Source organism: Eptatretus burgeri, chromosome 13, assembly GCF_056783735.1.
Source record: "Eptatretus burgeri isolate ZD-2024b chromosome 13, Ebu_testis_v1, whole genome shotgun sequence".
Taxonomy (NCBI): domain Eukaryota; kingdom Metazoa; phylum Chordata; class Myxini; order Myxiniformes; family Myxinidae; genus Eptatretus; species Eptatretus burgeri.
This window is the reverse complement of record NC_140973.1, coordinates 57,546,454-57,600,437: the sequence shown is the minus strand read 5'-3', so window position 1 is coordinate 57,600,437 and position 53,984 is coordinate 57,546,454. Positions and strand designations below refer to the sequence as shown.

The window sequence follows — 53,984 nt, the reverse complement described above, 5'->3', positions numbered from 1 at the left end:
TTTAGATCCTCGTGGAGGATCTCTAAGTGTTACTCACGTTGTTGTTCTTCATCTTCTTCTTGTGGACTTTTTTGTTTTACAGCCTACAGTTTTCATTGAAACTTCCTGAAACTTGGCATATACATGTAAAAATACCCTGCGCAGACAGTAACCATCTCTGATTTTGAAAATTCCTCCTAGAAAAAAAGTCAAAATATCTCCGCTAATGGAAATCGCCTAAAAAATTATCTCAAACTAGGCAAGCTTTTTGAATTGTTTGCTGGAATCGAACAGAGCATTAGCAGAGATGAATTGCCGCACAAATGATACATCACTATGACGTCATATCAATTTTTATGACGTCATTCCTATTTTTTGTTTCACAACCCAGAGTTTTCATCGGATCTTCGTGAAACTTGCCATGTATATGCAGAAAGCCCACGCGCAGGCAGTAACCATCTCCGATTTTGGAAATTCTTCCTAGAAAAAAACTCTACGTCATATCGTCGCTAATGGAAATCGCCTATACCATTATCTCTGAAACTCGGCAAGCTGTTTGAATTTCGTTTGCAGGAATCAAGCCAGGCATTAGCACAGATAATTTATCGCAAACCTGATACATCACAATGTCATTCGTTTTTATGACGTCATCATTAAGAGAACGAGGATCCCAGCTCATTTGAGCTTGTTATTAAAAGTTTCAATGAAAGTACAAAAAAAATTATAACCTATTTTCCCCAATCGTTCCTCACATTGCTGGGCCGATTCATGTTAACGCCTTTGTCTTGCATCCTGACGAACACAATCCAATCTTCTTGTGCTGCCTTTGGCTTTTTTTTCCTTGGCATTGTGATGCACTTGTTTGAATTTCAATTTAATTTTCCCAAAATAAATTTTCTCCATTTTCTATCCAGGAATTCTAATCAAAGTATTTAATATTTTCAAGATCTGCTTATCTCTCTCTCTATCGTCACAGAATCGACCATGTCCTGAAACTTTTATTTTGACATTTTCTCAAATTAAGCCTCTTAAGAGGTCATTTTGAAAAATCGTGACCCCCTCCTCCCCCATGACAGGAAGAAAATACCAAGATGTGGGGAAAAAAGATTTTCAAAATATGATTGAATCAAACAAAACTTGATGGCACAACTTCAAGGTGCCCTCATTATTCCCTGAAAGTTGCAGCTTCCTCGAGGCAAAGTAGATCATACATACATGCATACTGTTACAGACACGGCTGTGATAAGACCAAAAAGCTGATGTATCTATCAAAAGACCACGGACGCCATTTACAACACTCACCTCTGGCCAGATCTTCATGCCCATGGTCAATTTACCATACCTGTGAGATGTTTAAGCAGATGGGGAACCATGCCGACAGCTACATGATGGATATTAATTGGCCAAGCAAACCAGCATTATGTACCACACCCTATCGGTGGTCAGACCAATGGACCACTTGGGCTAATTACTCCTCGGACCACTATCGGATCAAAGTCGAGACACGATATTAACTCTTTCATGGGTTTATCACAGCAAACATTAATTGGCAGGGGAAATGGAGGTTGGGAATTAAAATGGGGAAATGGCAGGAAAACTCAGGATGGGCAATGCAAGCAATTTCACACTATTTACAAGCACATATACATTTCCATTATCATCCCCTATGCGATATCCCTGCCATCAGATGCTTTAGAACAATTACTTAATACTTCTAAAACAAAGGTGCCAGACACTCAAAGAAATGAGAGTGCAGCAAGAGGGGGTAAGAAATTTGAGTGGTCAGAAACGAAAATCAGTGTGTGCCCTGGGCGCACATTCCACAACCTATCTGGAATTGTGGCCGCTCAATGGTTCTGGGTCCCGGTTCGCCTCCCGCACGGTCTCCCAGGTCTCTACCTCCGTTTGTGCCCCATGGAATGGGGACGCTCGATGGTCTTGCGTTGGCTCAATGGAATCCACAGCTGAGTGGGAACATTGGCGAGGCGAACAGCGCTGGTGTGGACGGGTGGCGGAGCTACATGCTGCAGATAAGGTGCACCGGACTTGGTGTCATCCGTGTGCATGTAAAAGCTATATAGTGTGAAATAGCATGATGTGAAATAGAAAATATGAAACAGTAAGTTCGAAAGATGGAGAACGAAATGATTAAGAAAAAGGAAAGTTGGAAAGAAAGCGAGTCTGTGTGAATGTCTGATCTTGTATCTCATCTGCAATCTTATTGAAATCTCTTGCATCTCATCTTTTCATAAGTTGTTTTGTATGCAGCCTGCGGTTGCTCGTTGCATCATTTTTTTCTGGAAGTGTGGCTGTGCCGCTCATGCAGTGCCCCTATTACCAGTAAGCTGGCTCTCATTTGACTGACCTCGGAAGGACAACAGGCTGAGTCAAACCACCTGGTGTTATTTCAATAGCATAACAGGGGCTTGAACTAATGACCCTAAGGCCTAAGTCTTAAGATTTTAAGCCAGCCTCCCCTTAACCTTGAAACCAATACCAGGCTTTTTTATGGATTTCACCCCCACCACCCCCCTTCTTCGTTCTATGGCTTTGAGCTCCCACCCCCAATTGGTTCCGCTCAGGACCCCCACTGGTGGTGATTGGCTCGGTACCATCTCTCTGCCTGGCAACAGTTTGATTGGTCTAAATGAGGCCTTCACAGAGGTTGTGTTGGAAGGGGTGCGAACTTGACACACACCTGTCAAGGGTAATGGATTGCTTCCGTTTGGGGCAGGGTGGAGGTAGATGACTTTGAGGAAGGCAAGTGAGGCAGTCACTTATCCTCCCCCCTCAATCCAATTCGCCAAATTCTTCACTGAAGAGAAGTAAAACTAGGTTTCCACTGTCGTGCGATCCGTTACGAACGCCACGATTGGCCATTCGTAGCTGATCATGAAATTTCTCTGAAATTTCAGGTTTGGATACGAGGTGATGTGAGTCGATACGTTCCGATACGATTTGTTGCGCTCGGATGCGATCTGTTCACGATTTGTCAATTTCAGGTGTCACGATCTGTCATGGTCTGATCTTCCGTTCAGATATGATCACATACGTTTCGATTGAGTCCACGATTGTGTCTTGATCTGACACGATCATCACGATCGGGTTCCCCGAATTGGGACGATCTGGTACGTGCAGATACGTTCATCAAGAACCGATGCGCTCCGTTACGATAGGATACGATTGTGGTCGCGATCTCTTTCACAATCATGATCGAGGGTGATCACGATTTGAGCTATGACTGGACCCCGCCGAGTATATATACAGCCCGAATGTCCATGGACTTCATTGTTTCTTGAACTTTTACAGAGTGAACACAACCCTCAACCATTGATGATGGCAGGAGTTGCGGATGATGACAACGTGGCATTTGAGTTTTGGTTGGTGAAGGTGTGAGTTCAGTGCCACTGGCACTTGCTGCTGCTGCTGCAAAGGCGGCCACATTTCTGGCATCCACCGTCTCAATGTGAGGGATCAAAAAAGAGAACTTATCCCATACCCACTTCTCTGTGCTGTTCATGTCAGTAATTGCATCTTCTCCTGACCCACTCTTCTTGGCACATTTCTTCAGCTGGTCCATCATGGTCCTCATGCTTGAGTACCATATTTTTAGCTGCTCTTCAGTACTATTCACCTTGGCAACCTGTGCAGCCCAGAAATTCTCCTTCTGGGTAACATCCTGGAACCCCGAAAGGCGTTTGCTGTGCAGGGCCTCATTTCTAATGAGGAACTCAATGATTTCCTCCTTTTGCTGTTCAGAGAAGGCAGTGACTTTTTTTCTCTTTGCTTTCTCGGAGGGGTAGCTCTCATCCGTCTCCTCTGGTGCCTGCTCTGGCTGGACTGGTTCAGGCTCCGGGGGTGGGACAGCCTTGCCCTTTCCCTTCTTTCCTCTGGTACCCTTGGGTGGCATCTCTCAAAGGCTCTAAAAATTACTAGCAAAGGCAGGTTATTAAGATGTGCTCTCTTCAAGAGTAGATCGCTGAATGAGACGCATTAACTCTTGTCCGGTATATATATATATATATATATATATATATATATATATATATATATATATATATATATATATATATATATATATATATATATATATATATGGGCACGAGAACTCAAAACAGATCGTGAGCGTTCGTGTAAAAACGTAACTCCTCGCATCAACTCCGATCTGCTCGTGAGTCATTCGTGTCAGGTCTTGAGCAATGGGACCCGACAGCGTGACAGATCGTGGGAGATCGCAACACTTCTCAACAGAGCGTGGTGTTTGTCTTGTCTAAGATCGATCCCGATCACCACGATTTAGAAGCACGATTCGATGCGATCTGTCACGCTTTTGCAATGCAATACGATGATCCCAATTGACAATTAGTCGTAGAAAAATTTTGAACGGTTCAAAATTTTTCTACGATCAACACGATTGCCACGGCTGACTAAGATCTGATAGGATAACCACGATTTCAATCGTGATAGTGGGAACAGACTTTAAGGGAAATTCGTTATCAGTGCCGTTTGTATGCGTTGTGAGTGGGAAATGTTTCGAGTCCAGAATGTCAAGGGTGTATTCTTAATCTCATTGGCAACACAAATCTATCCACATGAAAACGATGTCGTCTTAATCGCTAAACAGAATACCAACATTTAACTCGCTTTGTCCAAGCCAGGGCTGACAAGCCTCACAATACTTTCCATTAAAATACAGATTATACTAATACACCAAGGAGGTCGTTTACTTTGTGAACGGTTAACTCTGTTGTGTCTGGTGTAAAAACCACTATCAACTAGGATTACAATAACAGACCTTAACTGAACAAGAAATTGTAACTACAACTTCAGCGGGTTCAATATACCCACTTTGTTGGCGGCAGCAAGGTAAGGCTTTTAGTTAAAACCATTCAAGCGCTAGTCACTCTGACATTCGACAGGTGATGTATGGAGGAATTTGTAATTTCTGCGAGATGCAGGTGTTACCTTGTCTACTGTTCGTGAAAGACTATGAGATGCATAATATTCATCACCGACTGGTAGCAAGCTGGCCAACTGGGGGTGAGGGAAGCAGTGGATGTAGTGATGAGCGACGGCGGAGCCGAGGGATACAGGGGCGGTAGGGGAGCGTGGTAGCAGAGGCGAGGAGCGAAGGGGAACCGAGGGATGTGGCAGCAGGGGTGGTGCAGCCAAGAGTCTGAGTAGTGACATGTCCTGGAAATGTCTGCCCATGTGGGTCATGGGTGCCATTTTGTTTCCATCAATGGTTCATTGGATGAGCACATGATAATTAATATTTCATCATTCTTTTTTAAATGACAGGATGCTGTGCCATTGGATGCACAAATCGATCAGAGAAGGGTTTCAAAATATGTGGATTCGCTGCAAGTGCCGGAAAGAAGGAAAAAAAATGGGGAAAATAAAGTTCATCATCTGAGATGGAAACCAACTTGGGTCTGGTTTTTCTATGGTGGGTAGGTAAGTTGCAATCCCTTGTGTGTACATTCATGTGTGCTGCTGTAATCATGTTAGAGTTGACAGTAACTCGTAAAAAGACAAATCATTGAAACATCTATCGATCATTTATGACATATCAAGAACATCCTGGCAAAGTTGCTTGGAGGTAAACGTCACTTTCCCATGCTAGTTTGTTTATTAATTTCAATTAGTTTAAGTGTTGTAGCTAACAATGGTTAACAAACACTCATGTTCCATGACATGGTTAATTTCAAAAGAATTCAAGATCCATTTGCCTTCAGCCTTACCATTGAAAAAAAAGGTAGAAAACGAAGAGAGCAATTGTGTTTTAACGAACTGTGGGAAAAGGGAAACTGTGGAAGACGGGATTCAATGGGAATAGCAAAGGATTAAATGCACATGACATGCATGTTTTCAGCACATGTGAAGGATTACACGCACACGACATGCATGTTTTCAGTATCTTAACAGCACTCACCTTAAAAGAAATGAAGTTGGAAAAAAAAAAACCTCTTCACTGATGACACCTACATTTTAATGCAGCCCTTTATTTCCTCCATCACCTAAAGTGAAGAGGTCATCTTCACCCATGTTTGCTTGTTTGTGAGGATATCGCAGTTGGATATGCCCACCAAGATTCGGACAAAACTTGGACAGGTTTCATCCAAATCTTGGACATGTTACAAATTGGTTAAACTGGTTCAGGTCCAGATTCAGATATGGCCTTTCAGTGAAATACAAAACCTAAACTGTTCAGGCTGGTGGAGGTATGCACTCTACCACCAACCGAGTGCCAAGCTCTGTACGAGGCTGTTTTAGGGTTGGACCTTACAGTCTCTGCTATAAAATTTTACACCCCCAGGATGTTTAGATATGTTTCCAGTTCATGAAAACCAATGTTGGCAATTCATAAGCTCTTGTGAAAAATTTTGGCTGACGTTTTTGTTTAAGGAAGATTTGAAAAATTTGATAAAAAAAGCAATTGTCAATAAAAATTCTAAAAAATTTTTAAAAATCACATTCATTTAAAATATATGTGAACTAAATATAAGAATACAATCAGTGCATTGTAAAATGACAAAAAAAATTGCCTTTGTGGAAGTAAACCTTGAAAAAGTACATAATTTTGCTAAAAAATAATGGTTTTTGAAGATGGGCTTTATATTAGTTTGATGAAAAAAACAAACATACTTCACGCACAATGGGCACAGGTTTGGTGCACCACATTCGATGGAAACAAAATGGTTTCAAATTCTAAGTTATCGCTTGTCCCAATAAATAGACTCCAGTGGAGCCAAGGGACTGGTGGGAGAGTCTTGGGACACAGTGGGAGGGAACCTGGCGATGAGGCGTGGGGGTGGGAGTTGAAGGGAAAGGTGAGGTGAGCGCATGTTGGTTGGGGGGGGGAGGACATAGGTGATATTCTTCAAACACTCACCACTCCCCTTGGCAACCAGTGCTCAAATTAACATTTATAAAAATGGACCACTTTATGGTACAATCCACAAAATAAAAATTGGCACACCAACAGCTGCAATCAACCAACAGGGAATTTTGCCAAAGTTTTATTAGTAAATTGAATACAGAACAAAAGAAGATGAAACATGCAACTCACGTATTTAGTATTTCCAGAAATGCATATCATTTGGCAGTTTGCACCGCTCCGACTAAATTATTTTGTACAAAAACAAATTCAGCAGGTTGTGAATGGAGCCCAGGGTGGAGTTCCACGATCAAACACAAAACGGCCACACTTTAACACAATATGCCTGCAAATCGAGCCTGTACAAGTGGGGAGGGGGTAGGGGGATTGGCAGCACTGTACAGAGAAAGAATCCCAAAAAAAAAAAAAAATTACAGTAGCCAATCCGAGCACTTGTTCATCATACGGGTGATGTCAAAATTCAAAGCCTTTAAGGAAACAAGCCACAAAAACTCAAGCGATGCTATAATTACAAAAAAATACTTCATTGCTAGATGCATTGCTTCCACTTAATCATCTTCTTCCTCCTCCTCATCATCTTCTTCCTCATCGTCATCCTGCTCGTCGTCTTCCTCTTCATCGTCATCATCATCATCTTTATCCTTTTTTTCCTTTGCTTTACAGGCTCCCTTAGACATGGTTTTCCCTACATCACCCATCCCCTTGGACCTGTAGGCAGCCATATCCTGTCCAAACAATAACAGTATAAATACAGTTGCCAAATACCCCTCATTTTCCTCCTCATCCTCCACCACCACAACCACACCAACTTACCCTGTCATGCCTCAACTTCAGCTTTGCAGTTTTTTTCTCAAAGATGGCCTTTTCCTCGGCTGGAGAATTGTTCCACATCTCGCCGAGTTTCTTGGCGATTGAGCCAATGGTGAGGCCCGGGTGGTCCAAGCGCACCTTACCACGATGCTCGGAGCAGAACATGAAGAAAGCGGAACTGCAACCACAGATCAAGGGGGAACGTCACAACCAGCACCAACATGACAGCCAAAGGCATTGACACTCGGGAGCCTTGCAATGAAGAATTTCGTTTTTTCGGAACTCGAGCACGGGCTTGTTTCACCGGACCTATGGAACCTTTGTGCTTTGTCCAATTATATTAGCCAATTTAGAGTGACCCGCTGCTCGATAACAAAGCCTCAGATTCCTCGAACACTTAAAATATTTACTACACAGGACGCATCCACAATGTTAACCAAATTACGTGGGTAAACAAGAAAAAGAGCAATCAGAGATCGCAGATCCTCGCCAGGTCTTTTGTGTACTGGTGTTATGTAATTAATAAGACATAATTAGGACTTCCACTTTATAAATACCAGCAGTGATGACTGGTTCAGCCATTTCAGAGAAGATTTTTGAATTTTTTTTTTCTTAAAACAATGTGGCCACCAAATCACGCGACTGATGAAATCATAAAAAATATATATATTTGTGGACCATTTTATCACTAGATGACCCTCAAAAAATTTCATATTGATAGATGTCGCATTCTACATATGCAATGACGTCATAATGAAGGCACCTAAGATGTCAAAAAATATCACACTCATTCCGCATGAGAAGTACTTGCTCTGTGCTAAGTTTAAATTTTTTTGTTGGTGCGGTTTTAGAGATAGAGGTCCAAAGTTTTTCCAAGATGGCTGCCACACCACGTGAACTATGACGTCATAATTATCATAAACATTCGATGCATGAGTAGTCGCACCAATGGTGAAAATTGTCTCAATCCGACAAGCTGTTGCGAAGAAAAACACGAAAGTTCTGTGCGGACAAACAAACAAACCCAAATGCAATACGCTCTCCTTCGGCGAGGGTAATAAAGCAAATGGAAAATTCACCCAAAGATAGCAAAGGGGTCCTTTGGTTCTTAACAAAATATTCATCACGGACTAGCAAGATGGTGAAGAGGTATGTACACTTGTCTGAGCCATCTTGGCTCGGTTTGAATCTTGGCCCAGCTATAAACTGTCATCCTGGTGCCTCGCAGGCAGGACGAGGCATCAATGTGTGTGCCATCCCTCGGATGAACGTAAAACTAGGCGTCCCGTCTGCCGGCATTAGTTGTTTTATATTAAAGACCCCACAGTGTCCTCCGTGAAGAGAAGACAAGCTACTGCCGGCACCCTGAACAAATTACAAATTCCTACCCACACCGACAGAAGCAAATGCATTTGCAGCACAGCTACGCTCCCAGAAATTTTGCAACAAGCAGCTACAGGCTGCACACAAAATTAATGAATTAATTCTACACAACTTTAAACATAAAACTCAAACAAACATGTTCAACCAACTTTTGATAACGACCACTGTTAAACTTCCATCAGGCTAAAACAGTTTCAACTTGTGGTTGGTAACAGTAACTGGGGTCACTGGATGAATGAGCAATTCATTCTCAGTTTGACCCCCACAAGCATCATTCCAATAAGACTTGATCTTAAAACAACGAACCAGAGATTGAGTTACAATACCACAAGATTCACGAGCAAAAGAAAACTGGCAGCCATAAGAAGTCTAAGTTCAAAATTAGTTTTCTTTACAATTTGCACAACTCGAATTAGCTTGAGAATTAAAGATTGTAAAATGTAATGAACACGTCATGAGAATATAAATTGCAGGCCTCGAATCCTAGATGTTTTTGCCATGCAGCAGTGAATCTAATCTTACGGGGGCCTTTTTGGTGCATTCGGGTCCTTCCTCTTCCGAGACTTCTCGCCTTTTGGGGGCAAGTAACCTTTCATCTCTCGATCATAGCGGACCTTGTCAGCCTTGGCCATTTCCTCAAACCTTGCCTTCTCTTTTGCCAACATGGTCTGGAAAGGAACACGAAATGTGGAGAGAATTTTCAACCCAACGATATCAGTCTAATATATTCAACTCATCTTAACTTCCATTGAATTTAAAATCAACTTTACAACCTCTCACAAAGTTAGCCTCCAGCATAATAATGTGCAAAGAAACGAGCCAAAAAGACTTGATCACACTCACTCTTCAATCAAAAGCAGCTGAAAGGGAAGGGTGGTGCAAAAGGGGCAGGATGTGGGGGATTGGCAAAGGGGGGGGGGGGGTTTGCACCTCCTTTACAAATCAATTATTTATGTGAAAAATGCTACATCTATTGATGCACTACACCCATAAGGAGCCTGGTCTGTAAACAGGTTACACAGCGATGGTTACAAAGGTCTTAAAGATCAAAGCAGCTTTATCCAATGTTTATAAAATAATCATTATACTACATATTAAAAAAAAAAACTTAAATAGCTGGACAGAATGAGTTGAAAACTGGTGGTTGCACTCTGGGTGTGCATAGAATGGTTTTAGGAGGTGGGGGGAAAAATCATAATCCTGGGGGTTCAAGGTGAGGGGAGCAGTCGAGCACCCCAATTTATCTGTATGTAAATGTTCATGGAATAGCACCAGTCATGGTGGGAGGGGTATTACAAGTCATAATAAAACAACACCAATTCTGGGGAAATTGACCCATCCATGAAGATGGGTTCTACACTTATGGAATCGAATAACAAAAATCACTTTTGCGCCATTTTGGCCCTGTGTGGTAAAAGTTTAAAGTGCGATGCCAAATTGCCAAAAAAGAAAGGGTTAAGTAGGATGGAACTTCATAAACAAACAGCTCTAAACGGGATTCACATCACAGCATTTTTTCGACGGTAACTTGAACAATATATCCATTAAATGAAGAGAGATCATTACCTCCACCACCAAAGGTGGATGGAGGTTATTTATTCACCAGTTTGTTTATGTGGAGGATATCTCAAAAAGTTGCAGACAAAACTTGGTGGACAGGTTGGATGTGTGACAAGGATGAATTGATTAGATTTTGGTGAAGGTCCAGATCCGGAGACAATTAAAATATATATATATATATATATATATATATATATATATATATATATATATATATATATATATATATATATATATATATATATATATATATATTAGTGATTCTTCACCATTGAGAGGACCAAAATTGATTATATAGCACGATACCGTATTTCAAAACATGGAGGGGGAGAGGGGGGGTGAAATTCTCCACAGACAACAGGTTGGTACTTTATAGAGTAATAAGTTTGTATAGTGCTGGATTTTGTTGTGGATTTACAAATACCAGATTCACAACCCCCACGCACCTGCCAATGGCTGCTTTTGAGGTGGAAAGCAAGCCGCAATAACATTCAAGTTTCTGCAACCAGGTCAGGCACACTTGGGAATCCTGTCATTTAAACGCTCTATCATTTGGCCATCATTACCTCCGCCACCGAAGGAGGGGGAGATTATGTTTTCACCCCTTTCTGTCTGTCTGTTTGTTTGTGTGCAGGATATCTCAAAGTAATGGACAGATTCGGATGAAATTTTGTGGACAGGTTCGGTGTGTGACAAGGAAAAACTAATTAGATTTTGGTGAAGCTCCGAATCCGGATCTGGATATGAGAATCATTTGAATTTTAAACTTTAAAGTGATTCTTCACCATTGAGAGATCGGGCCAAAAACGACGTATAGTATGATATTTAAAAAATGTATTGGGCCCGATATGTTCTCGTGGATCAGGTATTGCGCGGCGGAGGTATGCGCTCGACCGAGTGCCCTTCGAGTTTAACTTGTGGACAACACTGCAATTACGAGCGATTGCAACATTTCGAGACATCAATCTGCCCATATTTTATCAATTTATCAGCACGCGAAAGCACAAACTAAGGCAACAATAATCCAGTACAAACTACAGAAAATAAACATTCACGCCTTCAGCTCATCTCGATTCCCCCGCCTCTTTCTTCTGAAGCACCAAATAGACAGACAGCAGCTTACTGACACAGTAAAAGCAAATGCACACACTTGCCTTCCACCGCTCTGAACACTTCTTCGAGAAGTCAGCGAAGTTCACCGAAGCACTCGGATTCTTCTTCTTGTGCTCTTCACGACAAGTCTGAACGAAGTACGCGTACGAAGACATCTTGCCTTTTGGCTTGTAAGGGTCCTTACCCATGGCTGGAGAGAACCACAAGAAGACAGTTTAGTTATACAAGGAGTATATGTGTACTACATGCACTTATTTCCCTGGTTTTTCCTTATAGTCAGGGAACCAGAGCCAGGTTTGGGGAATGGATTGGGCATAGTTTAGTATGGGAAGCAGACATCTTTTTTGTTGTTTGATTGGTGCATCCACAGTAGATGAATAATCACAGGGCCTGCTCTGCTATATCTCTTACGAAACATCTGAAAAATATATTTTAAGAAGGGTACCCAAAATTGACAATTTCCATGACTTACATCAGGGAACGTTTTGACTATTGCACATATTACTCCATGGAAATCTCTGTGTAATATATTTAGACAAATGGACTACCAAATGAAAGCTAAACATCCACTGCATCTGTTGAAGTGTGGTTTGTCACTATAATCTTGAGTACTTGTGAAATAAGAGCTCGATAATGACAATGACCCTATTGTTATACCAAGACTCCAAAAACGAGTCACACAAATCATAATTTTATATAAGCTGCGAAAAATATTTTGGTGGCAGTATATTACCTATTTTAATGTGAAAGATGTTTATTAGTTACAGTTTGATACCAAAGTTATGTCCATCTATTACATACAAATGTAGTTGTAGTGTTGGCAACATGACAACCCAAAACAGCATGATGAAACAGACAAATGCAAACACAATCTCTAAAATATAATTTCATCCTACATTTTGGACCCAAATAAGCAGCTATATATTGTAAAACATACTCCACTCATCGTCACTTTCAGAATCGACGACATGAGCACATTTGTCTGGTTTAGCTGAACACTTGCAGGCAACCACAGTTCATACCAGCAGCAGCACAAGGGCATCTCTCTGTGCATTTGCTCTTGACACACATACAACAGTATTGCTTCGCAGTCACTGCTGGAGGTCTGGATGGCTTGTCCATCATGATTGGAACCAGTTTTTCACCACAAATCTCTCTCCCAAATGATATAGGGGCAGGTATGTTGGGGTGATTCGGCTAAGCAACTTTGCAAATGAGAATTTGGAAGAGTGCACGCAGCATATGGTAGTTAAATGCACCTTCCATTGGAGGAAGGCACCTGAGGTCCCCCTTTGTCGTATTGAATGCATGGGCTCAGGCTTCATCCAGATTTCCATCAAAATTGCCATACAGCTGCAGGTAGAAGAGACGAGCCGATTTTTTTTGACTTCATCAGACAAGGATACATCAGTCTCCATATGTGATCAATGCAGTAATACCTTGTGCAACACACATAATTACCCTATACACCATTTTCTTTCCATGCTGGAATGGGTAACACACTGTCACACCCCTTCCATGATGTGACCACAGAGAAGAGCTGATATCGCTGAAGACACCGACAATGATTCTTTCCAGCCAGCTGTCACAATCCGGTGACGAGGTATGCATGTCACCCCTTTCTGCACCTAAAGTTCTTCCAGATCAGGAATACGCACTGTGGTAGAGATGGCCATCACCAGAATGTCAGTGTTGGTAGCTTGCATCACAGCATGTGAGTAGCGGTGGTGCTGCACACAGTATGCTAGATGTGCAGATACGTGTATTTGCTTCCTTGTGAGATTCACACGGTAAACCTGGTAAAGGGCTTGTGATCAATTTCCTTCAATGATAACAGATTCACTGGAGAGGCCTCCAAGATTAAACTGCACATCTCCATAGACTATCTCAGGATGTTTGCACCACATTCCGGTTAGGTACCTTTGCAACGCTGTTTTGTTATTGGCGTTAGCGATTAAAGACATCTATGTTGGTATGGAAAGGTTATCCTGAATCTCGTATGGGTGACTTGCATCTTGCGTCTTCTGTCATCTGACCCTTTCTGGTTCCTTTAGGCTCAATTGTATGCACACCATACCAATCACTAACCAAGATGACCATGTTGCATCCTGGTGGATGGGATATCAGCAACTTATGCAGATAATGAGTTGCCATATTGAGGAACTTCTTATGCTCGGTGTCCTGCTGCCGATGTATAAATGCCATGGAATCCACAAGCAGCACAACATTAACAACAGTGGGTGGTAATTGGCCTTCTTCTCCCCAGGAATCCCCAAGTTGACTATTCATAGCGACAATATAATCTGCCATATTACCCTTTCTCATGATGTAACTTTGATCATCTGGCTGAGAGAGAAGCAGGGTACTTAGTCCTATCATAGCTGAAGGATTCACTGTCAATATCATGAAGAAAGTGGAAGATCCGGACAATATCGCTCTCTTCCTAGTACATCTTTGCTTTTAGTGATTTGACTGGTTTCTGTCACCTCTCATGAAAAGTCTGCAGACGTATCGGAGTAACAGTTGTGTTGAGCATTTCTTCAGCTCTGCCGAGTGCTTCCTGTCCCTTTTCATTGTGTGCAGATTTACATAAGGTTGCTCCAATGTCCAAGATTCAAATGTGTCCCAGTAGGGTCCATCATTGCAGATATCAGTAAAGTATGACACCTGACCATGCCAAAATAGTCCTTGCCAGACATCAACTTGTTCATTGGGCTAGCTTCAACGATGACTACTTCTATCCCTGAGGATCTGAATATGTTACCAATGACACCCATCCATAGTATCAAACGTTGATACTTTTGAGGTTTCTTTTTCTGTAAGCCAAGGGCGATTTCATATGTGGCCTGATCACATGTGAGGATGCAATATCCTTGATGGAGTTTGTGTAGCCGCCATGCAATAATCAAGAGAAGATTTAACAAAATCAGGCTTCACAGGTGATTCAGGTAAGAATGGTCCATGCCCAATGATAGTTTGTGGTTGTATATTTGTCAGCACTTTATGGTAGCTGTTCCAGGTAAGATTTTCCTGAACATCCATCCCCTGGGTATCCTGTGTGTGTTGACTGCCACACAACAGTGATCACCTGTGAAAAGAAGTCATGGGAAAAACAACATAAAACAAATATAATTGTATTGAATACATGGATTAAATAATGATTGCCATGGACTCAGCTGCTCTATGAGTTATGTTTTATTGATATTAAAATTTGTAATCATTATATTGTTGCGAATTCGTGCCCTCCGGCGTGCGAACGGCCACGTGACTCGAATCGCGGCACATCGCCCACCGGACGGACAATTCTGTCGTGACCCTCTCGGACTAACGCCGGGAGCTAGTCACGGGTGGGCCTTTCGGCCTCACCACGATCGTGCCAATCGGCCACCCACGTGGGATAGGGTTGTTCACCAAACTCGACCTACCTAAGTACCACGCGGATGGTAGACCGGGCGATCGCACCTCGCCGCAGGTCGACTCCGGACACGGGTCGCTTAAGCGATCCGTTCCGTGCTATCGGGATAACCGAGCGGTGTTATCGTCGGCCTCGACGGTTCCGATTAATTATCGGGCGTATTAAGCCCACGACGAACCCGTTACGTGAAGCAAGATGGAGGGTCAATAAAGAAAAGACGAAGCGAAACAGGAAAACAGTTCAACATAATGCACATTTATTCCGCGGCACACGGAGAGCACACATATACAGCCAAACAGAATGCACATATATCAAATGCAACAAAAGAAACAATGACGCAGAGATACTACCGACTAAGACCGACACACGGCAACACTTAAACAGTTTTACTTCACCAGACTGGCGCCGACACACATTTACTCAAAAGCAAAGGAAACAAGCCACCCTCATAGGCAAGGGGGCAGACGGGCCCGTATGCCAATGTGTGTGCGGGACCTGAAAGAGCGGTCAGGCCCGCGAGACCGGGGGGGTTCTACCCGCGTCCTCGTGATGAGCCGCAAATGTGGCTGCGCGGCGGTGCCCCGACTTCGTGCTCCTTCGCGGGTTTCGTTGGCACCGCTTGGAGTGGGGTGGGAACGGGGCCCCCTTTTCGCACTATCTCAGCGCGGGGGAAAAGGGAGGGGGGGTGGGGAATTGTTGATGCCCTGGGGGAAGGAGAATGGTTGGCTGGCTTGGGTCCCGTGACGAGCGATCCCACCACGACCTCGTCGCCGACCGCTGTCTTCTCTGCCTCGGACCCGAGCTCCTTGGACTCTTCCCCCAATTCTCCTCAGCCGACTGCAGAAAACCACCTTGACGCCTTCGCCTCCCGACTCCACTCCGCTCTCCAACCCGACTTGACTGCCTCCGTCTCCCGACTCCACTCTCTGCCACGAAAACTGACTCTCCGCGCAACAACTCTTTTCATTCGCCTCACGCCTCGCCGTTTTATAGGCCGGCAGGAGAAAACAATATGCAAATTTCCGGATCAGGATGACCTCGGGGGCGGGGCCACGCTCGCCCATTGGACGGAGGAAAGGGGCGTGAATCTCCCCTGATCCTAGAATTTGCATATCTCGATTCCATACAGACGCGCCTGGAGGCGGGGCCAAGCCGCCCCGCGCTTCCTGATTGGACGGATCAGAAGTGGGCGTGTAGCATTCCTGATCCGAATTCTCCTCGGAAAGGCCGCTATTTGCACTCGCGGCTCGGCGCGTATCTTGTATGAGCCCAGGACAGCCCGACGCTCGGTGCTCACATGTGGTGCGGGAATGGCCGCAGAAGGAGAGAGGTGAAGGTGGTGGAGGGTTTCCGCGGTGGCCGATGGCCATGGTGCCGTTTGGAATGGCGGTGATGCGATGTTTGCGGGAGCGAGTTGTGAAGGTAAAGGTCGTGGCTGTTGGCGTTGTTGTTGTCTGACGGTTGGAGCATGGTTGGTTCAAAATAAAGATAGAACAGAAAAACGGCTATCTCAAAGCGTCGCAGACCGAATGAATCACATTAAATCCCTCTAAACAACGGGTTTGGGGCTAACTACACATGTACTTACAGAGATATCTCACCTACGGGACCTGAATGGTGGTTTGCGAATTTCCTCAGCCGTAACAATATAATATACACATCCAGCATGCTTGTAACCTCACACATGAACTCAAATGTGTTGATTAGCGATGTCCAATTCACTGCATAGCGCTTGTGAATTTGACCTGGCTAATCAACAAATTTTCGTTAATTTACGAGTCACAATCATGCTGGGTCTGTATATAATGTGTATTTCCTATTAGGTTAGGGACTTGTGATTCCTGGACACTGAGCTCAGTTTCAGAACACTGAGCGAACGGCTTTGTTGTCGATCACATAAGGTAAGTCCACTTTCTATCTGTTGAATGAAACCTGTCAATCTCAGTGCGTGAAGCCTTTCTTGGTTTCTTTGACAGCGACAAGGATGACACATTTCTGGCTGCTGATGTCTGATTAGCACAAGGGTGTTGATATATGTTGCGAGTAGTGCCAGGCACAGTGGTACCATCTCGTGTATTTTCGTGGAAAGTCCAAATTGTCAATGGCACATTGCGAGAACAGCCCAGGTTGCAGATTTGAAGGCAGGAAAACACCATCATCTTCTTCAGTGGCCTGTACCATGGATGTGATGCATCTCTGATTGTCCTGATAACTGATACAGTTGCAAAATCGATTCAACATTGTTACCACTTCCTTCGTGTGTTTAAGTACATATTGTGCTGTACCAATGTGTTTTAACATAGGAATATCTGCAATTGCAGCACACATATCGAGGACAAGATTCAGTACTTTCTCATTATCCCTGTCATTCAATTCCACTTTGCCTGATTCATTCAATTCTGGAGTAGCTTTTGGACAGGAGATAACCAACTGACATGCATATGATTGCCGACTGTCCTTTTTGTGGAACTATCATGACCTTTTTGCCATGGCTGATGAAGTATTCATTTGGTCCTTTCTTCAAGATAAAGGATTGACAGCTAGTATTCAGCAAATCATTTTCCAACAACCAATCTGTATTTAGAACTGAGCACACTTAGGAAAATGAGTGTCTTTGCCACAAAACAGTTTGCGTCAATCTAGGTTACCAGTCATTTCAAGCCATCATTACTCAGAATGCTTGTGTCACTTTATTGCTGTGTCCTGGACGGTTTGAAGTTTTCATGCACAACTCATGGTACTTGAAAGTCATGTGCTACCATGTCAATACATTGTTTACCATTGGCCTGAATGCGATGTAGCATCACTGTCCAGTTCTCACGTTTTCTCCCAAATTAAATATTGTCTATCAGAAGTTTCAATGAAACTGAAATTATTTCCGTTTCTGTCCGTTTTTCACAAATAAAGCATGCGCTCTAAAAAAATAAAAATAAAAATATCAATATCTGTGGATTGGCACAGAATTCTCCATGGTGGCCCACTGTATGTACTGTACTAGAACTGGCTTCATCAACATTTGGTTCAGTTAATGACTTTGCCTTCTGTGCAAGTTTATTTTTATTGGTATAAGCATTTCTGCATTTAGGGTGGTATTGTGGGGATTTCTATAGAAATGCCTCATTTCCATCAGATAATATAATTCATCTCTCAACATAGACACTGTGTTGTCTGGCCTTTTTGACACAGCATATATCAGTGCAGGAAGTCCACCAGCTGTAACCTTCAGTAAAGTTTCCTTTGTAAGCTTCTTGCATATAATACTCTGTGAAGTCAGTCGATGACCGTTTTATTTTGTGCACAGCAGCCATCTTATGACATCACAAAAATACATAAGAATATTAGTTTCATCCTGTAAGCAAAGTGAGTAAAATTTGGATCAGTGAAACATATCTTAAATCATTTTTAAAATATTAAATAATATCAATGTCTGCCATGCCCTGGAATCTAGGTCATCTGAAACGTATTAATATTAATTTGGAACGTATAGAAAAAGTCATTGACCAATAGCCTTCTAAATATGGGGATAAAATAATCAATGTTCATGCTATTATACTGCTCTTTTACTTGATCTTTTTTTCATTGAAGAATATGTAATGGTAACAAATACTATTTATTGGAGGCCCATTTGTCTAAATATATCATATAGAGAGATTTCCATGGAGTAATATGTGCAAGAGTCAATACATTCTCTGACGCAAGTCACGGAAATTGTCAATTTGGGGTACTCTTCTAAAAAAATATTTTTCAGAGGTTTTGCAAGAGATATGGCAGAGCAGGCCCCGTGATTATTCACCTAGATTCTAGAAGCACCAATCTAACAAAACAAAAAAATACCGGTCATTAAGCGAGCGGGAGTGCCGGTCATCTCTGCCAGAGGTCGAAAGTAACTGTGCCAGACTGGAATAGGGGCAGTTCATAAAGTGCGTACGCTCTACTTCCGGGTTTCAAAACCACCCACCCTCCTCTGTATGCAGGCTAGTGACCACCCACCCCCCTCATACATCGCTAATCGCTTGCAAAGCCAGCAGTTCCTTATGAACCGATGTTTGTAAGTCATGACGATGCAGTCCCCAACGGTGTAATTTACCTTTTTCTTTCAATATCACAGCACGTCATTTATGAAAATAAAAGTACAAATTGACATTCAAGACAATGTTAATGTCATAAATGAAAGTAAGTGTGCATATAAATTTGTGTTCCATTGTTTTAGTTAAATCTGACAAAAGCTTCAAATGTAATATTTGTCTCGGAGAGTTCCGGTTCTTAATTTAATACTTTTATTTTTGTATGTACTTTATGAACGGCCCATTACGGGGAATCAGAGCGAAGTTTGAAGGGCTATAAAATCGGAACGAGAACAAATTTCAAAAAAATGGCTCGTGTTGTTCTATAATCTAGATAATAGTCCATAGTATCTGAATCACTAATAACATTTGATCTCTCTTGATGAGGGAGAAGATACGACTTTAAATCGACGATTTTTGCAACTTTGACAGCCTCGTGACATTGACCTCGACCTTGGACGACCTTGAAAGTTATATCGTTGTGCATGTCTCATCGACCTCTATTCATTCCACTATTGGTTATTTGTCTCCACTCGGTTTGATTGTGGACAGACGGACGGACAGACTTCGAGACTGTTATTATTAGGTCATCTCTACTGAGATGAGAGATGACCTAAAAAGGTCTGCTTTCAACACACAAATATGTCCGGTCCATAGATGCCATTTCGCAGTGTGAATCCTTGACTATTATAGCAAAACAAGATGATGCCAAATCAATGTGTGTGTATATATATATATATATATATATATATATATATATATATATATATATATATATATATATATATATATATATATATATATATATATATATATATATATATATATATATATATATATATATCCATCTGCTACTGAAGTCAGAATTGACTCAGCACATCAGGATTTTTAGTTCCAGAAAAAGACATTTTTTCAGGTATTGTTTATTTAAATAAATACATAAATAAATAAATAAATAAATAAAAGCAGCACATTGCACAATATAAACACATTGTATAATGTATGTACAGTAACTGTTAACCATAAACTGAAGCACACTGAACAAACACATTGTATAAACTATTCATTAACTGTTTAGAAATGCTTTAAGCATTTGCTTTTATGCTTGTGACTATCAGTGGTTTGTCTCTGAAGAAACCAGCAGCAGTCCCCCATCATGTTGGGCTTGAAACACCCATGATGGCACATCTTCATTGTGCTCATATCTTGGTGGAACCTCTCACCATGCTCACTGCTCACAGCATCAAGGTTGGTTGGGAAGAAGTCCAAGTGCAAATGGAGAAAATGCAACTTCAGCAACCTACTCCTTGAAAGGCCTTTTATCATATCTTGAACCAACTCAGCAAAGTGGGCTGCTCTGTGGTTTCCCAGGAAATTGTGGACTACCAGTTTTAAAGCCTCCCATGCAGCCAGCTCCAGTGGATTCAGCTTTGACTGTAAGACTGGATCAGACAATAAATCTGGATTTGAGGTCAAATAAATATTCTACTCTTCAATTTGGCATCAGTTTAAAAAATAAAAATAAAAAATAAAAATCGCTCTAAATTTTTCTTTCAGGTAAAGAAATGCTGCACCTTCAACACTCATGGCCTTCACAAAGTTCTTCATTAGGCCGTTTGTTTGATCGTGTAGTGATTTGCATTGCCTTGGCTATTCCACAAGCACAAGAAGCACATGCATTTGGTATACCCAAGTTGCGGACCAAGCAAAAGGGCCTATCACTTTGAAGTCACTGCATTTTGTTAGCTTCAGGAGAACTTCCATGGACTCGCACATCTCTTTCATGCGACAGCATGTGCCATGGGCACGGATGGCTTTTCGTTGCCATTGTGGAGAAGCACCGCTATCAGGCTGCATTTGCTAGAGTCCATGAATAACCTCCATTCATCAGAATGGTGGGTGTTCCTTCATGAGGCTGTTCACATCAGTGCAGAAGCACACACTATTCACCATCTGGTAGAATAGAATGCTGCCAAGCTAGCATGGCGTTCACAAAAATGAGATATTTGTGCCTTCTGCTAACAAGTTCCACTCTCTTCCAAGGTTGATCAGGTGAGGTAGTTACACCGACTCCAACTCTGCTGGTTCGCAAAGCCCAGTGTCAGTATCATCACTACAATCATCACTTTCAATGTCAGCAGCAGCTGGTGGAACAGGTATGGGATTGTCCTCGTCCTCATGTGTGGTACAGGTTTGAGTGCAGATTCACAATCTGGATGTCGTTTTTGTTTTTCTTTGTAAAACCAGCCACTTTAACCATGCAGAAGTAACAGGCACTCAGATTATTCTTCAGCTCCTGCCACACCATTGGGACAGCGAATGGCATACACGTTTGTTTCCCATTAAACCATCATGTCAGTCTGGAGGTGCAAACAGTGCAACATATGCATGGTGGCCATGTCTTGTTTTTGGTTGTCAACTAACCAAAGTAGTGCTTGTATGCGACCTTGAGATTATTATTATGTTTTTCCACTGGTTACGAAACATATACTTGCCACATACGTAGCAAAAGCAGTCTGCACTTTTCACACGTTTGCCTATTCATATCAATCTGAAACATAATAATACTCACGGAGGTATCCGAGCTTTGTGCCAAAGGAATTTCGAATTTAGAAAAAAAAAAGAGCAAGGTACCTTCTTGAGTAATTCCAATTAATTAATCACATATAATTTAGCAGGCAATACCATTATAATATTGCAAAGAATAGTACAATATTTAATATGAAAAAACAGACAGTAGCCACCCCCCCCCCCCCCAAAAAATGTTGGGTTTCTGGTAGCATGCTGCTCAATGAATGGGGTAGGTAAGTTGGTATTTGTTTTTGTTTTTTTTTGGGGGGGGGGTTTGGGGGGCGTGTTTAAATGGAAGCAGAACAATATTTCAGATTCTACATCATTCCAACCAGTATGTGAATGTTGATAGTTGAAAAGATATAGAATCATTAACTTTTACATGTCCATGGTGAGATACAAAGTTAGGGGTAAAGCAGTATTATGTACACAAATCAGAAAAATAAATGACACCAATTTCGTATCTCTGCAACGTTTCCTTTAAACAGTGAAGCTGCTCTCAGCAGTAATAAAGATAGCATATCATTACCATGGCTCAACAGAACATATGAAAGAAATGAATACTAATCTCCCATTCATCATCCCTGAAAATCTTGTATATTCAGATAATTAGACCCTTTCCAGTTGACAAAAATCCAAGATTACACCTTTTGGGAGCATCTATATGCCTGGTGTTGGCTTAATGGTTAAAGTGATGGGCTTTGGATCCCAGAATCCTGAGTTCAAATCCCACTCTGCTGTTGAATTAATATCAGGTGGGGTTGACTCTACCTGTTATCCTTCCGAGGTCGACAAAAATGAGTGCCAGCATGCTGGTAAACTGTGTCAGAGTGGCGACCCATCCAGGATGGTGTCCAATAGCCAAGGAGACTGCTTACGCAGCACCAACACTCTGCACAGAGTATGGTCCCAATGGATGGATGGATGGATGGATGGCAGGCTTGGGATCCCAAGATCCTGAGTTCAAATCCCATTCAGCTGTTGAATTAATACCAGGTGGGGTTGACTCTGCCTGTCATCCTTCTGAGGTCGGAAAAATGAGTGCCAGCTTCCTGGTATCCTGTGTCGTAGTGGCGACCTGTCCAGGAGTGTTCGATCGCCAAGGAGACTGCTTCGGCAGCACCAACGCTCTGCACAGAGTATGGTCCCAATGGATGGATGGATGGATGGATGGATGGAGCATCCATGAAGTATTTCCTCCTCAAAATAAACTTTAACCTGCCCCCAACCCCCAACTAATGCACTTTAAATTTAATCTGCATAAACCGGCAACATAGCAATTGTTATCCACCCCCTCTCCAGATACCCCCCTCTCTTCTCTCCCTCCTCTCCCCCTGCTTCCCCCTCCTTACCTCACACCTCTCTGCTTCCCCCTCCTCTCCTCCCACCCCCACCTCCCCTGTATTCCTGTCAGCAAAGCAACAGATGGTATTTGCTGTTATAAAATAAAATGTGTATACTGTTTGTGGGGTATAAACAGACCCCTCCCCCAGCAAAGTACAGTACCATCTGTTAAAGGCACACATGAAACTGAGATAATAAGATCTTGCAATTTCTCTTACATTGTAACAAATATGACTTAAAATAATTTTCAAGAAATTCAGTTCTGTATTTTCAAATATTCATTTCCACTTTGTTTTCAATTTTAGACCGATGTTTACAATTAGCTTCTTCTTCTTCTTCTTCTTCTTCTTCACAACATACCTTTTAGTTTTTTGGTGGTCGCCGTTTTTTGCCAGACATAAGTATATCAAATGCAGACCTCATGGGTCTGACATCTTGTGTGTTTTGGTGACCACATTGGCACTTTAATTTAAAAACAAATGAGCACCAAATGTCTGCATGACAGCCATGACTTCTGTCAAAGTCAGGAATGCCGATCCAGCATCCATCCACTTTGAACAAGACACCATCAATATGTCTCAGATGGGTTGTGCAATGTTTATAAAATGTCAATAAAAATTTGACCTAAATAAAATAAACTGCTGATATTCTCTGTTGAGACCATAGCAGTCAACAATGGCACAGAGTAATGCCATGCACAGCGGACATAAAATGGCTGACCGGAAGTCGACCCACGCCAAAAAAAAATAATAATAATTGGGGTCAGCAGGAACAATTGGGGTAGATCGGGTTACCAGAAACTCAGCATTTTTTTTTTGAACGAATACGATACAATAAGGCAATACTACACAAAAATGACTACTGCAGCACCTCTGGATAGACATTTTGAGTCTCGTTTTTGTGTGCAAGAATTGCGAGCTTGGTGAAATAGATAAGAAGACAATTGTAATACTGCCTACCACCGGATGGCACAACACAATGGACATAATTTACATAGAATGGGGGTGTTCCCCCCAACCCTGAAGGATTGAAAATGTTTTCTTGCATTTCCAATAAACAAGAGGATTCCAATGGCATGTAATATAATGGGGGCTACTACTTACTAACAGTGGGGCTGATTCTATCGGACAGACAAAATATAAATGTTTGTGCATGTGTGTGTATATATATATATATATATATATATATATATATATATATATATATATATATATATATAGTTACAGCTGTGGAAATTTGCAATACACCAGAAAGGTCCTCAGGTTAGATATATCGATAAGTTCATGTGCAGTTAGTCCACATCCGTTGTTTCGAGGGAATATGTGTGATTCATCCGGGCTGCGACGCTTTGAGTTAGCCATTTTTCTTTCTCTATCGTTATTTTGGACCAATAATCCCCCAACAACTCAAACACTGCCATCTTCGCCTCTTTACCTCCACAACTCCATCCCGCAAACATCGCTTCACCGCAATTCCCAAACGACGCCCGCCAACAACTCAAACACCGCCACCTTCGCCTCTTTACCTCCAAAACTCCATCCCGCAAACATCGCTTCACCGCCGTTCTCAAACGACGCCCGCCAACGGCCAGGCCACCACAGCAAACCCCCCACCACCTTCGCCTTTCTCCTTCCACAACCATCGGCCACGCCACCTGTGGGCACCGGGCGTCGTGCTGTCCAGGGCCCGTTCGGTGATTGTTGCCGAACGCATCGAGCCGCGAGTACAAATGGATGCCTTTACGGGAGAGGAAATCGGATCGGGGAGGCTCACGCCCCCTTTTTCTCCGTCCAATGGGCGAGCGTCGGGCGGTGTTGCCCCGCCCCCAAGCGCGATGCATGTGGACTCCTTTTAGGAGGGAAATGGGATCATGGGAGGCTCACGCCCCTTTTTGCCCGACCAATGGCTGAACATCGGGTGGCGTGGCCCCGCCTCCAAGCGCGTTTTGATCCGCAAATTTACATACACGCTCCTCCCCCGGTCTATAAAGACGCGAGCACAAGGCGACTCACGTGTGCTGTGTTGGGCTGGCTGGTCGAGTGAAGACGGAGGTCGTGGAGTCTGAGTCGTGTGTTTGCGGGGATCGGACGGCGAAGGGGACGGAGCTCGGAGTTGAGGTCGAGGGACGAGTCGCGGAGTGAATCAGGGACGCGGAAGAGGGCTCAGGGGCAAGTTCGCCGGAATCGGTGCGGTCCCAAGGCCCCGCTAGCGGGACGGAGCGTCCGCCATTCCCCTCTCTCCACCCCGAGCATCAACAATTTCCTCCATCCGCGCTGAGATAGCGCCGGTAACCCCGTCGGCTCCCCGCCCCAACCGTGGTGTCGACCGACCACACGTGTCTGCGCAACGTACGCCTAAAAGAGCTCACCGACCACGCCAGGGGCACGGAGTCAGGCACGTTACGATGACATTGCGGCTAGCCCGCCATCGCGCCACGAGGGCGCGGGTAAGACCCCTTCGGTCTTGTGGACCTGGCCGCTCACCCAGGTCCCACGTACATTTGGTCCACGGACCTGTCTGCCCCCTTGCCTATGAGGGTGGCTTTCATTTGCTTTTTGTGTAAATGTAAATTTCTGGATAAAATCACAAACTGGTCCAACAAGTGGAACATGTCTTTCAATCCAGACAAATCTCACACTCTCACTATGTCTCTTCGAAAGGACCGTTTACAAAACCCCCCCATCCACTTTCTCAACAATCCTCTGGAAGAAGTCTTTTCTTTCAAGCTTCTGGGTCTCACTATCTGCCATGACCTTTCCTGGGAAAGTCACATTTCCAACCTTGCCTCAAAAGCCAGTCGCCGACTTGGAATCCTCCGTCGTGCAAAGTCCTTCCTCGGCCCTCTTGAGCTCCTGACCACTTACAAAGCTTTTGTCCGTAGCCTGATGGAGTACTGCTCTCCCCTCTGGGCTGGTGCTCCTGCCTCCCACCTTTCTCGACTTCACGCTGTCGAAACCAGGGCTTTTAAGATCATTGGCATCTCCCGCAATGAAGCTGAGTCTTTGGGCCTCTCACTCAATCACCGCAGGTTGGTCGGTGGTCTTTGTGTCTTCTACCGACTCCTCTCCAGCCTTGCCCCCCCTGCTCTCTCTGCGATTTGATTTCCACAGGGCGCTCAAGGTCCGCCAACAACCCCCTTCTGGTAAAACTACCAAAATCACGAATCACTGCTCATCTTCACTCTTTCATTCCTCTTTTTTCCCGCCTTTGGAATAAACTTCCTCACTCTATTCTTTCCCATTCTTCCCTCCAGGCTTTCAAAACAGCTGTTCACCACCACCTCTTATCTTCCCCCATCCAAATCCTCGATCTTTTCTACCCCCGATAATCCACCCAAGCCCACTTCCTTCAATTCTCCTGCTTTCCTTCCTGAAAGTCCCTGTAATGTCCATCTTCTCCTCGCCATGTTCCCCGTCCCATCCCCATCCCTCTCCCTTCCACAGTTCACCTGTGTCTGTTCCCCAATGTTTTGTCCCTTCCACTCCCGCCCCTCTTGTCTCATGCCTCCTTGCTGTGAGTTGTGTGTTTGCTCTCATACGAGCCTCGACCAAGGTATACAAAAAAAAAAAAAAAAAAAAAAAATGTGTGTGTGGCGCCAGTCTTTTAAGTAAACCTGAATAAGTGCTTGTACATTGCTTTATGCGGTGGTAACTCTTTTGCTTGCTTTTACTGTGTATATATATATATATATATATATATATATATATATATATATATATATATATATATATATATATATATATATATATATATATATATATTTATATATATATATATATATATATATGCTTGCTTTCACTGTATGGCTGTAAATACGTGTTTTGTCTGCGTATGTAATAAACTACTTGCTTGTTGAACTGTTTTACCATTTCGTTGCGTCCTTTCCTTCATTTGAAAGTTCCATCTTGCATCACGTAAGGGATTGGTAGTGGGTGTAGACACCCAATAAATAATCTGAACTATCGAGGTCGGCGATAACTCCGCTCGGTTATCCCTGCAGCACGGAACGAGCCGCTTAAGCGGTTCGTGTCCGGAGTCGACCTGCGGCGTGGTAAAACTCCTCGGTACGCTACCCGCGCGGGTACTGAGGTATATCGACATTCGGCGATTCACCCTATTTCGCGCAGGTATAATGCGGACTGGGTTGTGGTGAGGTTAAACCCCCACCCGTGACTGGCTGTTGGCGGTAGTTCCAGGAGGGTCACGACTGAATTGTCCGTTCCGGTAGGCAACGCGTCACGATTTGAGTTACGTGGCCGATCGAATGCCGGGCGGGCGAAATTCGTAACTATATATATATATATATATATTGTTGTGGTTGAGGAAATTCGCAAACCACCATTCAGGTCCTGTAGGTGAGATATCTCTGTAAGTACATGTGTAGTTAGCCCCAAACCCGTTGTTTAGAGGGAATAAATGTGATTCATTCGGGCTGCGACCCTTTAAGATAGCCGTTTTTCTGTTCTATCTTTATTTTGAACCAACCACGTCTCAACCGCCATCACACAACAACCACCAACCGCAACGCTGCTTCACAACAACGCCAACAGCCACGACCTTTACCGTCACGGCTCGCTCCCGTAAACATCGCATCACCGCCATTCCAAGCGTGGCCATGGCCATCACCGCCACTTTAGGCCCTCCACCACCTTCACCTCTCCTCCTTCTGCGGCCATTCCCGCGCCGCTTGTGAACGCCGAGCGTCAGGCTGTCCTGGCCTCGTGCGGGACGCGCGCTGAGCTGCGGGTACAAAGAGTGGCCTTTCCGAGGGGAAGTCGGATCAGGAATGATTCACGCCCACTTCCGATCCCTCCAATCATTAAGCGCGGGGCGATTTGGCCCCGCCTCCAGGCGCGTCGGAGTAGAATTGATATATGCAAATTCGGGGATCAGGGGAGGTTCACGCCCACTTTTCCTCCGTCCAATGGGCGAGCGTGGCTCTGCCCCCGAGTTCATCCTGATCCGGAAATTTGCATATGGTTTCTCCTGCCGTACTATAAAGCGCCGAGCGCGGGGCGAATTCAGTCAGTTTCTGTTTCGGGCTCGGGCAAGTTGGAGAGGTGTGGCGACGGCGAAGTGTGGCAGCAGCAGTCAAGACGGGTCTGGAGGAGAGTCGGTCTGTCGGGGTTCGGAGTCTGTCGGGGAGCTGCAGAGAGGGGAAGCCAGGAACGCGGTCGAGGTCGCAGTGGAGTCGCTCGTCGCGGGACCCAAGCAAGCCAGCTATCCTCTTTCCCCAGAGCATCAACAACCCCCCCTGTTTCCCCCCGCGCTGAGATAGTGCGAAAAGGGGGCCCCGTTCCCACCCCATTCCAAACAGTGCCGGCGAGGCCCGCGGAGGAGCGCGGAGTCGGGGCACCGCCACCATATTTGCGGCTCATCACAAGTCGGGTCGGCTCCACCCGGTCTCGGCCCACAGCCCCGTCTGTCCCCTTGTATTTGAGGGTGGCCACTTTCTTTTGCTTTTAAGGATATGTGTTGTCGGCGCCGTCTGTAAAGTAAAACTGTGTAAGTGTTGCCGTGTGCTCATGTAGTCGGTAGTAGATCTGCATTGTTGTGTTCCTTTTGTTACATTTGCTTTTGGTGCATCATTGTTGTAATTGTATACGTGTGCTTTCCGTTTGCCGCGGAATAAATGTGCCTTATGTTGAACTGTTTTCCCCGTTTCGCTTCGTCTTTTCTTTAATTGAATCTCCATCTTATTTCACATAAAGGGTTGGTAGTGGGCTAAATACGCCCGATGATTAATCGGAACCGTCGAGGTTGACGATAACACCGCTCGGTTATCCCGATAGTACGGAACGGGTCGCTTAAGTGGCCCGTGTCCAGGGTCGACCTGCGGCGAGGTGCGATCGCCCGGTCTACCCTCCGTGTGGGTAATTGGGAAGGTCGAATTTGGCGAACAACCCTATCCCACGCGGGGGGGCGATTGGCACGATCGTGGTGAGGCCGAAAGGCCCACCCGTGACTAGTTCCCGGCGTTAGTCCGAGAGGGTCACGACGGAATTGTCCGTCCGTTGGGCGACCTGCCGCGATTCGAGTTACGTGGCCGCTCGCACACCGGCGGGCACGAATTTGCAACAATATATATACATACATACAGGGTGTCCCAAAAAAGTACTCACATTTTGGCTCCTCATAACTCATTGAATTTTTCATTTATTTTCAGATCAAATTGACCCTAATAATGGCAGAAGTACGACTAGGTTTTGAAGAAAGAAAATTTATCATAAAGTGCTACTGGAAGCACGAAAACATCATGAAAGTGCAAAGACAATTTCGAAGACATTTTCACAAAGATCCACCAACGCAACGCACCATTGCTCGCATCCGAGATAAGTTTGAAACAGATGGAACTGTGCATGACGTCCATAATGAGTGTTCAGGAAGACCATGGTCATCAACCACCCCCGCAAAGGAAAATCAATTGCTGGAAACCCTCCACCGATCCCCATGGAAATCTGTACGACAAATGGCTCATGGCACAGAAATCCCAAAATCAAGCACCCATCGCATTTTGAAGCGAATTAATTGGGAAAGTTACATTGCAAAATTAATCCACGCTCTAAATGAAGACGATCCTGACCGGAGACCTGAATTTTGTGAGTGGTACCTGGGCAAATGCGAAGAAGATGCAGCATTTCCATCCAAAATTGTTTGGAGCGATAAGGCCAGCTTCAAGTTAAATGGCTCAATTAACCGACACAATTGCACCTACTGGGCTCCTGAAAATCCGCATGTTACTATGGAACACCATTTAAACTTACCAGGGGTTACTGTGTGGTGTGGGATATCAGCATTGAGCATCCTAGGGCCATTCTTTTTTGACCAAACTGTCACTGGGGATGTTTACTTAAACTTGCTGCAGGAATCCGTCGGTCCATGTGTCGAGGAGATATTTGGTGACGAAGAGATTTACTTTCAGCAAGATGGAACACCTTCCCACTACCACCGTGATGCAAGGGCCTATCTCGAAGCAACTTTTCTGAACAGAGGGATTGGGCGAAGAGGTAGTGTTGAATTCCCTGCGCGTTCCCCAGACCTCACTCCAATGGACTTCTTTTTATGGGGATATCTCAAAGATAAGGTTTACGGCTCAAAACCAGCAACAGTCGATGAGCTGAAAGAGGAAATTGAAAGACAATGTCTTGCAGTTCCAAATGAAATGATTCGTAACGCTGTTGAATCCATTGGTCCGCGTTATCGGCTGTGTTTGGAACGTGATGGTCATCAGTTTGAACATTTGTAAACATGCATTTATCCATTTATACATTTAACCATTAATCTTGTTTCTAAGTCAATAAACAACACATTTACTATGATTTAAAGAGTGAGCACATTTTTTGGGACACCCTGTGTATGTGTGTGTGTGTATGTATATATATATATATATATATATATATATATATATATATATATATATATATATATATATATATACACACATATATTTCCAGTAGACTAGGCGTAAGTCGGCAGCGTGTAACTCGTCACTTCGCCTAAGTCGGCAGCGTCAAGAAGTCCCGAATTTATCTAATGTTAAATCCCTTTGAATAAAGTCTGCAAGTGGTCATCTCTAAGTGGTCACTTTGTCTAAGTCGTCAGATGTTGTCCGTTCCCGCGTAATGGAAACTCAAGTAAATTACCACGCCTAACTCGTCACACGGAACTTCTACCTCGTGAGAAGCCACATTTCATGGAATCGTGATACGTGCTCATTGGTTTACACTGCCAGTGATAGGCTATTTATAGCTGCGCTGCGTTCAGCTCAGTCAGCGCGCCGTCCCACATGCATCTGAAGAGGTAGACAGGCTGCACAATGCAGTCTCTGGCGAAGGAGTAAAGGATCGATCGAGCTTTGTGTTGAAGTCCGATCATGGTTTTATATTGGCTTGTTTTGTACATCACCACACTCACTTTCACATGGGTATTGAGTGGTAGTCATCTGTCATGTAATTTGTTGATGGTATACGAGTTATCATTCCATATGAGAACTCATTCTACATTCATTCCAATGAATGAATTCTAACAGCCATTCATTCCACATTTGTCAATGGTCATATACCATCACCGATGGTATATGAGTTGTCTTACAGTTGTTCATTATCTTTACTTTTGATAAAGTGATTCATGAATTCCATCTTTGCTTGATCACTTTCCAACTCACCAATGAACCCCCACCTATGCCCCAAGGATTGTGTTTCCCGTTTGGTACAATAGCCGGCTTAGAGATTGTTGCGCCCTCTCACACGTACATGTCCAGGCCACGCGCGACTTCATCCTTCACCCTTCACCCCACAGCCATCATGAATGTTCGCATATGCGTAAGTCGTCACATGTCTAAGTCGTTACTTTTTTCTCAGTCGCGATGGTGACGACTTACGCCTACTCTACTGTGTGTGTGTGTGTGTGTGTGTGTGTGTGTGTGTGTGTGTGTGTGTGTGTGTGTGTGTGTGTGTGTGTGTGTGTGTGTGTGTGTGTGTGTGTGTGTGTGTGTGTGTGTGTGTGTGTGTGTGTGTGTGTGTGTGTGTGTGTGTGTGTGTGTGTGTGTGTGTGTGTGTGTGTGTGTATATATATATATATATATATATATATATATATATATATATATATATATATATATATATATATATATATATATATATATATATATATATATATATATTGTTGTGGTTGAGGAAATTCGCAAACCACCATTCAGGTCCCGTAGGTGAGATATCTCTGTAAGTACATGTGTAGTTAGCCCCAAACCCGTTGTTTAGAGGGAATAAATGTGATTCATTCGGGCTGCGACCCTTTAAGATAGCCGTTTTTCTGTTCTATCTTTATTTTGAACCAACCACGTCTCAACCGCCAACCGCAACTCCGCACAACAACCACCAACCGCAACGCCGCTTCACAACAACAACAACAACAACAACGCCAACAGCCACGGCCTTTACCTTCACAACCCGCTCTCGCAACCATCGCATCACCGCCATTCCAAGCGTCGCCATGGCCATCACCGCCACTTTAGGCCCTCCACCACCTTCACCTCTCCTCCTTCTGCGGCCATTCCCGCGCCGCTTGTGAACGCCGAGCGTCAGGCTGTCCTGGCCTCGTGCGGGACGCGCGCTGAGCCGCGGGTACAAAGAGCGGCCTTTCCGAGGGGAAGTCGGATCAGGAATGATTCACGCCCGCTTCCGATCCCTCCAATCATTAAGCGCGGGGCGATTTGGCCCTGCCTCCAGGCGCGTCGGAGTAGAATCGATGTATGCAAATTCGCAGATCAGGAATGATTCACACCCACTTTTCCTCCGTCCAATGGGCGAGCGTGGCTCCGCCCCCGAGCCCATCCTGATCCGAAAATCTGCATATGGCTTCTCCTACACCACTATAAAGCACCGAGCGTGGGGCGAATTGAGTCAGTAGAGAGTTTCTGTTTCGGGCTCGGGCGAGTTGTGGCGGCGGCGAAGTGTGGCAGCAGCAGTCAAGACGGGTCTGGAGGAGAGTCGGTCTGTCGGGGTTCGGAGTCTGTCGGGGAGCTGCAGAGGAGAAGCCGGGAACGCGGTCGAGGGCGCAGTGGAGTCGCTCGTCGCGGGACCCAAGCAAGCCAGCTATCCTCTTTCGCCAGAGCATCAACAACCCCCCCGTTCACCCCCCTGCGCTGAGATAGTGCGAAAAGGGGGCCCCGTTCCCACCCCATTCCAGGCAGTGCCAGCGAGGCCCGCGGAGGAGCGCGGAATCGGGGCGCCGCCGCCATTTTGCGGCTCATCACAAGACGGGTAGGCTCTGCCCGGTCTCGCGCCCACAGACCACGTCTGCCCCCTTGTAGTAGAGGGTGGCCCCTTTTTCTTTTGCTTTTGAATATATGTGTTGTCGGCGCCGTCTGTAAAGTAAAACTGTGCAAGTGTTGCCGTGTGCTCGCGTAGTCGGTAGTAGATCTGCATTGTGTTTATTATGTTGCAATTTCTTTTGGTGCATAATTGTTGTGTTTCTATTACATTTGCTTTTGGTGCATAATTGTTGTAATTGTATATGTGTGCTTTCCGTTTGCCGCGGAATAAATGTGAATTATGTTGAACTGTTTTTCCCGTTTCGCTTCGTCTTTTCTTTAATTGAATCTCCATCTTACTTCACGTAAAGGGTTGGTAGTGGGCTAAATACGCCCGATAATTAATCGGAACCGTCGAGGTTGACGATAACACCGCTCGGTTATCCCGATAGTACGGAACGGGTCGCTTAAGAGGCCCGTGTCCGGGGTCGACCTGCGGCGAGGTGCGATCGCCCGGTCTACCCTCCGTGTGGGTACTTAGGTAGGTCGAATTTGGCGAACAACCCTATCCCACGTGGGGGCCGATTGGCACGATCGTGGTGAGGCCGAAAGGCCCACCCGTGACTAGTTCCCGGCGTTAGTCCGAGAGGGTCACGACGGAATTGTCCGTCCGGTGGGCGACGTGCTGCGATTCGAGTTACGTGGCCGCTCGCACGCCGACGGGCGCGAATTCACAACAATATATATATATATATATATATATATATATATATATATATATATATATATATATATATATATATATATACACACACACACACACACACACACACACACACACACACACACACACACACACACACACACACACACACACACACACACACACACACAGGGTGAGTCAGAAGTAGCGCCCAATTTCTGTCAGTTGATTGTTTGTTTGCCATTTGTATTACCGTGTGTACAAGAAGGTAAAATAAATGAATAACATGTTTATCTAACCATTTATTCAAGAAAAAATGATTACAGAACTGTACCAAGCTGTTTTACTTGCAATTTTCAAAGTGCCCTCCCTCTTGATTGATGCACAATTGCAGCTGAGCAGGCACAGAGCGGCACTACACGCACATCTGCAGAGTTCGATATCAATTTCCTCAAACTTTGCAGTGATTTGAGCCTTCAATTCCTGAATAGTACGAGGCTTTTCACGATAAACAAGGTCTTTCATGAGCCCCCAAAGAAAGAAATCTGGAGGTGTAAGGTCTGGGGAGCGTGCCGGCCACTCGATCGGACCGTGGCTGCCGATCCACTTTCTGGGAAAGTTTTCATCAAGCCACTGACGACCATAACGTCCATAATGAGGTAGAGCTCCGTCATGCTGGAAATAACAGTCCTGATCTTGTACCCTGGCCCAAAAGAAGGTTTGCAGCATATCCAGGTAAATTTCTGCAGTGACAGATCCCTCAAAGAAAAAGGGTCCAATTATCCCTAATGGAGATATGGCTGCCCAAACTGTCACTCCAGGTAAATTTACCTCCTTCTCAACTGTCACTCTTGGGTTATTCGCAGCCCAGTAGACACAATTGTGTCTGTTAATTGTGCCATTAAGCTTAAAACATGCCTCATTTGACCACCAGATGCTGTCTAGCATTGTGTCCTCTTCGTGAAGTTTAGCTAAGAACTCTTCGCAAAATTGAAGACGGCGGTCATCATCTCCATCATGAAGGGCATGCATTAAGTGTGGAATGTAAGGTTTCCATTTTTTCTGGTGAAGGATACGGATAACACTTGATTGGCTCATTTCCAACTCTGCAGATAAACGGCAAGTTGACTTTTGCGGTCTTTGTTCCAGTCTTCTGATGGCTTCTTCAGCCTTACCTACATTACCTACATAAGGTCAGGTCAGGTTCGATCTGTGACCTGCTACAGGTACCATGTAAACCTGTACTAACCTGTTCCATGGTCGGGTTGTCGGCGACTAAACAGTCTCCCCCACCAGGTTTTCTGGTGAGGAGGGTGTTTGGATATGGACACCCAGCAGGATTAAAAACAAAACCTGTCAAAGGGCGGAGGAGCTCCTTGTGAGCCAACGGCCATCCATATCTAGTGCCCAACTGTGTCTGCAGACGTCCTCCTGCAGTTGGGTTACTTCTTATTAGGAGGTTGGTGGCAGGATTTGCACTCCAGCCACCGTAAAACGCTTCATTCCGCAAAACGCAAAAACGCAAAAAAATCTGAAAACCCACTCCGTGGGAGTACCTCCTGTGCAGCTTCCCTTCGCAGGGCAGCTCACCGGATGATGGGATTGGGGCAAAGCCTTCGGGACCCCCAATCTTTGATAGGAGGGAAACCACGGGGTAACATCCCTGGGTCAGATTGCGGGAGAGTGTGTCGGAGTGGTGCTGAGGTGTCGTCCACCAGACGGCGGTCTCCTTGGGTTAACCTGAGGCGGTCCCTTCGGGTGGGTGCCTGGAATGTCCTATCCCTAAGAGAGGATGATCACCTGTCTCTGTTATCATCTGAGCTCAAGCGTTTGGACATCGGGATTGCAGCTCTCTCTGAGGTTCGGAGACCGGATTGCGGCGAGATAATGGTGGGTGGTTACACCTACTATTGGTCTGGTCGCTCTGATGGTTACCATACCCAAGGAGTTGCTGTAGCTGTGTCCAATAAGCTGACCCCAATGATAATTGAGGTAACACCGGTCAACGAGCGTATTATGAGATTAAGGATTCGTCACTCCTTAGGTGTCATTTCCCTGGTCTCTATTTATGCTCCGACTGAGGCGAGTGATCTTACCGTGAAGGATGCATTCTACGCCACACTCGAGTCTGTGGTTGATCAGTGCCCCAGACGAGATACACTTCTAGTCTTGGGGGATTTCAATGCATCGACTGGAACTGATAGGGATGGTTATGAGGTGTGTGTTGGTCCCCATGGGTCAGGAACTATGAACCAGAATAGCACTAAGTTCCTTGACTTTGCAAGAAGTCATGGACTTAGGGTGGCTGGTTCATGGTTTCAGCGCCCGCAAGCTCATCGCTGGACTTGGTATTCCAACGCTGGCGGTGTGGCAAAGGAGATTGACCATGTCCTCATTGACGGTCGTTGGAGGATGATCCAGAACTGCAGGGTCTACCGGAGTGCTCAGTTCCTCAATACTGACCACAGGCTTGTTGTAGCAACTCTAAAGCTGCACCTTAAATCCTGGAGAATGGTACCATCCCAGCCTAGGCTGGATGTTGCCAAGCTCAGGGATGAGAGAGTAGCTGAGGAGTTTGCGAACAGGCTGAGTGGACACTTGGGGGGTCTGGGTGCTTTGGGGGGTCTGGGTGCTTTGGGGGGTCCTGAAGAGTTGTGGAGCGCCTTCAAGACCACCGTCCTTGATGTTGCCGGTGGATGCCTTGGAGTTCACCGCAGGGCAAAGAAGAATTTTGTCTCTCAAGGGACACTGGATACCATTGACCAGAGTCGCAGGGCCAGGCTGAATGGCAGAGCTGAGCTGTTCAGGGAGCTGAGGCGTAAAACTGTACGTGCACTGAGGGTGGACAAGGAGGCCTATGTGCGAGGAATCTGTGAGGGGGTAGAGCATCACCTGTGGACAGGTGATTCTCGTCCCGCTTACAGGGGAATTCGCGCATTACGTTCATCCAAGCCCATCCCTCGGAGCACTGCAGTTCGAGCAGAGAGTGGTAGGCTCTTGACAGAGGAGTCTGAAGTGAAGGCCCGCTGGGCCGGTTACTTTGAGCGGTTGTACCAGGCTGATCCCCCAGCTGTCGAGTTGGACGTCAAGGGTGTTACAATCCCTGTTGCTGACCCTCGAATCAACTGTGGTCCACCATCGCTTGTGGAAACACGAGCTGCGGTGAACCAGTTGAAACGGGGCAAAGCTCCAGGGATCTGTGGCATCCATGCTGAACTTCTCAAGGCTGGTGGAAATGCTGCACTCGCGTCGTTGCATGCAGTTTTGTGCTCTGCCTGGAACACAGGCATCATCCCAACTGACTGGAAGAGGGGCCTTGTTGTCCCTCTCTGGAAAGGGAAGGGTGATCGCCAAGACTGCAACAACTACCGAGGGGTGACGCTGCTCTCAGTGCCGGGCAAGGTCTTTGCTCGGATAATTCTTGATAGGGTTCGCCACCATCTGCTTGAGCACCAGCGTCCAGAGCAGTCAGGCTTTACGCCAAAGAGGTCAACGATTGACCGTATCCTTGCTCTTCGTGTCCTCACTGAACGCAGACGAGAGTTTCGGCAGGGGCTGCTTGCAGCCTATGTTGATCTCTGTAAAGCGTTCGATTCAGTGAATCGGGATGTCCTCTGGAGGATTCTTGGTCTTCGTGGGGTGCCACCGAAACTGATCGATCTGATGTCTGAACTCTACTCTGGTACTGAGAGTGCTGTGAAGTGTGGTGGTACCGCCTCTGACTTATTTCCAGTTGTTACTGGAGTTCGTCAGGGATGTGTACTTGCCCCCACACTTTTCAGCACTTGTATGGACTGGATTTTTGGGAGGATGTCGGAGAGATCAAGTTGCGGTGCATCGTTTGGCAATGTCAAGATCTCGGACCTTGATTTTGCAGATGATGCAGTCATCTTTGCGGAGACTTTAGACATCCTCTTGGGGGCCCTCGAGGTGCTGAATGAGGAGTCGGAGCCGTTGGGATTACGGATTTCTTGGGTCAAAACAAAGATCCAGGCTTTCGGTGACATCTTGGATGCTGCTGTCCTGTCTGTGTCTGTTTGTGGTGAGGATGTTGAGGTCGTGGATAGATTCACTTACCTTGGCAGTGATATTCATGTCTCCGCAGGTTGTGAGCCGGAGGTCAATAGACGTCTGGGTCGGGCCTGGGGAGTCATGGATTCACTGGATCATGGGGTGTGGCGCTGCCGGTACCTGTGCGGGAGGACGAAAGTCCGAGTCTTCAGGTCCTTGGTACTTCCAGTCTTGCTCTATGGGTGCGAGACTTGGACTTTGACCAAGGATCTGAGACGGAGACTTAATTCCTTTGGTACCAGGTCTCTTCGGAGAATCCTTGGCTATCGCTGGTCGGATTTTGTGTCCAACGAGCGGTTGCTGAGAGAGACTCGGATGAGATTTGTTACCTGCATAGTCCGTGAGCGTCAGCTGCGGCTGTATGGACATGTGGCTCGTTTTCCTGACGCTGATCCTGCTCACCAGATTCTCTCAGCGAGGGAGTCTCATGAGTGGAGGAGGCCAGTGGGCCGACCACGTGCCTCATGGTTGCAGCAGGTTGACCATCATCTCAAGGAGATGGGGATGGGCCTGGCATCTGCCTGGGGGATGGCCAGACGGAGGCCCCTGGAGTACCGGCGGAAAGTGGACGCAGCGACGCGCTGTTCTGGCACATGCTCCCATACCTGACCTGACCTACATTCGTTGCAGTTTTCGGACGACAGGACTTCTTTGCAGTGGCTATCGACCCTGTTGCTTCAAATTTCTCGACAATCAATCGTATGTTTCTTCCCTGAGGTGGGTTAATATCAAATTCCTGTACCAAACGGTGTGCTGCCATCGTTGGTTGTTCATTACATTTGTAGTAATGTTATTTGTAGTAATGTTTCACGGCCACAATGCGTTGATTCATTGAAAGGTAATTCACGGTTCAATTTGGTGCAAATTCAGTAACTTTTCAAACTCACAGCAATAACCTGCAAAACAAAATCAAAAATAAATAAATTACAAAAATTAATAATCTGCAAGACAATTATTAACAACATGACTTCCCAGAAAGAATCTGACAGCCGAAAAAACAGAAATCGGGTGCTACTTTTGACTCACCTTGTGTGTGTGTGTGTATATATATATATATAATTGAAGTATGCACAGCATGAAAAATTATCGCCGGTTGGGGGTAACGGTCATCTCTGAAGCTCTGTAGATGTGGATCTCTGATAGGCTTAGAATGCCTTCGATGTCATCTTGTCTTTTGGTTCAACATACAGACAAAAGCCCAGGAGTAAAAAGGATAGAAAACCTCAGAAATCAAACTACATTTCTGAGTTACCCGGAGATAGATTTTGAAAATGGTTGATTTGGAACATTTATGATCAATGTGTCTTCAAAAGGATAGAAACCGGACCTCAGAAATCAAACCGCATTTCTGAGTCATAAATGGCGGATGATATTTTGACAATGGATGATTTCACACGTTTACAGCATCGGTGACCTTGACATTGACCTTCAATCAGGTCTAAAGTCATACTGTTGTGAATCACTCATCAACCCCTACCTACATACCAAGTTTCATCAAGATCAGCGAAATTTTTTTGACCATATCACATCGACGATTTTTCCAACTTTTAAGACACGTGACTCGATACCCAGGACGAATTTTAAAAAAAAACAGCCCGACCAAATTTAGATATTGTTCCATATTATCAGAATCCGAAGAAATTTCGAAGATCGGATCACAAACGGCGGAGGAGATAGATTTTGAAAATGGACTATTTCGCAACTTTGGAGTGACCTTGACGTTGACCTTCAATCAGGTCAAAGGTCATACCGTCATGCATCCCTCATCGACATCTACCCACACACCAAATATCAAGAAAATCGGAAGAACAAAATGGGGACGTACGTACGTACGGACATCGAGACCGGTTTTCGAGATGACCTAAAAAAGCAAGTCTGTCCAATCACTTTGTCACATCTGATTCGCATACAATAAATACAGGGAGATCCACAATGAAGTCCCTATTTGAAATATAAGAAATACCACCTTATTGTCCCACGCACAAAGTGAAAAGCGGGATTAAATAATTGGTTCACTGTTTCAGGGTTCTCCACACTTTTGAAACCACCTGTATGTATGGGAAATTTTAGGTGGCTGCCAAGCGCAGCAAGGCAAAAACAATAGACAGGGGTCTGGGGGTCTGCAGCCCCCAGCCGCGGAAATTCCTAGACTCTTGGAAAAGCATTCTCAGCGATTTTAAGCAGTTGCAGAGTACAAGCAAACTGTTACCCAAATCAATGACATTTTTAGTGAAATTGTGGTACATTAAATGGAATTATAAATGGATATCTGGAGAACTCTTTATTTGTTGATAAACTCATTGGTACATGTACTTAACGCCTTACTTCAAAAACTTAATCAAGAAAGTAGTGTTCACATACAAATGATATATAAATGAAGTCAGTTTAAAATGAAAGGTCACACGAAGCTGCTTCCAAAAATGTTACATTTTTTTTATTCTTTGGGGGATTTTTTGGTTTGAACTTTGACAAAAACACCCGGCGGTACAACCGAAAACAGCTGTTACGTAAACCGCCGGCCGCCGACCTTTATGGAGAACCCTGCTGTTTGTCTGCAAACATCAGTCGATGATTGAGGTACTACTTGATTTAGCTCTTCCATGAGCCTTGACGATGTATACCAAAAATAAAAGAGGCCAACTTTGGCAAATTGCACAGAATCTCGTCCCAATCGCATAGGTGACAAGAACAAGCCGAAAAGACTTTGGTTAAGGTCCGGATGCAGATCCGGCCTGTCAGTGCGGAGGTATGCGTTTTAGTTTACTCAAGCAGTTCGTTTCACACACATTTTTAAAGGCTGTTAATTTACAATAAACACATATATATATATATATATATATATATATATATATATATATATATATATATATATATATATATATATATATATATATATATATCTCCCTGCATGGCGACTATCGGTCCTTGGCACCCAATCCATCTGTGTGGAAAGTGGGTATCGAACCACTTACGAACTCCAACCGAGAGGTACAGAGGGGCACTATCATCATAAAAACGGTTTAAACTGTATTGTCCAATTGCTGAATTTTTGGAAGAAGGTTTTGAAGCATTTCCAAATATATCTGTCCGTTCATTGTCGCAGATGATGGAAGGTCCAATGAGTTGGGTTTAAGTCATTCCCCACCAAACAGGGCATTTTTGTCCTACGTTAACTGCATCCGACTATCTTTTCTGGATCATTTCCTTACCAGTAATGGCAGTTATGTTTGTTGAGAAAACCACCAACCTGGAGAACAGCCTCGTCAGACTAGATAATGTTACGCAACACACCCGGATAGTCATCAATTCACTGAAGGAAATGTTAACAAAACCCCATGCTGTTGTCACAATCATCTATAAATAATAGCTGAACATAATGAGGTTTGTATGGTTTCCATCCTCACCCCCTTCTTCGAAATTCCCTGAATTGCACGATCTAACTTACTCCAATCTACCTCACCACTCGTCTGATTGACATCTTTGGGCTCCTTGTGAACATGTCTTCCTCATCTTCATATGTTCTTGACTGAACCAATTGTTATAAACTTTTGGTGACAGTTTTAAATAGTTTTTGGCTCCAATGTGGCTAGTCTTCCCATGTCTTGGCGCCACAATCTTTGAACTGCAATTACAGGCTGTCAAACCTCATTCCATTCAGCAATTGACGCTCTTTGCAGGGGTTTCCTTAGAAGCCGGTTAGCGGCGACCCGCAGCCATCTACTCAGAGAAAAAATGTCAAAGGTCGCCGCCCACTTCAGCGCCGATTTTTTTTGTCACCAGGAAATCTCTACACCCCGTTTTGAAATCCGAGACGAAAACACATGAGTATTTCGATAATCTCCATCTTCCAGACACCTTGGTGTGCCCTAAACCATGGCCATAAATTAATGAACCCTGTTTAAAAGCTGCTTGAACCAACTATACAGTATACCTGAATTTCAGTCAACCAGTCAGTCAGTCAGTATGTTAATGCAACTACATCCAGTATAGGCCTAACCACCTGTTTTTGTTGAGTTTTCCACCCCAACAGCATGATAATATGAGAACTATTTCATGTCAGAAATCATGCTAGAATGCATCTCCAGCAATCTAGGATCCTCCAGCTTCCAGGGCCCGATGCGGGCCCTGGACCCCAGCCATACAGCTGCGCTCGCTTCGCTCGCGTTGATGGTAACCTGCTACTTTTTAATGGTAGCCTCCTACTCCAAAAAATAAGGAAACCCCTGTCTTTGAGCAACAGTTAATCTCTCAGCCATAATCGTTCTATGAAAAAGCAAAGTAAAATTACTATTGAAGGCAATAAACATGCTTTAATTTTTTTTTTTAATAATTAATGCTCAACCCATAACAACAAAGTATTTCTATATTGAAAATATACGAGGAACTTGATTATGGATCACCCTGTAGTTTGGAATGTCCAAATTTCAAAAAGCAAATTCAGGTTGTTTTTTTTGCCAAGACTTCTGAAGGGACAGTTTCATATTGTTTTTAATGAACACATTGCTGCACGTGCAAGCCTATGCAATCACTCTTTGTACAGTTTATTATGGTATTTATCAGCATTGTCACATTCTAATTAGACTGGCACCTCACTCAATTGGATGCGGTTTATGTTTAATGCAAGTGCCTGGAATACACACCATAACGTGCACACAAAATTATAATCATGGGTAGCAGGATTTGACTGATCAGCATGTCTCTGGGGTCTAATAAAGATGCAGAGATGCCAACTTTTGGAAATCAGAATTAGGGAGGATTTTCAACCGACACCAAATAATGTGCGCAAAGCGCACATCTCGAGCGCGGAGTGCTCGACCCTTGCGGCGGGGTCCAGGGCCCGCCTTAGGGCCCTGGAAGCTCTGGGGTTCTAGACGCTCTCTCGTGCCCTCTGAGCCCTATTTTGGAGCATTTAACATGTTAAGAATTCCCACTTTTTGAACAAAAAAAGGGGAAAATTGTGCACTTTTTAATGTTACATGTATGTTAATATTAGTAAGTTAGGGGACAATCAAAGATTAACAAAAAGCACAAAAGAAGCAATATTTTTCTTACCTTACTGGCTGGTACTACTGCTGCTTGCTTTTTCCATGGCAGCTTTGCTGAGTGACAGCTGTGTGGCTCTTTTAGCCCTTCTGATTATGTCTTTGCTGTATTCTCTCTGGTAGCAAGGGGTGCTATGAGCTAGTTTTTCAATTAAGAGAGCTTCCAGGGTTTTGACACTCAAATTGGGACGAAATTCAGAATGATTCTTCCGTACAAGACTGAGTGCCCGCTCACATGATGCGTTCGAATGAGCAATGACCAAGATTCCCTTCATCACTTTGCTCAAATTAGGATACTTCTTGGCACCAGTGCAGGGATCTGTGAGCTGTGAAATCCGATGCCACTGCTCATCCACTCTCACTGTCTCAGTAGCAATTGTAGCTATGGAGGCGTCTGCCTGGTAGTGAGCGACCCACTCTCAAGACTGTCTATGTCACTATCACCGCCACTAAACAGACAGGGAATTTCTTGATGAAAAACTCCACACAGTCAAACCCCACTTCTTGGTGTAGCTTAACATCCAGCACCTGAGCATGCTTGGCTAATTCATCATCTAGCGGCCAGGTTTTGAAGATATAATTGCAGGCTTTCACATAATATGAGCGAACTGCACTGAAGAAACCTTGATGTCTGACTCACTCAGAGTGAAGGTGGATTTCTTGAGACTCCTTTGTTCCCTTATATACAGTTTGGCATCGTTCCCAATCATGAGGTCCTCATCATTCTTCTGATGATTTCTGTCAGAGAAGGGTACATTTACCAGAGCAACCGATGACACCGATGGTTTCAAAACCGTACGAAGATATCTTTCAGAAGACCATTCAATTCTCCGTGCAGGAGATGAATACAGGGTTCGTCTCTTTGAAGCAGAAGATTCCCCTTCTCAAAAAGCTTGTTAGCATATCGAAGGAAGAAACAATAGAGTTTTGTTTGTGGAGACAAGAACATCCTGTTGACACGTTTTTCTCTAGATTCCTGCACAGTGTTTGAGGAAGATGCGCTTTTAGTTGTAGAACTCGTAGTACACTTAGCCGCAGGGCGATCACACTTGCGTTTACTGCCAGCAGAAGAGGTCAGACTCGTAGTACCAGATCCAATTTTACGTTTGAGGAGAGAGCTTGAGGTAGGTGCAGCCAAGGAAGAAGACCTCTGATTCGAAGGTTTTGCTGAGCTTCTATCAAGTGATTTGGCAAAAGCAGAACTTAACTTGGGTCCTTCTTTGCCTGTAGATGGGACTATCACAGTCTTTCTCGACTCTGAAGGGATCTGCTTTGTAGATGAACGTGATGAAGGGCCGGTGATGCTACCTGCTCTCAGCATTGGTTTTGGTGCTGTCCCTGCTGTCTTCTTCGCAGCAGATACTGCAGTGGTAGTGGTGAATGCTGCTCCACTAGTGCTTGATCCTGCAGTGCCAGTACTGGCAGTAGATACAGTGCCGTCCTTCTTGCTCGTTGTTAGAGTCTTGGCTACAGTTGGTTGCATTTTTCTTCGTACTTCTTCTTTGAAGAAGAGGCGAAGTGGCTCCCACTGTTCAATCAGCCTGTCTAGGCACTGACCAAGGGACAGCCACCTTGTTGCGACATGCTTCAGAATCTTGTGTGTCGGGGCATCACAGAGTTCTTGCAGTGCTTTCACTCCTTTGACGCGTTTACTACTTTTGTCCAAGTAGTAGTAAATATCGATGAGAAAGTCATCTAATTCAATGGGTAAGGCCTGAGCCGCGTTCTTGGCCGTATTGTGCATCATATGGCAAGGGCATCCCATGATGTAGCACTCTGGATTTTGTTTGTGGATATAAGCAGCGACTCCTTTGTGCTTGCCCACCATGACAGAGGCATTATCAGCACAAAAGGAAACACAATTTCCCCACGGAATTTTCCTGTCACTGAACTCATGATCAAGCAGTTTGAAAATGTTTTCTCCAGTGGAATCTTGTTTGCACGCAGGCAAACTTAGCAAACCTTGCTTCACAATCCCAGCACTGTTGTCATGGTACGAAATCAGGACAGGATATAGCTGGGCCTCACCACTGTCATTGCTACCGTCTGTAGCTAGGCTAAATGGAGCTAGTCTAGCAATATCGGCAATAGATGAAGCAGTAACATTTGACAACTCACCAATTACACTGGTCAACAACAAATTTGTTGTCTGCATTTTTTAAGCTGATTTAGGACGAATCTGATGCGCTGAATCCAAAACTCACATTAGTTTTGTTCAATCAGGTCAAGTTTTTGAGATATGGCCACATGTCGTTTTTTTTACATTTTTGTTCACATGTACGCATGTGTGGAGCATTTTAGAAGAAGTTGGTGGGGGTAAAATATCATGTCAAATAATTGTTTTAATTGGAAATAATATGACAAGAAGTATTCAGGTACGATAGTTCTGGGTGATTATGTCGAAAAGGGATCAGTTTGAAGTCATAAAACCTCAAAATCTTCCAAAAATTGGTGAGGCAAAGCATAAAGTTCGTGGATCAAAACTAAAGTTAATGGGGCAGATTTTGTAATAATGTGATACAAAAAAGTTGTATTTCTTGAAATAACGAACTCTGAAGAATGTACAATACCTACATGCGCCAATTTATGACATGCGCTTCTGCTCAAGCTTGGAGTGCCACAGTACGAACCCAAAGATTGGAGACTGTTCATTGACAGCAGCAAGCGATCACTGAAATGTGTTCTGCTACACAACGGCAAACAGTTTGCCTCTGTACCCATCGCTCACTCGACTACACTGAAGGAGAAGTATGAAGCGGTGAAGTACGTGCTGGAGAAAATTGGTTATGATCAGCATAAGTGGTTTATTTGTGTTGACCTGAAGATGGTGAACTTTTTGTTGGGACAACAGTCTGGCTTCACCAAGTACCCATGTTTTCTGTGCATGTGGGATAGTAGGGACCGTGCTCAGCATTACACGAAGAAGGACTGGCCTGTGCGGGAGGAATTGGTGCCATGCAAAGAAAGGAACGTCATCAACGACCCTCTGGTGGACAGAGACAGAATACTCTTCCCACCGCTGCACATCAAGCTCGGCTTAATCAAGCAGTTCACCAAGGCTCTGGACAAAGATGGTGACTGCTTCACTTACTTGTGCCAGGCTTTTCCAGGATTGACCATGGAGAAGTTGAAAGCTGGCATCTTTGATGGTTCTCAGATCCGTCAGCTCATCAGAGATCCAGAGTTCAAAAACTCAATGAACGAAGTGGAACTGGAAGCGTGGAAGACATTTGTTTTGGTAGTGAAGAACTTTCTTGGCAACAATAAGGCCAGAAACTACGCAGAACTTGTCAACAACATGCTGACTGCTTTCAGAAACCTGGGCTGCAACATGAGCATCAAGATGCACTACCTATTTTCACATATGAACCGGTTTCCTGAGAACCTGGGTTCAATGAGTGACGAGCAGGGGGGAGAGATTCCATCAGGACATGAAGGAGATGGAGACCAGGTATCAGGGTCGCTGGGACACAGTCATGATGGCTGACTACTGTTGGAATCTGAAGAGAGACCTCCCTGCCGCTGAACATTCCAGGAGTTCGAAGAAACGGAAGTTCAAGCCCTGAAGTTTGAACAGTGGTGACGCAACATGCAATTTACTTGTACTTACCTTTATCAATGCCCACCATTCAGATGACAGTAATCGATGTTTCTATCATGTAATCAATAAATGTTGTTGGCAAAACATTTTTTTTTCTTAAAAACATGTTTAGGATGATATGTGTTGACAAAAATCAGCTGATAATGCCACAAAAATGTAATTGATTTTGTCACAAGATCTGATTTTTTCAAATAAACTTAGCACAAAAACCTGACCTGATGGAGAGAAACGGATGCCATTTCCTGATTCAGCAGTGCCAGAATACCCTAATTCACTTGTAGAAATCTAGACAACATTCAGAAAGTAAAAAATTGTTGACCAGTGTTCTTTTTTTCTTCTTTGTTCTTGTTTTTTTTTTTTTTTTTTTTCTTTTTTTTTTCTTGCTTTTTGTTCTTGTTTTTTTTTTTTTTTTTTTTTTTTTTGTTCTTGCACATCTTGCACATCTTGCAAGTTTTTGTTCTTGCACATCCATACTTTGAAGCAACTTTTGAATCTGGAAACATCTTTTGAAATAGAGGTCCAGCATGATCTGAGACTGATATGGGCAAGTTATGTTCCACAATAAATCCACTAAAGAGAAGTTCCGCTCGGGTAACATCCTCTTCCTCGCTTGTCCCTTGTTTGGTGAAATAATTCAGAAGTGTACCGGTACTCGTGCTCGAAGATCACTCCTTTGCAATGTCTGTGTGCCGTTTGCTTCCAACGTGCTTCCGAATATCATCGCGACCTCCGTGCTCAACTGAAATATCAACGCTGCATACTGTACAATACGCATGATGAATTCCTCTTTCAGACTTTCGAATACACGGGTATTGGAGACTGTATTCGGTCTTGTACTTCTGAGACCATTTCTTGGTCTTCGTAAGCTTCTTTTCTGCCATTTCGTAATCAACATCGAGGGCTTGAAGCATCGGTAACTTCGAAGTCGATGTTCCACAGCTGCAGCGCGACTCGTAGAACTCTAGCGGCTGTTAAATTAAACACCGCACGGTGGTCGCGACCGCCGGGCTGGTACGGGGCCCAGCTGCATGCAGTGAGCGTATCGCATGCATATACACTGTGCATACATACCGCATGCACTGTATTGCACACATACCGCATGCACTGTATTGCACACATACCGCATGCACTGTATTGCACACATACCGCATGCACTAAATCTCAGTGCATGATCGCATAAGCGAGATCCAGACCCAATGTTTCGCTGCTCCTCATTTGAATTTGCAATTTTTTACGTACAATTTGGTAGCAGCGAACGTTATGGAGTTACCACATGCTATACGTAGCAGACGATGCTTTTCATTCAATTCTCATACTAGTACATTCTGATTAGTGAACAGTGCAAAAATATCAAAATTTCGGGAGGATAAGGATAGTGATCGTAAGGGCGGGAGTTTGGGTGAATTTTCGGAAGCCTCCCGATGAAATCGGGAGGGTTGGCATTGCTGAAGATGTAATAATGAAAATAACAAGTCGTTTGTTCACTTTTAATGTTATAGACAATTAGAAGTCTTGTTAATGTTCATCATCAACTTAACAGCAAGTCAGTAGCCTCATCACCATGTATTGTGTCAAAAATGTACTACATGATGAGGAAGGGGAGGGGGGGCCATTATCAGTCACTTTACCTGTATATAACCATTTTCAGAGGTAAAAACACATTCTGTAACAATTTACAAAAATAAACTCAAAAGGCAAAATGAAAAAGGGGAGAAAGGAATGAAACAGATAAACAAAGATCCCTAAAATGTTAATGGGTTATAGAACCTGTCAAAGTATACATGTATGGGAAGAAATAACTGAAAAGATGGGATTGGCAATGAACGACATTATTGAAGGATAAAATTAGTAATGAACCAGATTAGAATAATCAAGGATTGAATGAGCAATGAATAGGGTTCATAAAGGATGGAATTAACACTGACCGGCATGATTTGAAGATATTGATTGAAGAATATCGTCCCACAATTCAAAGACTTCATTCAGAATGAAACGATATATTAAAAGGATCGAATCAAGAATGAATCAGGTTAAACTCAGAGATACGAAGAAAATCTTGGGGTGGGTGAGGGATTTAAGTAAGAGTTGTTTAATTTAGGTGTTACATGTTATTTTAAATTGAGTTAATTGAAGAGCGATAAAAAATATATATTTTTTAAATGTCGATTTTTAGACCAAACTGAAGGTTTCGTTCGTTTTATTACCTCATTTGTTTAATATTATGGTGGTGCATGTAGAATAAAATTAAATATATATATTTTTAGCCGCGTCTCACGTCGCGAACGCTGGCTCGAAGAGAGCTCCACGTTGTTCTTCTGAAGACAAAACCTGTAGGACTCGGTTCTTTTTATCTACAGGATCCGGATCTCCTTAAATACTAAACACCTGCACACATCCTCGCATTGAGGGTGCCTTTTGAGAGTGTCTATCATCAACTTTTAAATATATTCGGATATTTGCTTTAAAGTTTCGAAAAGTTCACGTTACTATTTAAAGATTATTCCATTTAATGTGTTGTAATTTCGTAAATACACGATTTTCTCGTCATGAACAGGAGCATCCATGACGGGTCTCGCTATTGGCTCCATCAAGGCACGTGACGAAATATCGGAAGTTGTTGTTATTGCCTTTAGGACGCGGCTCTTGGACACATTTGTCCTTGTTTAAACTTGCCTTCTTTGACTTTCCCCCAAAAAAATATTAAAATTAAATAAAAATTAAAAAAACATATTATATCAAAAAAAAAAATATTTTTTCAAATAAAACTCATATGACGACACAGAACTCAAAGCAGTCATAAACATCCCACATTCGAGCAAATATAAATTTCCGATCATTATAAATGCATTGAAATTATCACAATCGCGATCATGAGAAACATTCACAAAAAAAAAAACAGCAAGGTAATAAGTTTCCCTTTCCCGCCATAATTGTTTTCCTCAGCGTGAGGGGAGAGAGAAGAATCTTTGGTGTTAAAATAATTTTCTCCACAAATCTATTAAATAACACGAGCAACACAAAAAAAAAACACACACAACTCAAGCCCCACATGCGTGTCGAAGACAACATACATGTTTGTGGTAACGAGGAAGATTATTATCGATTATAGGACGCGAGTCGATATGGCGGGGATCGCGAACAAAAAACAACAAAAAAACCCTTTCCTCCATCAACACGTTGTTAGGCCGTGAAAGGACAAAAGAGAAACGAATGTCGCCGATTGACGAGGGTCTGAGGAGAGCCGACGGGCCTCGATCGTGGCGCGAAAGCTGAGAAAAACGGCACGACGCCACTGAGGGAGAAAAAAAAATTAATAAATATATGAAAATAATTTAATAACTCACGCCTGAGGTAAAATGGCTTCACTTGACATTGTTGCTTCGGGCGCGGGCCAGTCCGAAATGAGAGCCCCAGGAAAAAAATATCGCCACCAAACGGCGGAGTAAAAGCCTACGAGGCCGGCAATGCAACGATCGCAAAGGAAAAGAAGGCCGACATCGAGGGCTCGAGTTGCGAACCGAGCCGAATAAACCTTAGAGGCGGCCATTATAGGAGCTGAGGAGAGGAAGACGGTCAGGGCTGGGTGAAGGGAAATGGACGGATCATTGATCAAACCTGCAGATGTGAGCTCGAAACGTGTTCGGTGTAGGGAAGAAACGTCTAGCAGCGCCGCGACTCCAAGGAACAGACGATCTGTGAGGGCGCTGTACGAGCCAGCGCAGAACGCGATGAAAGACGTCCCGCTGTCCGATCGCGCCAAACGAGATGGGGGAGGAGTCAACAGGAACGAGATTCTCTCTGTGAATGGTCAAGCAAATCAGCAAAGGAGATGCTAACCATCTGATTGGCCAATTTTCCTTCGTTCAAACGAACATGGGCCATGCCTATTGGTCGGAGCAGAGCAGCGCGCAGACCGACTCGTCCTGTTATTCGTGCGTTGTCTGATGGCGGATTGGCAAAGAACGTTGACTGTGGCAGTGGAGCCTGTGATGAATTAATAAATTAATTTTTGTCTTAGCATTTATTCTTTCAAATCTCGACGAGAGAATGTAACCGGTGAAGTCTCTCGGACGATGACGGTCCCCATTTAGACGTTACATCTGATCTGGCGCCAAATCCTCACGTGGAATCCATCATGAAGCCAGAACAAGCTTGTTCTTAAAAAGATTTGTCTTTGTGGGGGGGTTTTTTCGATCTGTATAATTATTCTTCTAAATTATCCAGGACTATCGAGATGTCTTGTTACCCCCGAGTAATTTTTTTTGATAAACCATATTGAAAGGTATTGCAATCCGACCTCATAAACAAAACGTGTACATCCATCTATCAGTACCATACTATCATCCATCTATCAGTACCATACTATCATCCATCTATCAGTACTATCCTATCATCCATCTATCAGTACCATCCTATCATCCATCTATCAGTACCATCCTATCATCCATCTATCAGTACCATACTATCATCCATCTATCAGTACTATCCTATCATCCATCTATCAGTACCATCCTATCATCCATCTATCAGTACCATCCTATCATCCATCTATCAGTACCATCCTATCATCCATCTATCAGTACCATACTATCATCCATCTATCAGTACCATCCTATCATCCATCTATCAGTACCATACTATCATCCATCTATCAGTACCATCCTATCATCCATCTATCAGTACCATACTATCATCCATCTATCAGTACTATCCTATCATCCATCTATCAGTACCATCCTATCATCCATCTATCAGTACCATCCTATCATCCATCTATCAGTACCATACTATCATCCATCTATCAGTACCATCCTATCATCCATCTATCAGTACCATCCTATCATCCATCTATCAGTACCATCCTATCATACATCTATCAGTACCATCCTATCATCCATCTATCAGTACCATACTATCATCCATCTATCAGTACTATCCTATCATCCATCTATCAGTACCATCCTATCATCCATCTATCAGTACCATCCTATCATCCATCTATCAGTACCATCCTATCATCCATCTATCAGTACCATCCTATCATCCATCTATCAATACCATCCTATCATCCATCTATCAGTACCATACTATCATCCATCTATCAGTAGCACACTATCATCCATCTATCAGTACCATACTATCATCCATCTATCAGGACCATACTATCATCCATCCATCAGTACCATCCTATCATCCATCTATCAGTACCATCCTATCATCCATCTATCAGTACCATCCTATCATCCATCTATCAGTACCATCCTATCATCCATCTATCAATACCATCCTATCATCCATCCATCAGTACCATACTATCATTCATCTATCAGTACCACATTATCATCCATCTATCAGTACCATACTATCATCCATCTATCAGGACTATACTATCATCCATCCATCAGTACCATCCTATCATCCATCTATCAGTACCATCCTATCATCCATCTATCAGTACCATCCTATAATCCATCTATCAGTACAATACTATCATCCATCTTTCAGTACCATACTATCATCCATCTATCAGTACCATCCTATCATCCATCAGTACCATACTATCATCCATCTATCATTACCATACTATCATCCATCTATCAGTACCATACTATCATCCATCTATCAGTACCATACTATCACCCATCTGTCAGTACCATACTATCATCCATCTGTCAGTACCATCCGATCATCCATCTATCAGTACCATACTATCATCCATCTATCAGTACCATACAATCATCCATCTATCAGTACCATCCTATCATCCATCTTTCAGTACCATACTATCATCCATCTATCAGTACCATCCTATCATCCATCTATCAGTACCATACTATCATCCATCTGTCAGTACCATCCTATCATCCATCTGTCAGTACCATCCTATCATCCATCTATCAGTACCATACTATCATCCATCTATCAGTACCATCCTATCATCCATCTATCAGTATCATTCTATCATCCATCTATCAGTACCATCCTATCATCCATCTATCAATACCATCCTATCATCCATCTATCAGTACCATACTACCATCCATCTATCAGTACCATCCTCTCATCCATCTATAAGTACCATACTATCATCCACCTATCAGTACTATCCTATCATCCATCTAGCAGTACCATCGTATCCTCCATCTATCAGTACCATCCTATAATCCATCTATCAGTACAATACTATCATCCATCTTTCAGTACCATACTCTCATCCATCCATCAGTACCATACTATCATCCATCTTTCAGTGCCATACTATCATCCATCCTTCAGTGCCATACTATCATCCATCTTTCAGTGCCATACTATCATCCATCCATCAGTACCATACTATCATCCATCTATCAGTACCATACTATCATACATCTCTCAGTACCATACTATCATCCATCTATCAGTACCATACTATCATCCATCTATCAGTACCATACTATCATTCATCTATCAGTACCATACTATCATCCATCTATTAGTACCATACTATCATCCATCTATTAGTACCATACTATCATCCATCCATCAGTACCATACTATCATCCATCCATCAGTACCATACTATCATCCATCCATCAGTACCATACTATCATCCATCCATCAGTACCATACTATCATCCATCCATCAGTACCATCCTATCATCCATCTTTCTTTATTAAATAATTAATACGATGGTGGCTGTTCCGTTTCACAATATATATATATATATATATATATATATATATATATATATATATATATATATATATATATATATATATATATATCTCTCTCTCTCTCTCTCTCTCTCTCTCAACATCGTAACCCAACTCCGTACGTTTAATTAATTAACATTCTTACAATTGAGCTCACGCCATCTAAATTTACAACTCCATCTCTTCTTTTGTCTGAGCATTCGCCATGCCGTGTGACGTCACGTCATTCCTGGGAGTGGTGCTTGAAGTTCAACCATCAAAAAATTGTTGTTCTATCAAATACCGTCACATTCAATCACCCGTCCCTGACTAGTATATCCTCTAGTTACAAAAAATTTTCAATAACCACCGGGGATTATCTGCTAGCTGCAGGTAACCAGGTGTGTGGACCACCCTGGAGTTGTTGGCTGCACCGATAAGCGTATATGGTGAAACTATAGGCATCAAACGGAAGACCAAGAAGGAACTCGAAGAAATAGAGATCAAAGCTGAAGTTATCAGGAGTCGTATGACGTCGTACGTTGACCGATTGTCATCCTTTTTAGGTGGCTTGCTGGGACGTGAGCCAGTGAGTATCCCGTGTCGAAGTGGCAATGAAACGACCTCGACAGCCTTATGTGCCTGACGACACGAGGAGGATCATCCATCTTTTGTTGTTTTTTTAAGCAGAGGAAATCTTCAACAGTGTCTGCCACTGCAGAACAGTTTGTTTTGCAAGAAAAAAAAACTGCAAAGTTTGACGTTTTACGAAGTTTGATGAATAATATTGTTACGGCTGTGGAAATTCGCATAACACCATAAAGGGCCCGTAGGTGAGATATCTCTAAGTACATGTGTAGTTAGCCCAAACCCATTGTATAGAGGGAATTTATGTGATCCATTCGGGCTGCGATCCTTTGAGTTAGGCGTTTTTCTTTTTCTATCTTTTATTTCAAACACAAAACATTTCAACAATCACGCCATCCCCATCACGGCGCCAACCA

The 53,984-nt window shown here is 43.8% G+C and overlaps 2 protein-coding genes across 2 annotated transcripts; both read right to left on the bottom strand.

Annotated features, from left to right (window-relative positions):
* Positions 1-6,985: 6,985 nt before the first annotated feature.
* LOC147014558 (high mobility group protein B2-like) lies at positions 6,986-50,104 on the bottom strand. The gene is made up of 5 exons (XM_085852606.1): positions 49,924-50,104; positions 11,788-11,936; positions 9,596-9,741; positions 7,694-7,868; positions 6,986-7,605 (listed from the first exon to the last, which is right to left on the bottom strand). The coding sequence occupies exons 2-5, from the start codon at positions 11,932-11,934 to the stop codon at positions 7,429-7,431; spliced, it is 645 nt and encodes a 214-aa protein (XP_085708732.1). The 5' UTR covers positions 11,935-11,936; positions 49,924-50,104; the 3' UTR covers positions 6,986-7,428.
* Positions 33,777-40,466, bottom strand: LOC147014559 (uncharacterized). The gene is made up of 2 exons (XM_085852605.1): positions 38,281-40,466; positions 33,777-34,769 (listed from the first exon to the last, which is right to left on the bottom strand). Exons 1-2 carry the CDS (start codon positions 38,423-38,425, stop codon positions 33,901-33,903), a joined length of 1,014 nt encoding a protein of 337 aa, XP_085708731.1. The 5' UTR covers positions 38,426-40,466; the 3' UTR covers positions 33,777-33,900.
* Positions 50,105-53,984: the final 3,880 nt, after the last annotated feature.

Excerpts from the sequence above, each read along its gene's own strand:
- LOC147014558 (XM_085852606.1), bottom strand. The coding sequence starts at position 11,934 with ATGGGTAAGGACCCTTACAAGCCAAAAGGCAAGATGTCTTCGTACGCG. Across the intron at positions 9,742-11,787 it reads AGTGTTCAGAGCGGTGGAAG|ACCATGTTGGCAAAAGAGAA; the intron begins GCAAGTGTGTGC and ends GTTCCTTTCCAG. Across the intron at positions 7,606-7,693 it reads TGAAGTTGAGGCATGACAGG|GATATGGCTGCCTACAGGTC; the intron begins GTAAGTTGGTGT and ends TTGTTTGGACAG.
- LOC147014559 (XM_085852605.1), bottom strand. The coding sequence starts at position 38,425 with ATGGCAGCACACCGTTTGGTACAGGAATTTGATATTAACCCACCTCAG. Across the intron at positions 34,770-38,280 it reads GAAAACTGCAACGAATGTAG|GTAAGGCTGAAGAAGCCATC; the intron begins GTCAGGTCAGGT and ends TAGGTAATGTAG.